This window comes from Malania oleifera, chromosome 6 (genome assembly GCF_029873635.1).
Source record: "Malania oleifera isolate guangnan ecotype guangnan chromosome 6, ASM2987363v1, whole genome shotgun sequence".
In the NCBI taxonomy this organism is placed as follows: domain Eukaryota; kingdom Viridiplantae; phylum Streptophyta; class Magnoliopsida; order Santalales; family Ximeniaceae; genus Malania; species Malania oleifera.
The window spans coordinates 74,303,924-74,376,012 of record NC_080422.1 but is presented as its reverse complement, the minus strand read 5'-3'; the positions used below and the strand labels follow the sequence as shown (position 1 = coordinate 74,376,012).

Genomic DNA, 72,089 nt, shown 5'->3' with positions numbered 1-72,089 from the left:
TACATATACCATACATAACATATTCAAAATTGTTTATCAAATCTGGGAAAACATACATACATATCAACACATAGCAGAATATACCGCATTTTCATAAACATATCTCATCTCATACAATAATAATAACATAAAAACAATCCTAGTAGGTTAGCTGGCTGTTGTCATGTCTTACCCCCACATGACTGGGTTGTGTGGCCCAAAGACGGGATTTGACAATGGTTGGCCGACCACTGCCAAGTCAAACAGTAGTTTATAGGTCCAATGGGTCTACCCAGACTGGTCCGTACACTAGGGGCGATAACAGCACACTTCTTGAAAATAACCACATCGACCATCCAATCTCACACCACTCCGTACAGCGGCATTAACACAGATATCATGATCACGAGGATTATGGACACATAGCAACGATATCGTGCAAGTGCTAGCCTAGACCCAGCCAACCAGGTTCTGATATGATATACATATACTAAAAATCGTGATACATGGATATCTCATATCAATAATTATCAAATCAATCATATCATTTTTCACATATACATATTTCATGAAAATCATCGGCCCGTACGCCAGAATTACACATTTTATCATAGCTCGGCCCGTACGCCGACAAATCACATAACACAGCCCGTACGCTGGCAAATCACATCCACATAGCACGGCCCGTACGCCGGCAAATCACATATAAAAGTCTCAGCCCGTACGCCGGTTTTCCATCATAAAAATCCATACCATCCACATTCCTAGAAAACAGTATTTCATAGCATTTTTATACTCATGCCACACTTAACAAATTTTCCACATATTCAACATATCATTTAAACAGTATTTTCCAAACATAAATCATATATATAAATATATTTATTTTTCCTGAAACCAGATGCTACATATATAGTTATACATGCATTTTCTCAAAAAGAACTAACTTAGTTTATCCCCTTACCTGATTCCTAAAAAGCCCCTAAGAAAATTTTTCCCGTACACAAGGTTCTCAACTCAACACCCTGAAAATGAAAACTTGCAGAATTAAAGTTCAGTATTTTCGTATGTACAACATTTTCTATAATTACCACTAAGTCAAATTCGGCTTAAAAAGTCTTACCTCAACTTAGAGATGATTCCCAACGTTCCCAATCAACACCCCTGGAAATGAAAATTTCTAGTATTAAAGTTCAGTATTTTTACGCGTATATCACTTTCTTCAACTGTCAAAAATCCAAATATTGAGTATAAAGTCTTACCTTGGATTTGGGATGAAATCCAACTTCGTTTTCCTGACGATCCGCTCCGGCAGACTTATAGAGAACTTCGCCAAGAGTGTCGTGGTAGCTTCGGTTTGTCGATCCAGCATAAAACTGGCTCGGAATCGAAAAGAGAGAGAGAGTCGTAGGAGAGAGAGTCGTAGGAGAGAGAGAGAGAGCACTTCCAAAAAAAAATCTAAGCAAGCTTCTTGAAGAAGCTTGCACACCATTATGTATATATATATTAATATCATACTAAACATTAATTAAAGTAAAACTTCTTGAAGAAGCTTTCACACTTTATATATATACCTTTAACCTATATATTAAATGTATATCATAATAACTTACTTATATATATATATATATATATATATATATACATGTTTCAATATATATATATATATATATATATATACATTTTCCTTATCATACTATTCATTTCACTTGTTAATTTAATTAATTTATTTTTTTTTTTTATTTTTTTTTTTTATTTTTTTTTTTTAAAAAATTTATTTTTCCCTGTTACTACATTCCTCCCCCCTTAAAAGAATTTCGTCTTCAAAATTTACTGTTCCCGTAACTCGCCATCCTTTAATCAGGAAAAAGGGTCTACTCATTTTATTACCTACCCTCACTTATGGCGGAGGAATACCGTGGTTACATTCCAAGTCCTGGAAGATTACATGTACAAAAGAAACTTCTCCTAGAATTAAAATACTACACTATTTAAATCATTACATGTACCTGCAAAAGAAACTACCTAACTACTTACATTTTATCCACTTAGACCTCTTGAAATAAATGCGGATATCTCTGTTTCATCTGCTCCTCGGATTCCCAAGAAGCCTCTTCTACCGCATGATTCCTCCACAGAACCTTTACCTAAGGAATTTTCCTGTTATGTAGTTCCTGTACTTTCCTATCCAGAATCTGTACTGGTACCTCCTCATATCCCAGTGAATCACTAAGCTCCAACTCATCATAACTGATGACATGAGAAGGGTCTAGGACGTATTTCCTCAACATAGCAACATGCAATACGTCGTGAATCCTAGACAATACAGGTGGCAAAGCTAGCCTGCAGGCTACTAGTCCGACTTTATCTAGAATCTCAAATGGACCGATAAACCTAGGACTAAGTTTACCCTTCCTTCCAAATCGCATAACCCCTTTCATCGGAGCTATCTTCAAAAATACGTGATCACCTACGTCAAACTCTAAATTCCTGCGGCGATGGTCGGCATAACTCAGCTCTGAGCTGCACTGATCCTGTCCCTGATAAGATGAACTTTATCATACGCCTACTGAACCAGCTCTGGCCCCACTACTCGTCGCTCACCCACTTCATCCCAAAACAAAGGAGAACGGCATCTCCTACCGTACAGAGCCTCAAATGGTGCCATGCCAATGCTAGACTGATAACTGTTATTATACGCAAATTCTACTAATGGCATGAACTTAGTCCAACTACCCCCAAAGTCTAGTACACACGCTCTGAGCATGTCCTCTAATATCTGTATCGTCCTCTCAATCTGCCCGTCTGACTGAGGATGGAATGTCGTACTAAACGATAACTGAGACCCCAAAGCCTCCTGCAGACTCCTCCAAAATCGTGATGTGAATCATAGGTCTCGATCCGACACAATAGATACAAGCACCCCATGAGAACGTACTATATCCTGAATGTAAATCTCCGCTAAACGGCTAAAGGAGTAGCTGATCTTGATAGGAATAAAGTGGGCGGTCTTCGTCAATCGATCAACAATCACCCAGATGGCATTATGGCCATGTAACGCCGTTGGCAGTCTTGACACGAAGTCCATCGATATGTGATCCCATTTCCACTCCAGGATGAATAACGGCTGCAACTGTCCTACCGGTCTCTAGTGCTCAGCCTTTACCTGCTGGCACGTCAAACACTGCGCTACATACTCGGTAATTTCTCTCTTCATACCACTCCACCAGTATGACTATCACAGATCTTTATACATCTTCGTACTACCGGGATGAACTATATACAAAAATTTGTGAGCCTCCTCTAGAATAGTCTTCCTGATCTCAGTATCGGCAGGAACACATAATTTGGAATGGAACCGCAAAGCTCTGTCATCTGCGATACTGAACTCCTTCCCCTGCCCACTCTGTACTCTATCTATCACCTCTACTAGCTCTGGATCTTCCTTCTGGACAGCTTTAATTCTCTCCTCCAAGGTAGGTTGTACCACTAGGCTAGCAATACATACTGGGAGATCACTCTCCACCAACTCTATGCCAAGTCTCTCCAGATCCATCATGATCGGATGTTGAATCCCCATAGCCACCAACACTGGCTCCTTGGATTTCCTGCTCAACGCATTAGCTACCACGTTTGCTTTCCCTGGGTGATAACTGATGGTACAATCAAAATCCTTAATCAGCTCCAACCACCTTCTCTGCCTCATATTCAGTTCTTTATGCATAAAGGAATACTTCAAACTTTTATGGTCGGAGAAGATCTCACACTGCTCACCGTACAGGTAATGCCTCCAAATCTTCAGTGCGTGTACCACTTGCAGCCAATTCAAGATCATGGGTAGGGTAGTTCTTCTCATATTCTTTCAACTGCCTGGATGCATATTTCACTACCATGCCATGCTGCATCAATACACAGTCAAATCCCTTCAAGGACGCATCACTGTAAATGGTATACCCCTCACCCCCAGACGAGATGATCAATACAGGCGCTGTGACTAACCTCTGCTTCAGCTCCTGAAAACTCTGCTCACAGCTATCATCCCACTCAAATCTGACATTCTTCCTCGTCAGTCGTGTCAAAGGTCCTGACAGCACTGAGAATCCCTCAACAAAATGACATTAATAGCCTGCTAGCCCCAAGAAACTCCGAATCTCCTAGACATTTCTTGGTCTAGCCCAATTCACTACAACCTCAATCTTGCTAGGATCCACAGAAATACCGTCTTCAGATACAACATGCCCCAAGAACACGACCTTATCAAGCCAAAATTCACATTTACTGAACTTGGCGTACAACTTCTTTTCCCAAAGTGTCTGCAAAACCTACCTCAAGTGCGTCTCATGCTCCTCATAGTTCCTAGAATAGACCAGTACATCATCAATAAAAACAACAACAAACTGGTCTAGGTATTGGTAGAAGACTCTATTCACCAAGTCCATAAATACCGCAGGAGTATTCGTCAAACCAAACGGTATCACTAGAAACTCGTAATGCCCGTACCTAGTCCTGAAGGCCGTCTTCGAGACGTCTTCTGTTTTCACCTTCACCTGATGGTAGCCAGATCTGAGGTCAATCTTCGAATACACCCGTGTACCCTAGAGCTGGTTAAACAAATCATCGATACGGGGTAGAGGATACCTATTCTTGATTGTCACTTTATTTATCTCCCTATAGTCTACACACATCCTCATAATCCCGTCTTTCTTTTTCACAAATAAAACTGGAGCTCCTCATGGAGATACACTGGGTTGTATGAAGCCCTTATCAAGCAGATCCTGTAACTGACTCTTCAACTCTGCTAACTCCACTAGCGCCATCCGATAAGGTACTTTAGAAATCAGCGCTGTACCGAAAGGTAGATCAATGGAGAAATCTACCTCACGATCAGGTGGCAAGCCTGGTAACTCATCTGGGAAAACATCTATAAACTTCTTTACTACAGGCGTGCTAGCAAGTTTCAATTCATTCTCTAACATCTCTTTCACAACAGCCACAAACCCCTAAAAACCACTCAACAGTAGTCTCCTGGCCTGAATAGCTGAAACTAGCTGAGGCGGGGATTGCACACGTGACCTTACAAACTTGAATTCTACTTTCCCCTGAGGTCTGAATATCACTTCTCATGCTTGACAATCTATGCTGGCAAAATTGGCCACTAGCCAATCCATGCCAAATATAACATCAAACCCCTGCATGTCTAACAATATCAAATCAGCAGACAAAGTCTTCCCTTGCATACCAACTGGACAATCTCGAAGTACCCTACTACATCTTACTACCGACCCAGTCAGTGTAGATACCAACAGTTCAACATCTAATGATTGTGTTTCAGCCTCACATAATTTAATAAACCCCAAGGATACAAACGAGTGTGTAGCTCCTGAATCAAATAATGCAATAACTTTAAAAGAAAGCATAATGACCATACCTGTCACCACGTCACCTGACGCCTCAGCCTCACCCGGCGTCAGAGTAAACACTCTAGCTGGAGCCGTATTCCTCTGCTAGCCCCCATGTGGTGCATCTAGTGGAGTAGGGCAGCCTCGTACCATATGCCCCGATCTACCGCAGTGATAGCACACCGGAGCTGTATCTGGCGGGGTAGGGCAATCTCGCACTATATGTCCCGATCTATCGCAGCAGTAGCACAATACACCACTAGCTCGACACTCTCCCTAGTGCCTCCTACCACAAGTCTGACAAACTAGAGGACCCTGCCCTGTCTGCACCTCGCGTCCTCCCGTCTCCTGTCTCCGCCCTCTACCATGATTACCTCTCCTCCACTGACTCGGCCTGTGACCCTACTGGTAGCTCGTAGATGCAGATCTCTTCCTCTGTCCCTGCTCATCCGCATCAAGATGCTCACCAATCTCTGCCAAGGCCACCCTATCGACCAACTCAACGAAGTCCTGAATCCGCAACACCACCACCTGCCTAAATATACTCCGCCTCAAGCCTCTCTCAAACTGCCTCACCTTCTTCACCTCATCAGGAACAATGTATGAGGCGAATCAAGAGAGCTCGATAAAACGTGCTGCATACTGCTGGACGGATAGCTATCCCTGCTTCAAACTCAAGAACGCTTCTACCTTAGCCTCCCTCACAGTAGCTGGAAATTATCTGTCAAAGAACAGATCTTTAAACCGGTCCCATGTCATAGCTATCGGAGTCACCTTCTGCTACTCCAATAGTCTCACTGCAGTCCACCACCTCTCAGCCTCTCTTGTTAGTCTATAGGTGGCAAAGAGGACCATCTGTTCCTCAGTACACTGTAGCATAGCCAAGATCTTTTCAATCTCCTGCATCTAGTTCTCAGCGGCTACAGGATCAACTCCACCTGAGAACACCGGAGGATTCATTTTCGTAAATTTCTCTATAGTGCACCCATGGCCTGCAGATGGACCACTTTGCTCCCTCGAGCTCCTAGCGATCTCAGCCATAACCTGTTGAGTCACGCTACGTAATACAGCATCAGAGTCGGTCCCAACTGCACCTGATGGTCCTGCTCCATCACTGCCACTGGCATAGGCACTATTCCCTTCCGGATCCATCTTGAAAACAATAGACGCAACTCAGAAATCTTATCCTTATATTTTACCCACCTATCCTCACCACTTATCTCAACATTTCCCAACTCATTTCCAATCCCCAGTCCTACATTCTAGGAACACAACTCGACAATAGTTTACTATGGTTTTCCTGAAATCGTCACCCTAGGAAAAATACAGAAACTACCCCGGAAGTCCTGCCTCTAGTCTGTAAAACAAAACCTCAAATCATTTCCCAAAGTCTGGTATTGTTTCTATTGCACTCTAAAGTCTACAGAACCTAGCAACCTAGGCTCTGATACCAAGCTATCACGACCTGCTCATTTTTTCACATATTTTTTTTTTTATATAATATCAATATCACATATCTCATATTCCAGCTCAGCAGGTCACAATCCACCTGGACCCGTGGGCACCAGGGATATATCAGAACATAAAGCAGAAGCCCTAGCAGCAGAAAATATACAAACATGTACATCTCAATACCATATACCACAATATACCAGAGTTACTACAATCACTGTATTTTCATATATACATCCCAAAAATAAAACCTAGGGGCATTTCCCACAAAATCTAACTGTCCCTACAAAACTTACCCTTCAAAAAAGGCAGATAGACCATACTATATCAGCGGGGCTTTTCCCGCTCTCCTATCCGGGGCTCCTGAAAAGTTAATAAGATTTAAGGGTGAGACACCTCTCAGTAAGGTAAATAAACTAATACTAGTGTGTGGCAACATGAGTATTCTGTGTTCTACATATACCATACATAACATATTCAATACTGTTTATCAAATCTGGGAAAACATACATATATATCAACACATAACAGAATATACCGCATTTTCATAAACATATCTCATCTCATACAATAATAATGACATAAAACAATCCTGGTAGGTTAGCTGGCTGTTGTCATATATTACCCCCACATGACTGGGTTGTGTGGCCCGAAGGCGGGACCTGACAATGGTTGTCCGACCACTGCCAAGTCAAACAGTAGCCTGTAGGTCCGATGGGTCTACCCAGACTGGTCTGTACACCAGGGGCGATAACAGCACACTTCTTGAAAATAACCACATCGACCATCCAATCTCACACCACTCCGTATAGCGGCGTTAGCACAAATATCATGATCACGAGGACCATGGACACATAGCAATGGTACCGTGCAAGTGCTAGCCTAGACCCAGCCAACCAAGTTCTGATATCATATACATATACTAAAAATCGTGATATATGGATATCTCATATCAATAATTATCAAATCAATCATATCATTTTTCACATATACATATTTCATGAAAATCATCGGCCCATACGCCGGAATTACACATTTTATCATAACTCGACCCGTACGCCGGCAAATCATATAGCACAGCCCGTACGCTGGCAAATCACATCCACATAGCACGGCCCGTACGCCGGCAAATCACATATAAAAATCTCGGCCCATACGCCGGTTTTCCATCATAAAAATCCATACCATCCACATTCCTAGAAAACAGTATTTCACAACATTTTTATACTCATGCCACACTTAACAAATTTTCCATGTATTCAACATATCATCATTTAAACAGTATTTTCCAAACATAATCATATATATAAATATATTTATTTTTCCTGAAACCAGATGCTACATATATAGTTATACATGCATTTTCTCAAAAAGAACTAACTTAGTTTATCCCCTTACCTGATTCTTGAAAAGCTCCTAAGAAAATCTTCCCCGTACCCACAAAGTTCTCAACTCAACACCCTGAAAATGAAAACTCGCAGAATTAAAGTTCAGTATTTTCGTACATACAACATTTTCTATAGCTACCACTAAGTCAAATTCGGCTTAAAAAGTTTTATCTCAACTTAGGGATGATTCCTAACGTTCCCAATCAACACCCCTGGAAATGAAAATTTTCAGTATTAAAGTTCAATATTTTTACGCGTATATCACTTTCTTCAACTGTTAAAAATCCAAATATTGAGTATAAAGTCTTACCTTGGATTTGGGATGAAATCCAACTTCGTTTCCCTGACGATCCGCTCCGGTAGACTTGTAGAGAACTTCACCAGGAGCTTCGTGGTGTCTTCGATTTGTCGATCCGGCGTAAAACTGGCCCGGAATCGAAGAGAGAGAGAGAGAGAAAGAGAGAAAGAGTCGTAGGAGAGAGAGAGAGAGAGAGAGCACTTCCAAAAAAATATCTAAGCAAGCTTCTTGAAGAAGCTTGCACACCATTATGTATGTATATATTAATATCATACTAAACATTAATTAAAGTAAAGCTTCTTGAAGAAGCTTTCACACTTTATATATATATATACCTCTAACCTATATATTAATTGTATATCATAATAACTTACTTATATATATATATATATATATATTTTCCTTATCATACTATTCATTTTACTTGTTAATTTAATTATTTTATTTTATTTTATTATTATTTAAAATTTTATTTTTCTCGGTTACTACAGGGATCACCCGATGAGCTGGTAGGACCTGCATTAGAAGAGAAAGCGGGAGAGGGATCGACGGTAGGATCAATGAAAATGGGAGAGTATGAGAGATAATCGGAAGAAAATGGAGAGAGACTAGCAAACATTTTGTGTTCCCAAAACTGAACATGCCGAGAGACTCGAAGACGCTTGGTTATGGGTCATAGCACCGATAACCCTTGTGTTCAACGCCATAACCAAGAAAGCAACAGAGACGAGAGCGAGGTTCAAGTTTAGTATGTTCATGAGGTGGAAGCAAAACAAAGCAAGCACAACCAAAGACTTTAAGAAGAGAGTAATCAGGTACCTTACCATAGAGAGCCTCATATGGAGATTTATTGGAAAGAATAGGGGTGGGAACCTGATTAATAGTGTAAACAGCTAAGAGCAACTTCTCCCCAAAAGGATTTTGGGAGGGATGCAGAGAAGAGTTGAAAGCGAACAGTGTCAAGAATGTGACGGTGCTTATGTGCAGCACGATCATTCTGCTGGGAGGTGGATGGACAAGATCGATGGGATAAGGTGTCAGCCTCTCAGAGTTCTTCAAGGAAAGGGGTAGAAGTATATTCCGGGGCATTATCAAACCGAAATACTTTAGTGGTGCGACCAAACTGAGTTGTAATCATCTGCTTAAAGTCACGAAAAACATTAAGTAACCTAGTGCGATCATGCAAAAGATAAATCCATGTATACGGAGAGTAATCATCAATAAAAATGACAAAGTAACGAGACCCGCCCTTAGTAAGAACAGGAGCAGGTCCCCAAATATTAGAATGAACTAGATCAAAAGGCGTAGAGGACAAAGAAGTACTTTCATTAAAAGGTAAAACTTTTTGTTTGCCAAGTTGACAAGGCATACAATCAAAATGATCAAATTTAACATCTCCTAAGCAACCACTAGAAGCTAAAGACTGAACACAAGACAGTAAGGCATGACCAAGACGAGAATGCCAAACACTAGAAGACACTACAGCGGAAAGAGACGGAGGGGAACACGAATGAGGCAAATGTAGAGATGTGAGCTCGAAAAGGCGACCAACTCTATGCCCTGTCCCAACAAGCTGGCCCGTCTTCGGATCCTGCATATCACAACCTTTGTGAGAAAAGGTTAAAATCAAACCACATTCAACAAGTTGACCAACAGAAAGAAGGTTGAGAGACAAATTAGGCACAACATATGTGTCAGGTACAGAGAAAGTAGGAGTAGAAATATGACCAATATAACTAACAAACATATGTGAACCATCAGCACTATAAATTAAAGGAATAGGATTTAAAGACTGCTTATGTGTCACTAAAAAGGAATCAAAGGTCATATGATTGCAACAGTCAAAATCAATAAACCAAGGTGTAGAGGTACCTGTGGAGACTGATAAGGCAGTAGAAGTGCGAGATAGAACTTGGGTGATAATTTCCTCAAGGTCAGTTGCAGAAAGAGATGATAGAGGAGGTTCTAAAGATGGAGCAAAAACTGAGGAGCTCGTAGAGACAGCAGCAACAGACTTGGAAGAGGAAGAGGCCTTAGCCTTAAGAGCTTCCCGAGCATCCTTGGCCTTCTTTTTAGGACAATCAGAAATACGGTGACCGTCTTCCTTACAATAGTGGCACTGGCCATGGAAACGATGCGGTTTAGAAGATGCAACAGCTGCAGTAGGAGTAGCTAGAGAAGAGGAACAAGATGGAGCAGTAGCTAAGACCATATCGGTAGAATGAACACGACGATTTTGTTGGTGTGTCTCCTCAGAAATGACCTCCGCAAGAGCAACCTCAAGTGTAGGAAGAGGCAAGCGATGTAATAAAGAAGCTCAAGTATTCTCAAATTCGTCCCAGATATGCATCATAAAGTATATAAACTGATGACGATCCCGATAGGTAGCAAAAAGTTTAATCGACTGCTCATCAGAAAAAGCAAGGTCAGCTTGAGAAAGTTGATCCCAAATGCCACTAACTTGAGCATGAAACTCGGCAATAGATTGTCCAGGTTCCTGACGCAGCTGGGAAAGCCTAGTTTCCAATTGGAACTCGAGAGCAACATCACTACCATAGTTGTACCATTTGGCCAAAAAATCCCAAGCAAGTTTGGCATTACGAAATTTAGAAAGTAGACTCTGAATAGTAGGAACAGATGTATTAATAAACCAGGAAAGGATCTTACAGTGAGTACTTTCCCATTCATCAAGAGCCTCATCAAACTCCTCTGTTGATTGCGTGTCAGATTTCATGGGTTTTTGTTTTGTTCCAGTGACAAAACGCCATAATCTCCGACCAATCAAAAAAACTGAAATATGTTGGGCCCATGCATTGTAGTTGGAGTCGTTTAGAATAATTTCTATAGGGCGAGCAACATCAGTTAAAGACGCCATAATAAATTAAAAAATAATGCAAAAGCAATAGCAGCAATTGTAGCACAGTAATAAAATTAAACAAAGGGGCGCAAGTAGCTTGTAAGTGCTGGGGGCGCACAAGCCAAGAGCAAAGTAGAAAAGCATACAGCCACCGAGCAAGCCAAAAGAAAAAAAAAAAGAAAAAAGCAAGCCACCGAGCAACCTCCCTTGCCTCCCTTCTTTCACTCTCATCTAAACATACAGCCCTCTCTTCGTGTCCCTTTCTCTCTCTAATCTCTCACCGACTCTGGTTGAATCGGATCGGAGGGTAGCCACAGGGACGACGCCGGACGGGGACGATAGCAAACAGGAACGGGGCCGGATGGGGTTGAGATTGCGGCAACTGTTGCTGCGCTGGGAAGAGTTCTCAGTTGGGGTTGAGATTGCGGCAACTGTTGCTGCGGTCTCTCTTATGCGCTGAACCAGTGAAGACGCAAGAGACGCAGAGACAAGATCAGGGACTGGCAGGGCGCACCGATTCCGGTTGCTGCATTAGCAGCAAGTGCACGAACGACGAAGACGAGACGCAGGGACAAGATCAGGGACTGGCAGGGCGCACCGGTTCTGGTTGCTGCATCAACAGCGAGTGCACGAATGACGGAGACAAGCGGCGGAGCATGACGACGAACTCTCTGCCCAGGGTGTTGTGCGCCGAACTGAAACGGGGGGCGGCAGAACGGCAGCAAGCAAGGGCTTTTAAGGAAAAAATTAGGGTTAATTTGGCTCTGATACCATGTTAAGATTAAACTCTTTTTGTACAAAAAGAGAACTTGAACTTATAATAATGATTTGAGTTCCAACTATATGAACTGTTTTTTATAGGACAAACTCATAGAGCCAATGAATCAAAGCAGATAATATCTTACCGAAATTGAGTTCGAGACCATTACATCAAAGTATGTAAATTGATATATTGTTCTTATTTTTTCTTTTTTTTTTCTTTCAATTGTATGTGTTTGCATCTAAAACATATTACTCCAAAACATTCCTAAAGGAGCATTGACCTTACTCCATGCTACAGCAAAATATATATATATATATATATATATATATATATATATATATATATATATATATTGAAAATGTGCATATTGATATAAAGATGTATCTAATATTTGTTATTACAATTCGATTATTAAAATTTGTCAATAATTTTGATATCAATTCTAAAACAAAAAATTAAAGGAAACATCAAAGTCATTATATTTAAATGATTAAAAAATTAGTAATTATTCTTTGAATTTTCAATAAAATTTATGTATTTTGACTAATGGGAAAAAAGGTAAAGAAATTTTCAAAATTTAAAAGAAAAAAAAAAAGTCACAATCAAGAGAATGGGCCTTTGAAAAGGGTGCCCCAACAACTCGGGGATGAAGTGGGCCAAATGGGGGGCCCACTTGGCCTAGAATAAATAGGGAGCGGCCCACCGTCAGTGCACCGGTCCTTTTATTATGGGCCAACCAATGAGCCCAGCCCACGGATGGGACATTCATCGGACGTGGGAGAATGTACACCTCATCATCATCACAGCGTATGTGGTCGCCGACTCGCCAATCAACTCGTCAAAGTCTTTGATTCTCTGCGACGCGCACACTGACCTGATCAACTTGGGTCCCATGCCATTCACGTGCCACGCACCGTCCGTTCCAAGGTTGACTTTTTGACCCCAAAAAAAAAATCCCCTAGACTTGAATTTTAATTGCGCACTAGTTGAGTTAAGCATCATTCTGCATCGTTGAAGCTGTACACGGGTCTTGGATCATTGATTTTTCCTTTTTTTCAAATCTCTGATTTAGGGTTTGAATTTTTTTTTCAAGAAAGCAGGTTTTGATCCTAATAAAGGAGAGAGATAAGACAAGGGACTTTAATAATAAAATTATTAGTTCATTAGGGATAATTTTTAAATGGTAGTTATTTAGGTCAAATTGTCTCATAATCATTGAAAATCTTAAATTTTAATTAATTTTTTTAAAATTTCATTTGTTCGGACAATTAAACACAATAATGCTTCTGTCTCGAACATAAAAAATTAATTTAAAATCAGCAAGGGACTTTATATTAACTCTTTTTCATATATAGAATGTAATTTACTACATAAAAATTACTATTTTACCTAATGAGATCTCGTCACATGAATCCCACAATACCACAGGCCTATGTTATATAGCATGACTCGTTCATAGAATCAATAAAATTAAAATAATTAATTAATTAACTAATTATATGATTACCTCATTTTCAAAAGTTACACAGTTATTAAATCATGAAGACGAAATTGTCCTCTTTATATTTCTCTTTTGGGCTATTCAGGAGCACAGGATAACTGCTGAGGCCAAGCATGCGAAAAACAATTTGAGCCCATAAAGCAACTTTGGACTGTGGAGGGAAGAAGCGAGGAGAGCTCATAATAAGGATTTATTTTTTTTGGTGGTAGCTCCTCTGCCGATAGAATCATGTGGGTTCCCAACGTTTTGATCAAGGGCTTTATTAGTCATCAAGGGTTGTAAATGGGATAAAGCATTAGGTTGATTACATTAAACTTTTATCCTAGGAGTATGGACTACTATCATTAAGCTTTATCATACTCTATTAAATGACCATATGCTTTCACGCTCCTAAAAAGAGAAAGGTGACCACACCATGCACTTAGGAGGCCAGCACTAGGGCAATCCTCATCATTGAAATCTTCTTTTTCAATGTAATTCGCGTGCTGAAAACTCAGTCATATATTTTATTTTATTTTTAAAAGAAAGGCAGTTAATACAATATTAATGGTATCCTGAAGCATCTTAAAAGATATCTTAGTATTAAAGATTAAGTATATTATTAGTGTCCTAAAGCATCTTAAAAGATATCTTTGTATTAAAGATTAAGACTTCTAATCGAAGTCTTAAATTCGAAAAAAAAAAAAAAACGCTTCCGTCCCAGCTCTTCCAATCAATGGGGAAAAAAAAGAATGTAATAAGATCATCATTGAGTTAATTATTTCTATTGGACATTTACTTCAGAAAATCATATGCCTAAAATTCTATATCCCCAAATGAAAATTTAGTTATATATTTTCATGAATATTTGAATTACCAAAAACTATATTAACAAATATAACAGAAGATTTACAGCGCACTAATTTTGCGACACCACATTAGTATTGAGACTCATTTTGAAGAGATCAAATCCTACTTGCACAAAATGCAGACGCAAATGAGTTCAATCACATGAGGAATGATAACAGCACAACAAAATTAATGGGTAAATTTTACTCAAACGTCTCCATTCCAGGTAAGTTTTTTCATATGCACTGTTTTTGGCATTATGAACATCCAAACACACGCCAGCTACATTAGACTTTCAGGAAGAAATTACACTTTAACATCAACATTCTTAGGAATCCTCAGACTTTATTTACGAAAAAGCACTTGCAAAATTTGTTGGTCTCTGGCTGTTTCATAGCAAGAGCAATGTGGAACTTGACAAGAAACAAAATCACTGTTCCTCCTGAGTAAATTTAGTAATGATATGCCTATGTGTTATATACCCACATCAGTTAGATTTGGAAAATGCCTTGGAATTACAATAATTACTAACAAATCCGCAATAAAATTTTAAACACCAACATCAAATTACACAATCTTGATTAATCAACAAAAAAAGATTCACAGAATTCCACAGCTCAGAATACACACAAATGGCCTATGTGCAAAAATCCCACACATCAGACCAATGCATACGAACCATGCCAACGCCCAAACGAGCTGTTCCGAACTGGCAGAAATTTACTTGAACAACTGCAGTCGATGAAATAGGAATACGAGAAAAGCCTGCAGAGTCTGCCGATCTTGCTATAAAATGCCATGATTTGTAGCACAGCCCAATTCCCCTTGGCATCTGCATCGCTCCCAGTTGGCAATCAAAATGATTATATAATTAGCACCCTTCAGTTTTGCTTCCATACTTTACCTAAACTTTCTTCCTCTTTTTGGATAGACCTTTCTGTTTTTGCTCTCTCTTCCTCTTCTTTATTTGCACCTGGAATGATTTTCCAACCAACGAGGGTTGTTCTTTCAAGGCAAAACTCTTTGCCACATGGCCCAAGTGAAGTTTCTTCACCATAAAAATCCTTTTCAGCTCACCACGATGTGCTGTGTATGCACGGACCCAAGAGCAGAAGGCACCCTTTGCCAGCTTCTTCATCCTTGGCTGAGATAGTGTAGATATAATCACCAATTTGACAAAGGTTTAGAATCAAAAGAATCATTGACACACAGATGCCTATAGCAAATAGTCTTACAAAAAATTGAACAAAATAAAGCCTTGTCCCAACCAGTTGGTATTACAAAATCCTTTCTATTTTCCACACTGAAAATAAACTTACATGCAACTACAACAACTGTCTGCTCACTTGCAATTTTTCTGTTGTTTGGCACTGGAATCACATCAGTGTAACATTCAAAGCAGAAGCAGCCTTCTGTTTGCACTTAATAGCTTCCAAACAAAGGCTAACTTTTTAATGGCTCAAAATCAAGTGAAAGACTTGTTCAGTACTTCCTCTAATGCCTGTTAGTGTCACCAAATATGAGGTGTACTCATCTCTTATTCAGGGAGCAACATGTCAATAGCCGCCACAACCAAAACACCCTCACATCTCCTCTGTCCTCAACTTGCAAACATTTTCTATCATATCTGAAATTAGTAGTAATTCAAATCCATATCTTCTAGCATGAACACATTGAGCAATTCATCCACACACAAGATTGTAGGGGATGAATGATTGTTGATTTGGGGGTGCTCTAGTTCACTAATTCATAACTTGAATCAATGTTCAATAGGCGCGAACAAATGATGGGCCATGGTTTTTTTTTTTTTTTTAATGTGTAATCTCTTTGATTGACATTTTTCTTCTGCAATTTTTTTTTTTGGCAATCTATAAAATTTTTGTGATGCAAACATTTTTTTTTATTGTGATTGATATGTAATTTGGACTATTCCATAATTTCTGATATTTGATATAGTTTTTAGGTTCTCAAAAAATAAAATGAGCTCACAATGCTTCAAGGTTAGAACAGTACAAATATGCATTCACATGTTTAAATAGACCAATCACCAAATAACTCTAAATTGTTCAGCATTCAGTGGTTCTATTGATTCTAAATCTGGTTCACTAATTCATAACTTGAATCAGTATTCAGCATTCTCTTAATTTTACCAGCAGTCACGCAAGTAGATGGGATGCCAGTATCTCCTTTTTATTCTTTTAAAAGTTCATTTGACATATAGATCTCCAACATGAGATCCCTCAAATCTAGGGTCTTGAATTCTTGATATCCAGCATGTCTGCCATGTGTCGTGACAGTCCTATTCAAAATTCTAATCACATGCCAAGATTTGTGCTATCATTCTATATCTGTACTAGGGTCACAAAATTCAATGAACCCAACTCTCTGAGTAAAGTCTCTTTCTGACAAGCGACTAATAGGGGGGAACAAACAACAGTGGGAAAGGGGAAAAAATCAATTATTGGAAAATGACAAGGACATCAGTTACAACAAACCAAAACTAAAAGGCGTAACTGGAAATCCACCTGGCAAATGTGTTTGTGCTTAGAATAGAGTGAACTAGGCAATTTATATATTTAAGGGAACAAAAAAAAAAGGCAGGCAGGCTTCAGAACTAGAAAAATCACTTCGTAAACTGTAAAGGTTATACCTCTGCTGAGATAAAGGATTCCAGTGCCTTCTGCACCGATAGCACCCAGGGATGCATTTCCAATGAAACGAACTTCTTGACACGCTGCTTCAGATCATATAATGGAAAAGAATCCAACACTTTGAGGATGGGATACTCTTCTAGCACTACACCATGTTTCTCTAGCTCTCGCAAATAATCCATTTCAACTGGTTGTAGAAATAACAATGAATCACCCCTTTCACCCAACCGAGCAGTTCTTCCAACCCTACATGGATTAAAAGTATTGCATCAGTCCCTGGAAATCACTGTCCAATCTCAGCAAGCACATTCAGGCTGTAAGACTGGATTATGTATTCTACAGACCCCAGACTAGGCATCTCCATGTTCAGAAGTCATTTCCATCCAAAAGAATCTCATATTTAATATCTAACCATGTGATTGTAAAAACACTCTTTGGAGAAAAGCAATCTTGTGGATTGTAGACTCATCCAACAGGGAGATACGAGAGAGATCATGCTGCCTTAAAAGGTTGGCTCATCATATGGATAAAATAGACGTTCCCAACCAAAGACTTAGACAAGGCAATTACTGGGTTAAATGTACGAGCTTTTATGATGTTTGTGCTGTCAAATATCAACTTGGAACTTATTTATGCAATAAGGGGCAGGTGAATAAGAAATCAATCATCAAAACCCTTAGAAGTATCAACAATTACCAATACATAAGGCAAGAGGGAGAAGGGATGGATGGGGACACCAAAATAAAATGATCTTTCAATACCTATGCACATATTCAGTAGCCTCCCCAGGAGAATCATATTGTATGATACATCGAACTTTTGGGAAGTCCAAGCCTCTAGCGGCAACATCTGTAGACAAAAGAATAGCTGATTTTTCGGTGTTAAAGGCCTGAAAAGTGCTTCTCCGATCCTCATGCATCATATTTCCATGTAACCGCAAAGTTTTACATCTTACAAACATCTGTTTATGTTCTAGTTCTGGTTGTGAAACAGGTGGCCACTGGAATTCACTTAACAGTGAATAATGAAAATCTACTGCATCACATGTTGAGAAGAATACCACAATCTGTGTAGTGAGCATGTGAGTAACCTTGACAACTTGAATAACCAGCAGAAGATAACAATTACAATGCCTTAAACTACACAAAAACAGTGCAGGAGAAAGAAATTCTATCCTTAGACAAGGGAAAAGCAAACCAGTTCAAGCTGTGATAGTTGGTATCACTATCATCACTGATTCAGAATGCGGTCCCAGGCCATGTTATTGATTTGAGATTGGGAGATAATATATGCTCATCAAGTTGAACAATGCATCATATGATAAGTAAACCAAGCCGCTGATGCTTTGGGATCAGCAATGGGATTGTGGTCCCTCACAGTATTGCTAATAATTATGAGAAACCAGGCCATTTGAACCACAAAATCACTATAAGGGTTTGTCCATAAATTATAAATAATCAATCATTTCAACAATAAAATTGATACAAAGAGTCCAAAAATTAACTCGATCAAAAACCCAGCCTGATGATGGCCCAGCGGCAATGGGCAGAGCATTTGAGCAGGGTTTGAACCTCACCATTCCCCTACCAACATACCTCTGAAAAACATATACATGCTCTTGTTAACAATTAATTCAAGCAGACTGTTGAACTAATTAGCAACGTAGCAATTGATTGTGGTACCAAACTAGCTACCGACTAAATCTTGGAAGTTGGAATAGGAAATTCATAGAGGAAAACAGCTTTTAGAACTCTTAAACAATCATACACGATATGAGATTCACACATACATGAACAATAATGTTTTTGCGTGTCTGTGTGTGTGCATGTGCAGTCCAATGAACTAGAATCCTAGGTACGTTTCTAACCAGAAGAATTTTTACATGAAGCAGCTGGGTCTCAGGACCCATACCTGCACACACACAACAAATTCAAATGTTTCATAAGATATTTAATTATGTTAATAGCATCTTAGCAGTCTTTTTACCACTTTGGACAGGTAATGTAAAAGAACATCTATGAATTTGTACTGCCTAGCATTCCAAAAATTTATGGATTCTAATAATTTGGAAGAATAACATGCAGCTTAGAAGTAATTAAGCAGGGCATCAATTAACAAAAAATAGTTTGGAGAAATTATGACAAGAATTTGTACATGGATCATAAATACAAAACCCTACGTAAAGCAATGACCAATATGGAACTTGAAACGTGAAAGATAGTCCTACCTTCTGGGAAGCTTCTTTCTCGAAAAGATTCTTCAAAATGGACATAAGTACCACAAGTCTTGAACCACAGCATACTACAGAAAACTTTTAATCAGCATTTTCAGACCAAAACAAGGTCCACGAAACTAAACACTCTTCAATGTGTACCTTTCACATATCTCTGAACTAATTGAGCCGGAAGTTTGTAATTGCTGATTGAAGAGCTTCTAATTTCACAAGAATGTCTCAATTCATCATCTTCAAAATATTCATGAGACAGACTTGGTTGCATTTTCTTGTCAGCAAGACCAATCATAACTGGGTTTTCTAAGCTAATCTTAGCAAGATGATTTACTTTTTCATTCAAGGTAGCTGATAATAGCAAATTCTGCCTCTGAAATTCAGAAAACCTTGAAACCACATTTTCCTTGCTAATATATCTGCTTTGCCTTGAACCCAAAAGATCTAGTATTTCCTCTATTTCTTTACCAAATCCTAGCTCCAAAATCCTATCAAAGCGAAAAAGGAGAGTTCATAAAATAAACCCTTGGTGAAGAAATAGTTGCACCTTAAGTTCTACCATACCTATCTGCTTCATCAAAGATTATCCAGCGTAAATTCCCATGCAAGAAAGATGATGTATTCTTTAAGTGATCCAAAAGACGGCCAGGAGTGGCTACAAGAATGGATATGCCTGAAAAGGACCCTGTAAGAGATCAACATTCCCTGATGCCAAGAATTAACAAAGCAAATTATGATTTTAAGCATGTTAAGCTGTAACAGTCCACTCATTAAAATCTGTGGAAATCATCATGCAACATATTTAAGAATTTGTTGAACATTACACAGAAAAACAGAGAGGTAGAATTGAAGTACGGACAAAATGGCCATCCTACTGTCACTTTATCGAGGAGACATTAGAATTTTCCAACTCTGAGATCTTGTTGATTAATCAGCTAATTTTGCTAGTTACTGCTAGTATGTTAACTATCAGCATATATATTTTTCACTTATTAGCATCCGTTAGGCCACTTTAAAAAGGGCGAACCTTTTTTTTTTTTGGCAATAAACAAGAATATTTTATGGATGTTGAGCGAAGCAGCTTCTGTTACAATATGTTATTCGCTTATTCTTGGTGAGCAGTCAGCCCATAGAGGATGGCAGGCCTTCTAATCTTATACCATACACATGTAAGCATAGATGGGGTGAAATACGTTTGAAAAAAAAAAAAAATGCCATTGTTTTTTTAAAGACTAAAGACAGCTAAATTATTTGTAATCATAAAAATTTATCAGACCATTCACTAAATAAAAATTAGTACCTATTAAGATGTTGATCAATGAATCAAAATTTATATAGATGTTTAACTTTTTATACATAAATAAACTGTGTATCAAAATCAATGAATTCGATTTATACGTCCCTTTATATCATGCAAGCATATGAATTAAATAATATTTCAATATTATACAAATGAAACCATGACTCACAAATATGCCATTCAGAGAGTTAATATTGCTCCTATATAATAACTCAATACTAAATTTATTAATTTTTTTTACACTGCTGTTTTTTCTTTGATATCCTCGTCTATATAACCTTCTCTTTTGGAATTTTAACTTTAAAAACATACAACAACAAACCAAGTCTTAAGTCCCACTAGGTGGGGTAGGCTACATGAATCATTTTCCGCCAATTTATGCCATTGTGGACAATTTCCTTCAACAAATTCAGGGTCATTAAATCCTTACTATCTCATCCCAAGTTCTTTTAGGTCTATCCCTACCCTTTCTACTGCCCCTCCCAGTAACTAACTCATTCTTCCTCACTGATGCACTATATGACCCATGTTGCAAGTGACTAAACCATTTGAATCGTCTCTCCCTTATCTTATCTTCTAGAAGAGCTACACCTAACTACCGCAAACATGTTCATTTCTTAGTTTATCCTTTAATGTTATACTACTCATCCATGTTAGCATTCTTATCTCGGCAACTTTTACTTATTGAATATGCTATTTATAAGTTGTCCAACATTCTAATTCATATAGCATAGCTGGTCTTACAGTCGTCCTATAAAACTTCCCATTTTATTTTAAGGGTATTCTATGATGACAAAACACACTTGAAGCACTTCTCCACTTTACCCAACCTACTTTAACTCTATGCATTGCATCTCTTCAATTTCTACTTCAACTTGCATAATAGATTTAAGGTATCAACATCTACTAGTGCTATTGATTTCTTGATCATCAAGTTTAACTTTATCTCCCATATTCCTCCCACAATGACTAAAATTACATGTCATATATTCCGTCTTATTTCTACTTATTCTAAAACCTCTAGATTCTAAAGCTTCCCTCCATAATTCAAACTTACATTCTACTTCACCCCTAGTTTCACCAATCAAGACAATATCATTTGCAAATAACATAATCATGGAACCTCATTTTAGATACTCCTACTCTGTTGATCCATTACTAAAACAAAAAGATAAAGGCTCAAAGCAAATCCTTAATGTACACCTATTGTGATTGAAAATTCCCTAATCTCTCCACCTATAGTCTTAACACTAGTCATTACTCCAACATTCATATCCTTAATGACATCTATACCTATTACATAAACCCTTTTTTGTTTCTAAAACCCACCATAGAACTTCCCTAGGTATCCTATCATATGCTTTCTCTAAGTCAATAAACACCATATGCAAGTCCCTCTACTTTTCCCTAAATTTTTCCATTAATCTTCTCAAAATATATACAGCCTTTGTAGTAGATCTCTCAGGCATAAAATCAAATTGATTTTCTGAAACCTTCATTTATAACCTTAATCTTTGTTCAACTACCCTTTTTCCACTATTTCATTGTATGACTCATAAGTTTAATTCCACAGTAGTTATTACAATTTTGAATATCTCCTTTATTTTTGTATAAAGGTATTAAAGTGTTTTCCTCCATTTGTCTGGCATTTCCTTAGTTTTTATAATTGTGTTAAATAACTTATTTAACCATATAATTCAGTTATCACTTAGGCATTTCCAAACTTTAATTAGATGTTATCCGATCTTATTGCTTTTCCATTTTTCATCTTTTTCAGTGCAAACTTAACTTTGTTAACTCTAATTTTGCAAATAAATCTCATATATTTTAGCCTTTTCCTCATTTGCTAATTCTAAGTTTAAGCCTTCCACTTGGTTTTCATTAAATAGGTTACTAAAGTAACTTCGTCACCTTTCTTTTATATCTTCCTCCTTAACCAAGACAATATCATCCTCACTTTTTTATACATTTTACATTACCTAAGTCTTTATTCTTTCTTTCTCTACCTCTAGCAAGTTTAAATATGTCTCTTTTCCCTTCCTTTGTATCTAATTTAGCATACAAATTATTAAAAGATCCATGTTTAACTTCACTAACGGTCTTTTTTGCATCTATTCTCCCCTCTTTATATTTTTTAAAGTTTTCCACGTTTCTACATTTGTGCCATGTTTTATACCAAATTCTTTTTATCTTTATAGCTTTTTGGACATCTTGATCCCACCACCAACTTTCTTTGCTATTCGAGAATCTTTCTCTTGATTCACCAAAAATCTCCTTTGCTATCTTTTTAATAGAGCTAGCTATCCTACTCCAAACAATGTTTGTGTCTACACCATCCTCTATCGCCTAATCACCATCATTGATCATTTATCTTTAAATTTTATCATATTTTCTTCCTTTAGGTTCCACCACCAAGTTCTCTTGCATTGATTTATTTGATCCTTCCCCTTTCATTTTTTAATGCATATATCTAACACTAAAACTTTATATTGTGTGGTTAAGCATTCCCCTGGGATAACTTTACAATCCTTACACGATAAACAATCTACCCTCCTAGATAAGAAAAAATCTATTTTGACTTTTATTTTGTTCACTTTTGAAGGTTATTAAGTGTTCTTCTCTCTTCTTAAAGCAAATATTCATTTTAATAAAATCATATGACATGGCAAAGTTTAAGATCATCTCCCCAAACTCATTTTTCTCTCCATATCTATATCCTCCATGTATCCTCACATAACTTTTATTATCCCTTCCGACGTGTCCATTCAAATCTGCTCTTATGAATATTTTCTCAGCCCCTAATATTCCTTGTATAATACTATCCATATCTTCTCAAAGTTGTCTTTTAAGGTTTTCTACTAAGCCCACTTGAAGAGTTTAAGCACTAATGACATTTATCATCTCTTAGTCTAAGACCATCTTGATTTTTATAATTCTATCCCCTACTCTTTTGACATAAATAACGCTATCTTTTAAGTTTTGTCTACAATAATTTCTACCCCATTCTTATCTTTTTCTCTTCTAGTGCACCAAAATTTGAACCTTGATTTTTCAATTTCTCCGGCTTTCACCCCCACCCTCTTAGTTTCTTGAAGGTAGATTAGATTAATTTTTCTTCTAATCTTTTTGTTCACAATTTCCATGTTTTTACCCGTAAGTATTCCTATATTCTGAGTAGCAAATCTTATCCTAATCTCTTGAACTAACTTCTTTACCCGCCCATGTCTACAATAATGCCGGAACCCTCGCATATTTGACACCGTGTCCAGGTGCCAACACAAAACGTCGGTTCTGGGCGATGACCTAACCCAATCCTCGCTCACTTTTCGCAACACCCAAGTGGTATAAGTGCAGTGTGTTGCTCATAGGGGATGTCCTAGCGAATAATCAGCAAAGATTCAAATCATAGTAATCTGACAAGTTTTACGCTAGTTTTCGGCTACCTAACGCAACCCTCCTCCTTTACCCGGGCTTGGGACCAACTATGTGTGAAAGATTGGGACATTAAGTGCACCACAAGCAAAGTTTTTAAAAACAACATATATATTATAAATATTAAATTAAAATCAAAATAATTATGAACAAGTTTTATTAATTTGTTTAGAAAATATGGACAAACACCAGGTAACAATGTTGCAAGGTTATAAAGGATAAGAGCTAGACATTTTCTACAAAGCTATCATGCCTATGTTCTAGTAGTATTTGGAACACCGACGCTCTTTGGATACTTCTCTGACCTGATAAATGACACATCTCCAATACTTTTCCTAGGACACTTCTAAGACACTCATCCAACACTTGTTTTAATATGTTTAAGACATGTAATGATGTATTAAAACATGATAATTACAAAAGAAAAACACTTTCACTTTTGAGTGTTTTTAAAGAAAAAATCACAATAAATTATTGACATTTTAAATGGAAGAAGTCATATATTGAGAAGTTTTACAACATTAAAGAGTAAAGAAGCAATTGCATTAATAAGATTTTTTTTTAAGTAGTGTCATAAACCTTATAATTTAATATGTAGTGCATATATATATTCAAATATAATATTTGTAATTTTAATAGCATGTCACTGCTAGTTAAATCCTATAATCAAGATTTGCAACGTTCTTACATCTGCGTTGTGTCATAAGAGTGTCCCATGCTTGTACCTGTACCCACATTTTGCAAGTGCAAAGAAAATTAATTTTTTTTTAAAAACTTTTAGCATTTATACTTTAATCTATAAACTCAATTACGATAATGTATTATCAATAGTTTGAGCATCCATACTTTAATTTATCAACCCAATTATGCTAACATATTATAAATCTATTTTCAAAAATATCTAAACTTTAATAGTTTTAAATATATTATTCAAGACTACTCACTCACAATCACATGTTGTGCAAGTGACACATTTAACAGTCAGCTTAAAATGGCTATAAATATCATGTTCGAAAAATTTATATGGGAACTATGAGGGTTCGACTTTTGCTACAAAGTATTTAAAAACTGTAAAACAACATTTTGTATAGAATGCACTTAGAATTGAAATGCTAAAAGAGATAATAGGCAAGACAAGCACATAAACAATTCAAAATTGAAGGCCTTTAAAAAGCACCATTGAGAACAAGTTGATAGCAAGCTAAGACAGTTTGGTGGAGTTTTTTCCCAATTTGTCTTTTTTTTAAAAAAATATATTAAATAATACCTTTCTCGGGAAAATAATTTCCGGAATAACCCTGACGTAATCTCGCTACTTCAAGTAGCGAGATTTGCCACGTGTCATTTCGGGAATTATTTTTCCAAAAAAATATTATTTAATATATATATTTTAAAAAAAAATAACAAATCAGGAAATAAATTCTCCTGCGTAATATTATAAAAATTGCCATCATTTATGACTTTCTAATCACCAGTTAAATGTAAAAATAAATATCATGAAGACTTTAAAAAAAATTAATGGTCTATTTAGTTATGGAAAATATTTTTAATATTTATTTTTAGTTTTAAAAAATATTTAAAAAATAGCTAATTTTACATTTTTTAGAAATTTTTTCTAAAATAAATTAACAGTATAAAAAATTTGACACTATTTTCTTGTAGAAATAGTTCTTTTTTTATTTTTTTATTTTTTAAATAATTAAAAATGACGTACTTTATTTTTTAAAATTCATATAGAAAAAGGTAACAAATATTTTTTACTATTTTTTAGATTTCTAACTCTTGTTTTGTTAATTAAGACTTGAGAGCATGCACTCATATATTAAATTTTGATTTGTGAATTCAAATCCAAAATTAGTGATCAAATATATTAATATGACAATTTATTATAATATGACAATTTATATATAATATATATTACATAAATTTTAAAAATAATATTAATATTATGATATCATTATTAATATTTTTATTATATATAATAATATGATAGCATATAAAAATTTATAGAAAGAATTTATTTCCCGATTTATTACGTAGAAGAATTTATTACTCAAAAGATTTATTTCCCGATTTATCATTTTTAAAAAAAATATATTATAAGAATATATTTCCCTATTTATTACGCAGCAAAATTTATTTCCTGATTTATCATTTTTTTAAAAAAAATATATATTAAATAATATTTTTTTTGGGAAAATAATTCCCGAAATGACACGCGACAAATCTCGCTACTCCAAGTAGCGAGATTACGTCAGGGTTATTCCAGGAATTATTTTCACGAGAAAGGTATTATTTAATATTTTTTTTTTTTAAAAGACAAATTGGGAAAAAACTTCAGTTTGGTGTGTATAGTTTAAATAAACAAGTGCTCCTGCAGGAGCATGGAGGAAAGATTTGGTATGAAAGCAACACTGTGTACAAAGGAGAGCCAATGGGAACTTGCTTGGTGTGATGAAAGAAAACACAGTTAACCCACGATTTATTCATTTAGTAACTGCAATTAGTGCTCTAATATCCAAACCTGCCAGTACTTCAGTCAAGAAAATTTAGGAAGGGGTAAAAATTGGTCAAATCAAATTAAGGTGGTTGAAGTAACTAGTTTAACAGTAATCATTCCAGAAATTATGGAAATGAAAAATAAATTTGTAGTGAACTCTAATGCATGACTAGTTTTGCCCACACAACATTAGTTTTATGTCTCTGGCAGCAAAATTCATAAGGGTTATGGCGTCATGCACGCAGTGCTCCAAAAACTGGAACCAGCCAGTACTTCAGTTGAAATCAATCAAAAACCTAAGAAAATCCATGAAGTGGTAAAAATTGGTCAAATCAAATTCAGATGATTGAAGAAACTAGTTTTACAGGCATTTATGAGTCATCCAAGAAATTATGGAATTGAAAAAACACAATTTTATAGTTAAGTCTAATGCGCGACTAGTCTGCCCAAAAACATTCGTTTTGGATGCCTCCGGCAACAAAATTCATCAAATATAAAGGAAGATGAACCCCTAAATAAGGGTAATCAAAGCATCAAATGTTCGTAAACTTTTAAATGATGATCATTCCTCTCTAGAAAATACAACTGAAATCAAGTTCTTTTTTTTTTTCTTTTTTTACATTGATTAAAGTAAAACCATTGGTTTAGAAGAGAAGAGAGGAGGAAGATGGTAGAAAAAAATTAAAAAAAAGGGATGGAGTAGCACCTTCTAGTTCAACAAAAAAACCTGGTTCTCACAAAAGATTGAAGTTAAGGGCCTGTTTGGAATCGCTTCTGATTTGAACTTTATGTTTTCTGTTTTCTGTTTTCTGTTTTTGTTTTTGTACAATGAAGAATCACATTATCACAACACTTTTTTATTTACGTTGCTAGTTTGTTTTTTCTATCATCAATTTCAGCTCTTGTCGAAAAAAGTGAAAATCAATTTCATTGTTTTTAGTTGTTTTGACAACTATTCCCAGCGTACTCTAATATCCAAAATTAACTTTTGTGGATTAAATTATTCATTCTATGCATAATATTATAAAATGACCATGTGAATTTGAGATAAAATTAAGATAAAAATATTCATAAATTTTCTAACTTAAAATATATATATATATATATTCATTAAAATAATGATTTTTACTATTTATCAATTGTCATGTACAAAAAGATTGCTCTCGTAAGCAGTAAAAAGTGAATTTTGAATTATAGTAATTAAGTAAAATAGTTATAATAACTTTTCTTTTTATTGTAATATTTTGTAATTTGTATTACTTTTGTAATTTTAATATTTTAATCATATTTTAAAATTGTTATTTGATTTAAACACAAAAATTAGCATTTATATTCAATCAAATTTGTTATTTGTTCAGTTTTAGAATTACTAAAAACAAGTCACCGTTTTCAGTTTTTAATTTTTGTTGTTTTTAATTTTCATTTCTGGTTTTTCCATTTCATAATTCTTGAACAGAGTTTTCCTGTCTGGCTCTTCCAATTCATAATTCTTCAAGGGATACCAAACAACCCCTAATGTTTTAAACCATCTAGATTCTAGGATCCAGAGGGTTCAGAACCGCATAATTTGTGAAATAACAAAATAGGGAAGTGAACCTTTCTGAGTCCAAGATTAAAGTCAACAGACAATAGATAATTTACTACCTTTGCGCAGCCTGGCTTTCTCTTTTGACCGATTTTCACCACCCATTACATAGCCCGGTACAATCCAATGAAAACGATGCAGCAACTTTTGTAGGATTTCATATATCTGCATGCATAACTCATGTGTTGGTACAAGAACCAACGCTGTTAACAAAATATCAATTAAAAACTAATTCAAGAAAAATAATTTTCAATTGAACAAGTTAATTTGGCAATACAAAAATGAGTAGCAATGCCCTTTCAATGGTACAGAAACAGAAGTGATAATTTCAGAGTCTTTAGCCAATGAAGCAGGATCTTTGGCTAATGAAGTAATGATAAGCATCAGACACCCAAGCTAAATGAAACCAAAAATTACATAGGAGCAAATGTCTGTCTTAAAACAACTGCTGCTTTCCAAACATTTCAGGAATCCATGGCTACTTATCATGAAACTAATACCATAAGATTTTTTTTTTTTTTTTTTTTTTTTGAGATAAGAGAAAATTTTAATTAAGAACCAAAACAATGTAAAGGATGTAGACAAGACGTCCTCAAGGGACAATTGGCTACAACCAAAAGGATTCCAATAGAGCAGCCTTTCAATCCCTTTGCAGGTCGGAAGTGATAAACCCCCAAAATATCCAAAAGAATGGGCCCAAAAGAAGTCAAGAATGCCACTATCCCATAATCGATGACGACAAGTTGTGTAGCCCTTAAAAGTTTTCGCATTCCTCTCAATCCAAAGCATCCATATGATTGTGAATACTGCACCAATCCATAGAACACAGCCCTTCCTACATGAATCAAAACCCCAATGTCTTATGAGCAAGGGATCTCCCAAATTCCGATGCGCCACCAAGTAAGAGAAGAGAGCATTACCAAGATGGGATGCCACCTTACAATGTAGAAAAAGCTGAGCGTTCGTTTCTTTAGACTCGCAGCACATCAAGCATATGTTAGGACTAAGAGACATGTTGGGCCTTCTTATTATAATATATAGTGCAAAATGATCCTATTTAGAGTCACAATCCAGATGAAGATCCAAATCCTCCAAGGAACCTTAACCTTCCAAAATGATGTGGCACTAAGGAAAAGAGTTGAGAGAAGGCATTTCTTAAGATACAACAACAACAAGCCTTAAGTCCCACTAGGTGGGATTGGCTACATGAATCCTTTTCCGCCAATTCATCCAATCCAGAACATTTTCCTCTATTAGATTAAGGGCTATGAAATCCTCCCTCACCACCTCATTCCAAGTAATTTTAAGCCTATCCCTACCCCTACCCCTACCCCTATTCATGTCAGAAAACCATAACTAACTCACTCCTCACACGTAATGCCCAAACCATCTAAGTCGCCCTTCTTTTATCTTGTTTTCAACTGGTGCTATGTCTAAGTTTCTGCATATATGTTCATTTCTTACTTTATCTTTCACTATTAAACCACTCATCCACCTTAGCATACGCATCTCAACAACTTTCATTCTTTGTATATGTTGTTTCTTAGTTGCCCAACATTATGAACCATAAAGCATAACTGGTCTTATAGTCGTCTTATAAAAACTTTCTTTCTAATTTTAAGGGTATTCTACGATCACACAGCACACTTCACGCACTCCTCCATTTTACCCAACCTGTCTTAATTCTATGTGCTACATCTTCTTCAATTTCCCTTTCACCTTGCATAATAGATCCAAGATATCTAAATCTATCAATGCTATTAATCTCTTGATTATCCAGCTTAATCTTTTCTCTGTTACTACTCCTTACATTACTGAAATTACATTTCATATATTCAGCCTTATTCCTACTTATCCTGAATCCTTTAGACTCTAATGTGGCTCTCCAAAGTTCTAGCTTATTTTCCACTCCGCTCCTACTATCATCATTTAACATGATATCATCAGCAAACAACATACACCAAGGGATATTATCTTGGATATTCCTAATAATTTCATCAATTACTAAAGTAAAAAGATAAGGACTCAAAGTAGAACCTTGATGAACACCTATTGAGATTGGAAACTCTCTAGACTCTCCTGCTATGGTCCTAACATTAGTCACTACTCTATCATACATATCCTTAATGACCTCCGTATGTCTATTGAAAACTCCCTTCTTTTCTAATACCCACCAAAGAACTTCCCTAGGTTATCATAAGCTTTCTCTAGATCAATAAAATCATATGCAAGTCCTCCTTTTCCCTAAATTTTTCCATTAAACTTCTTAAAACATAAATAACTTCCATTGCTGTTCTCCAAGGCATAAAACCAAATTGATTTTTTGAAATCTTCATTTCTAATCTTATTCTATGTTCAATTACCCTTTCTCATAATTTCATCATATGACTCATAATCTTAATTCCACAATAGTTATTACAGTTTTGAATGTCGCCTTTGTTTTAACACAGAGATACTAACATACTTTTCCTCCATTCTTCTTGCATTTTCTTGATTTTTTATAATATTATTGAATCTATTAGTTAACCAAATAATTCATTCACCCCCTAAACATTTCCAAACTTCAATTGTTATTTTATCTGGTACTATAGATTTCCCACTTTTCATCTTTTTTAATGTCATCTCAACTTCAAGGACTCTAATTTTACGAATAATTCTCCTATTTTTTATCTTCCCTTCATTTGTCAGTTCCAGGTTCAATCTTTCATTTTGGTTTTCATTGAACAATTTATCAAAGTATCACCGCCAACTTTATTTTATGTCTTCTTCTCTAATAAAGACATTATCATTCGCGTCCTTTATACATTTTACAAAACCAAAATCTTTGCATTTTCTTCCTCTAACTCTAGCAAGTATATAAACAAATGCCTTTTTCTCCTTCTTTTGTATCTAGCTTAGCATATAAAGTATCATAAGCTCTATATTTAGCTCCATTGATAATATTTTTCGCATTTTTTCTTGCTTCTTTATATTTTTCAAGATTTTCTATATTTCTACAATTTTGTCATATCTTATACCAATTTCTTTTTGTCATTAACGGCTTTTTGAACTTCTTGATCCCACCACCAATTTTCCTTACTACCCAAGTATCTTCCTTTGGACTCACCTAAAACCTCTTTTGCTATCCTTACGATAGAATTCGCCATTCTATTCCAAACAGTATTTGCATCAACCTTATCTGAAGAGGTTTCTTAAGATATGTGAAGAAAAAGATTTTGAAGAGAACCACCCAGAAGGATCTCCCTCCCAAATTCTTCCATCCACCGCAATGGTCCAATACCAAAAAAAAAAAAACACACAAGGTTGTAAGCTCGTCAACTAGTGTCTTTCATTGAGATTATTGAAAAAATGAAAGTCCCACAAAAGAGAGCCCCTCTCAAAGAGTAGGATGAGCTGATAGGTTATTGTGGAGAGAAGAAAGATTAAACAAACAAGGCACCTTCAGCTCCAAAGAGTCCTCATCCACCCAAACATCCTCCCAAACGCAAACCTTGTTGTGGTTTCTCATTGTGACATGGGTGAACAAAAAAACTGATATGCAACCTGGGACATGAACTTCCAGTGGAATGCATGAGAAATAATAAGCTCCACTAGTCTCCCACCTATTTCAATGGAGCATGCATTTACTTTTAATCACCTTGTACCATAGGAATTCACGTCCAAAGGAAACCTCCACAACCACCAATTAGGGAAACATTTTTGGATACCACATTGCCAAGCCCCAGACATAGTTATCAAAATCCCTATCTGGATCGCATACAGAATCAAGATCAGGTAGAGTAGCAAGTAGAATCATAGAATCATGATCCTACTACTGATTCCATTTAGTGAACTAGACTGCCTTTTTTTTTTCCTGAGCTTTTAATATGAATTCCAAGATGCATTTTTCTTGGCCTAATAGTTTTGGGTTGAAGCTCTGTTGGCCCATTTGGCCCAAATCTTTTACAATTAGGGCAAAATAACACCTAGATTTATTTCCTTTGTATACATCCCAACAGCGGCAATTTGTAGAGAACTCTAGTCTCTCTCGACAGCACAAATGAAAAAGGTTCAGCATGCAGAGAACTCTCAATAGCAGCAGTAGTTTTGTTTTCCAGTTCTTGTTCAATAAGCTTGCATGGTTGTTCTTGTTCAATCAGCTTTGGTTTTCTTGGGTCACTTCTTGCAGATTTCTTCTTCAATTAGTTTGGAGTTCTTGGGTTCTAGGCTTCGATCAGTTCTTCTCTTCTAGAATTCAGTCAGCTTGCAAAGCTCTTTGTTGACCTTATAGGTCACACCCGGTTTTGATAATGACAAATACTTAGATATTTGATGGTTTTCAAGTGTATGTGCAGGCTTAGATGAGCATCCCAAGGAATGACACTTGAAGCAAGACACGAAGACCCTGAAGATTTTAATTCATATTGTAAATTCAATTAATGTAATATAGGTCTGTAATAGTAACTAGGGATATGGTCTGTAATAATTACCTGCATATCATGCATATAGGATATATGGTAAGCTCAGTAAGACCCTAGTATGACTCTAAGTCCCAACACTCATACATATATATCATACAAAATTCAGGAGTGTTAAAAATGCACTTAATTGAATATTGTTAGGGAATTTGAGAGAACTCGGGCGACCGAACCCCAAGAGTTCAAAACTCCTTAGGCGCCCAAAATGTTGAGAAGTCAACTGTTGACTTAGGCTCTCGAGCGACCGAACCATTTTGTGCATACCTTCCACGGGTGCCCGAACCACCTGAAAAGGACCTCTCACCAACTTGGGCTACCGAGAAAGTTAGTTCAAATTAAAGCCCGAGCGACCGAATACCTAAGTTCGGGCTACCGAACCTATGACCGGGCACCCGAAAATCCGAAGAAATGTTTCTGACTTTTGTTCGGGCCACCGAACTGGGACTCGGGCTGCCGAACTGATTTAAAGAGCTTTTATAATTGTGTCTGTTCGGGCAACCAAACCACGATTCAGCCACCCGAACCTCGCCGGCTTAAAAATATTTTAACTGAGGTAAATACGGATTAATATGGGTTAATGGTGTTTAAATATTTTGGAACTTTTCTAAGAATTCCTAACAAGTCCCAAATGGTTATAATTTTTACCTTGCCTATAAATATAAGCTCATTTGTGAGGATTAGGATTTAATTAGCAAATTCATTAGCCAAGAATCCTCTCTTTTGCATATACTCTTTTTGTCCAAATACTCTCAAATTTCCATTCCCTTGATACATTTTGAGATTGTGAGCGTATATAGTGTGCTTGCGATTGCTAGATTGTGCTAAAACTCTTATTTTCTTGTGTGATTATTGATATTCTTTTTGGGGAGTTTGGCTTAGTTTTATCCCACTTATTTCATATTATAAATCTTTGTTGGGATAGACTAGCAAGCTTTGGGGTCTTTGCATAATTGTTGCAAGACTGCCATGGCTTTGATTTTTATTGTGCAAAAATATTTTCAATAAGCCAAAATCTATTTTCAAACTAGCAGTGTGCTTATATCATTGAAGAAAATTTTCTTGAGCTAGTTTGAATATTTGATTGATATCTTTGGAATCTTGATTTGCTATTGAAATGTGCTTTGCTTAAATTCCAAGATATTGCTTGTATTGAACACTCTTGAGCATTCCATTGATCATACCCTATTGAATGTTGTTTGCACAATTATTTGCATCACTGAGCTTACACTATATCCATATTGTTGATGTGTATGTGATTGCGTGTATTGGGTACATATCTGTTTTACATGAAAGCATAATCATTGTACCTGTCTTATTGAGAAAAATATTATTGTATTTCAGACATAGCTTGAGGGGGCGGTAATCCAGCCCGGTACAGATTGTGTGTAAAGGTTGAGGTAAGCCCTGTGCTAATGGACCTGGTTGTTTAGGTGCCGCTCCACCCGTTTAAGTGAGCATTATAGTGGTAATCCTTGTGCTTGTTAGTCAAGGTGGGGACGTAGGCAATTTTCCGAACCTCGATAACACTTCTGGGTGTCACTTACTTTTTACTGCTTTCCGGTGCATGCTTGGTTGATTAAATTGTGCTATTTAATTTTTTCTATATATTGCAATTGATTTATTTTACTTGCACTAGATTGACTTTAGGTTTGTGAAAATACTGTTGTTAGGATATTGACCTAGGACATCAATTTTAAAATACCAATTCACCCCCCTTCTTAGGTTCACGGTAAAGCTAACACTCTTGTTCTTCGATGCAATCTTACAGATGCAGAAAGCTCTGGAGTCAAGACTTTTGACAACCAGAGAGCTAGCTCTTGAGTCTGAATTTCCTCTGATTCTTTCCTAATTTTTTAAGGACAGCGGTTCCGACTACTAACTGGTTCTTTGATTCTTTTCTTATCTTTCATTCTTCTTCTTTTTATGGTCAAAGAGTCAGAATTCTGAATTTGTATACTTATGAGTGATGACTGACGAATGATCACTCCAACAGTCTAATTAAAGTAGCAGATAAGCTTTTTAGTAGCTTACATTCCTTTAATTTCTCATACATACTAGCCAAGATTTTAGTCTTAATAATTGTCATAAAATTCCACATACATATATTTTTAATATTTATTTTTGCATTCTAAGTAGAATCTTACGATACTCAAACAGATCCTATGTTCAAATCCTACAAATCCCTCTAACGATCCTACATAGGAATTAGGATCCGATTCTAACAACCTTGGCCCCAGTGCCTGTTCAGATTTGGGTCTTCTAACAACCTCCAAACTAACTAAATGATCTCTCTTACTCTCCCTACAACCCATCAACCTCTCAAGAGCCCTAGCTACTTTCAAGGGCACTCTAAAAAGAGATGAAATGATTATGGATGTTGGAAAGTGAGGCACTAATGAGTATGACACAAACCCCAGTAGAAAAATACACCCTCTTCCAACCCTCCGCTCTCCTACCCACCCTCTCAATCACAGGATCCCAAAGGGCCGAGGAGTTTGGATTGCCCCCAAGAGGGTACCCTGGGAGGTGAAAAAAAAATGATAAGTGTGTGATTTTCTGGGACAAAATTGGAAGTTTGGAGTCGCCACTAACCTTTTTTCTTAGTACGATTAAAATACATGATTACTACTCAATTAAGAATAATATCGGTCTGCGTATACCAGGATTGGGATCGAGAGTTCAGTTATGCTAGGAGAAGGTATTCGCACCCCCTACGCACCCGTTCTACGAACAATACCTAACTAACTAAAAATTATTCTCAAATTAAATTCTAATAATCTTTTAATTTACTCCTTAACTAAACAAAATATATTAACAAAAATATATACGATAAATGGAAAAATAATCGAAATGGGGTGCGGTTTAATGCCTAATAATGCCCCCAAAAAAATTTGGAATCTCGTTAGGAAAAACCCCCTCAGAGCTACAATAGGTGAGGCCTGCAAGGCCCATTGCCCTTTTTATGATCATAGGAACAGACCCACACAAAAATACATAATACTATAATACAAAAATACTTAAAAAATAATGCAATACATAATACAAAATATAAACATATAGTATAAACAAAAATACCAAAATATGTAATAATAATAATAAAAAATATATATCATATTAATAATAACACATAAATAAAAACGCACTACTATAATAATAATACCATAATAACAATATAACACAATACTATAATAGTAATAACACGTAATAATAATACCCAGAAAGAAGACAACCTTAAGAAGAAGACCAGAAGAAGATTGAACACAGACGATAAGAAGAAGAACACAGAAGAATAACACCAGAAGAATACGACCTGAAGAAGAAGAGCAGAAAAGGAGTATAACACATACTAATAAAAATAACACATAATAATAATTTAAAACATACTATAATAATAATAACACATAATAATAATATCATAATAATACTACCTTAATAATAATACCATAATAATAATTTAACACATACTATAATAATAATAACTCATAATAGTAATACCATAATAATAATTTAACACATACTATAATAATAACAACACATAATAATAATAATATCATAATAATACTACCTTAATAATAATACGATAATAATAATTTAACACATACTATAATAATAATAACTCATAATAATAATACCATATTAATAATGAAAACCCTAATATAACAACAAAGGAAACCCTAAATGTACAATATGGAAACAAATCAAGCCCTAAAAATTATTATGGTATTATTATTATGTGTTATTTTTATTAGTATGTGTTATATCATTATTATGATATTATTATTAAGGTAGTATTATTATGGTGTTATTATTATGTGTTATTATTATTATAGTATGTGTTAAATTATTATTATGGTATTATTATTATGTGTTATTACTATTATAGTATTGTGTTATAGTATTATTTTGGTATTATTATTATAGTGTTATTATTATAGTAGTGTGTTTTTATTTATGTGTTATTATTAATATGATATATTTTTATTATTACTATTATTACGTATTTTGGTATTTTTGTTTATACTATATGTTTATATTTTGTATTATGTATTGCATTATTTTTTAAGTATTTTTGTATTATAGTATTATGTATTTTTGTGTGGGTGTGTTCCTATGATCATAAAAAGGGCAATGGGCCTTGCAGGCCTCACTTGTTGTAGCTCTGAGGGGGGTTTTCCTAAGGAGATTCCAAATTTTTTTAGGGGTCTTATTAGGCATTCCTAAACCACACCCCATTTCAAATATTTTTCCATTTATCATATATATTTTTGTTCATATATTTTGTTTATTTAAGGAGTAAATTAAAAGATTATTAGAATTCAATTTGGGGATAATTCTTAGTTAGTTAGGTATCATTCGTAGAACGGGTGCATAAGGGGTGCGAATACCTTCCCCTAGCATAACTAAACTCCCGATCTCAATCCTGGCATACGCAGGCCGATACTATTCTTAATTGAATAGTAATCAGGTGTTCTAACCACATCAAGAAAAAAGGCTAGTGGCGACTCCAAGCTTCCAATTTTGTCCCAAAAAATCACACACTTATCATTTTTATTCGCCTCCCGGGGTACCCTCGCTCCCGGGACATCGCAACAAATAAAATAAAAGAGGCTGCTGGACAGAACTGAGAATCAAGGATAGAACAGGGAACAGAACAGAACAAAGAAGGAACAAAAAGAGAAGGGGAGAAGAAGGAAGAAGAAAAAGGGGAAGGAGGAGGAAGAAAGAGAGGAAAGGACAAGGCAGTAAAAGAGAGACGGAGAGAGAGAAACAGAGGGAAAACTGAAATAGAAATCTGAACTAAAAATATTATAACTATCTAATACAACTCACAAACCAAGTATTAGCACCTACAACGAACTAAAACACAAATTACATAAAAAAACCCAAGATAACAGAAAGTCACACAACAGGGAGAAAAAAAAGCTAAGTGCAATCATAGTTTCCTAATTCTATGCCTAAAGTATCCCAAATAGACAACCTAAAAGATATAGGAGATCCTCCGACATAATCGCCCAGCCAAAAGGAACTTGGCCTCAGTGAGTGTGACTGTCAATATGGCCCTAACAGCTCAAGAACAATCTCATAAACAGCATCCTTCATATACCATATATAGCATCTGAAGCAAGATGAGCTCCCCAGTAAAACAAATACAGTTAAAAACCAGCCTAAGGAGATGTCACTAACTCATCATCCAGAATGGACTCCATTCTGTCCTGTAGCTGGAAATGGAAGGAGTTTTGAGTTAGTGCTGATCTTCTATGAGTACCAGATGACAAAGCAAGAAGTTCAAAGGTACCTTGGCAAGGTGTAAAATTCTTCATTTTGAAAAACTAGAATAATGGTAACAAAACGTAAGTAGGCAAATCAAGCAAATATGCATTAGGTCCAAGCTTCTTAAGAATGGAGAAAGGGCCAACGGCACAGGCATGGAGCATTTTAAATGAATTTCTGCGGACTCGTTCAGGTCTAGTGGGAACCATGACACAATCACCAGCATTAAATTCTCTAGCTCTACAATGCACATGCACAGCAAGTTTCTAATCAATATTATTCATGGCAGGTTTTCACCTTACCTTAGCCTGCAACTCATGAATGTGATGAACAAAGGACTGCATCTGGTGGCAAAGTAATGTAGGACAGATATATATATATATATATATATATATAGAGAGAGAGAGAGAGAGAGAGAGTTACAGGAGAGAGAGAGAAACGAATTAAGAGAAGGAGAAAAAGAAAGAATAAGGGAGAAGAAAGAAAAGAAGGAGCTGGAAGAGAACGGATCTGAGAGAAAAAGAGAAATAGGTGAAGGAAGATGATAAGGGATTCACACTATAACCCACCAACAAATACGATGAAATTCCTTAAAACACCTTGAAATGTCTTCTAGCAAGACCTCCCAGTTCTCCTACCATTGTGAAACCATCAGGACTAGAAGCTTCATCCCTGGACAGACCAAACACTTTTTTCTAGTTTCTTTGGCCTTGAAAGGTCTCTCAAGCACTGACCTAAACTCATCTCAACAGGGCTGCAACCAAAACCCTCCACCGTCAATCAATTCAGGAGCTCCTCAATAAAAAATTTAGCAAACTCAGCCCCAATTTAGGAGTGTCACCACACCACATTCTCAGAATCTAACTCAAGCTCCATAATATAGCTTTTCCTCCTCCTCCTCCCACATGCTATCCTATGGAAAAAATTAGAATTTCAAACCACCTCCTGACCCATTTCACCCTTGCTTTCTAATGCCAACTCATGTCCTCCCTCAATAAAAACACACGCAACAATTGCAACTCATTGGTAGACCTCCTTTCCCTAGCCTCCTCATAGCAAACCACACTCCTCTAACCTATTCAACCCCACAATTTCAAAGATGTCACTGTTTGACTCTTTATTATTCCCAAAACCCTATGTATTCCCTTGTTTCAACTTCACATTGACATACATCACCTTTTTCATCAGTTTAAAACCCTCCCACCTCTAGACCTCACACCACCCCACCATTCTTTCATACACTCAAGAAAGGAGGAATGCATCAACAATATATTTTCAAATTGAAAAGGGATGGATCCCTACTACAACGGGTTGGACTTAAGGAGCAAAGGGCGATTGCTAAAGGAAGGCCTAGGAAGGATTTGCTGCACCAGTTGTGGAAAAGTGTCTTTCCACATGTTAGTAATCAAGAATCTATCAATCTGCGAGGAAGCCTGTCAATCTTCTAACACCAACCAAGTAAATGGCCACTAATCAAACCTCCACATACTTGTACAGATCCTCCAGCTCCCTAATTTATCTCTAGAGTTGTGAATACCATTGAACCCCACCCCCCCACCATTAGAGATGACCATAATTTGATCAAAATTGAATTAACCAACCGAACCAAGTAAATTCGCTTAATTCGATTCAATTAATATAAGTAATTCAGTTGGTTTGATTTTTATTTTCGTAAAAAATCAGTTATCATTTGGTATACCAGATCAGTTCAATCAATTAACCAAATAAACCAATTTATCTATATATATTAATAATTTATGTGTAATATAAATCTCAATCAATATATATATACATTAAATTATTAGTATTATTTAATAATTTAACGTATATATTAATTTATATATAAATTAACATAGTAATTTATATTAATAATTTATATATAATGTATATTAATAAGCACACGTAAATCAGTTAAAATCGGTTAACTAATTTAACTGAAGTACTAATCGGTCGATTATTAGTTCAGTAAACAGGCTAATTCAGTTTGGTTCAGTTAGCCCAATTTCATAACCGAACTTTTTTGGTTAATTAATCAAATTGATTATATTGAGGTCTACCGACCGAATGCTAAGCCCTACCCACCACCCAACGTGGATTGCAAAGGCGAAAACACCAACCAACTCATCAAAGAAATAAATTTCTTAAGGAGGACAAGTTGAAACTGTAAACTAACCGCTCCATAAAGCCTCTAATCGCTAACAAGACTGACAAAGAGAGACTCATCAAGGCAATCCTTAACGGAGGCCATCCTCATATCCCACACCATAATTTGAACCCCACCCCCATCGCCTCAGACGAGGGTAAAGCCACCCAATCTTTATTCCTAGAGTCCTAAAAGCTTCAAAGAAGGAAACAATCTACTTCCCTCAACTTAGTCTCCTAAAGAAAAAAAAAATCTCATGACTTGCCTTATTGACTAAATCCTTGACCACTCTCCTCTTACCTTGGTCCTCCTAGCCATCTAACATTATAGGGGAGAAGAATCACTCCAAATGATAGAATTTTCATTATGAAGCATCAATCATGACTAAGCATGGAATTACTTAATGGCTAACATAACATTTTTCATACCCATAGTCATGCCTTTGCAAAACTAAATAGCCTACTACATGGGATTTTTACGTTTAAAAAGCGGGTCAATTTGATGAATGATAGGTAGAAACCCAAATTTTATTGAAAAAAAAAAACACAAGTATAGAGAGCAAGTTTGTTCCCTTGTTTTTCTTCTTTTAACTTATCTCATGCAATATTATGGACTTGGAAGACATTTGCATTGATCATTCATGTGTCCATATTGCATGTTGACCATATAGCATATTTTCCTCGATTAACAGTGTGACTCCAATAAGTTGGCTTCTAATCTTTATGAAATAAACCTATTTAAGGAGACCATTGATCCACTCCACTTAGATAAGAGCAGAAAGGTGAAAGCCACCTTGTTTTTTGTAGCATAAATAATTATAAGTAAAGCTCATATGCAGTCTGCATCTTCTAGCAGTTGCCTTGACTTTGTTTCTTGGTGGATGAGAGAGGGAGAGGGAGAGAATTCCTCAAACCTATCTATATTTAACTGTTGGGATTTTTTTTCATCAGTTCTCTTGTTTTTGACCACCCAGGGGAAAAGTATAATAACCAATCACATACTCAACTGGTTAAGAATAAGAAGGTACAGAAAGGAAAAAAACAAAAAACAAAAAATAAAAACAAAAACAAAAACAAAAATTTAGGGGAGAAGTATAATCCATTTCTAGTCAGATAAAAGAAAAATATAAATGTGAGTTTCCTTGTCTATAGAATAATTCTTAATAATGCAGGTCATGGGATGCGAATGAAAGCTTGGATAAACAGTACATGCATACCAAATGTTCCATCAGACCGCTCTATTCGAGGATCACAACTCTGCAAGTGATGAATAATTGGAGCCAAATATGTTACAGTTTTGCCAGTGCCCGTAGCAGCATTAACAAGTCTGAAATTTTCCACCAAAGAACAAGCACACAAACACTGTGGAGTTCAGAACCCAAAATCTGAAAAGTAGACTTTTTAAAAAGGTTACATTGATGAAGGGCAAGAAGTGTACACGTGACGCCCTGAGAGAATGACAGGAATAGCTTGAGCCTGCACCAGGGTTGGAACTTCGAAACCCATCCTTTCTGCCGGGAAATACAGAGAAAACGTAATGCAATTGAGATTACCAATATAGATAACTCTCAACAAATTGAATAATTTTCTTTTTTTAATTTTCTCTTCTAAAATATTCTCCCATCTATTTTAGTTAAATTTTGATGTAATCTATCTGGACATAGAGGGGAGAACGTAAAATATTTTATGTCAATCGCACATGTTATTCTTTTCCAAATCTTATTTTTTTTCCCCCTTCTCCAAGAAATGGATCTCCAAAATTGAGATTTCTGATACAGGGAACCCTGAACAAATTGAACAACTTCAGTAGTATTCACTTTGAAGTTTCTTCTCCAAATTTTCTTTGAATTTTGATGTAAAGTTGTAATGATTCCGAAACCAAAGCCATGGCTTAAATTTTAGGGCTATGGGTTACGCAACTGAGAGAGAGAGAGGAGTGGGGAGGGCAAAACCTCGGAGCTGATCGCACAAGGTGGAATGGAGGCCAAGACTCGAAAACGAACAAGTCGCAAAGATTTCGTTCGCCGTCTCCATCTTTTCGTTCTCTTTCTCGACCATCTTCTTCGTCCTCTTCATCTCTCTTCAGTGATTCTCTGCTGCTACTCACAGTCACTGGCACGAGTTGTCCGCGTTCCTTGAGAATTTTATCAGGCCATAGGCAGGGCATATTAGGGTTTAACACAAGCGACGTCGTTTAGACGAAGTGGAAAAATTGTGGGCAATTTGGCAAGTTTTTCCCATTTTGTTATTAATTTAAAATAAAATATTAAAAAATATCAATATAGTACTTACTTAATCTCGCAATTTGGTGCTACAAGATTTAAACGCATAGTATTTCTGGTGGTGACATGTGGCAAGACGGGCGAAGCAAATCTCGTAGGACCAAACTGCGAAATTTGCTTCGAAGATGTCACATGAGCTGACGCTTGGCAAATCTCGCAGCTTGATCCTGCAAGATTTGCTTCACCCATTCAACTGCCACATATATATATATATATATATATAAATATATATATCATTAAAAATACATTATACCCAATTAAAAAAACAAAGATCTCTAAATTTGAGGTTACTGATCCAAGGAACCCTAAACAAATTGAACAACTTCAATAGTATTCACTTTCAAGTTTCTTCTCTAAATTTTCTTTGAATTTTGATGTAAAGTAGTAATGATTCCGAAACCAAAGCCATGGCTTAAACTTTAGGGCTATGGGTTACGCAACTAAGAGAGAGAGAGGAGTGGGGAGGGCAAAAACTCAAAGCTGATCGCACAAGGTGGAATGGAGGCCAAGATTCGAAAACGAACAAGTCGCAAAGATTTCATTCGCCGTCTCCATCTTTTCATTCTCTTTCTCGACCATCTTCTTCGTCCTCTTCATCCCTCTTCAGTGATTCTCTGCTGCTACTCACAATCACTAGCTTGAGTTGTCCGCGTTCCTCGAGAATTTTATCAAGCCACGGGCAGGGCATACTAAGGTTTAACACAAACAATGTCGTTTAGATGAAGTGGATATCTTCGTGGAAAAATTGTGGGCAATTTGGCAGAGTTTTTTCCCGTTTTATTATCAATTTAAAATAAAATATTAAATAATACTCTCTTTGGGAAAAAATTTCTCAGTCTAGTGTTTACGTAATCTCGTAGCTTGGTGCTACGAGATTTAAACGCACAGTGTTTCTGGTGGTGACGCATATCAAGATGGGTGAAGCAAATCTCGCAGTACCAAGCTACGAGATTTGCTTTAGAGATGACACATGAACTGTCACGTGGCAAATCTCGCAACTTGGTCCTGCGAGATTTGCTTCGCCCATTCAGCTGTCACACACACACACACACACACAGATATATATATATATATATATATATATTTAAAATTAAAAATACATTATACCCAATTAAAAAAACAAAGTATTCTAATTCGAAGTTAATAACTCAACATGTGTTTTAATTTATAATTGTAAAAAAAATTATAAAATATTTTTCCATCTAATTGAATGAATGAATTGTTAATCTAGTTTAATGTCCAAACATATAGAACTAAGCATAAATCATATGCATGAAATTTTTTAGTTTCTTCTTCTTTAACAATTATCATGCTTTAGGTTTTTTTTTTACTTATAATGCTTCGTAAAACAATATGAACAGATTAAATATTATTCATTGCAATCGTCAAATTTAGAATTTTTTTTTTTTATGAGAATGCACATATATATTGTAAACACCAAATTTTATTCGGAGATCTAAGGTCTTGTTGGGTTAGCCATGTTCTCTCCCTCACTTTTTGTGTACATTTCACATCTCAATCCGGCATACATATTTTACACGTGAAAGTGCGAAAATATCTTATAAACAAGATTTCATAAAAGTCCAGTAATACAGATAATTTCAAACCATAAGTACATTTGAATTGCATCATAACGTAAAGATTGGTAACTTAAGATAAATATAAGTAGGCATTAAAGAACATATGATGGTGCAAATATTTTTTTTTCTTTTATAAATTTCAACATGAAATAAACAAGAAACAACTTTTTAAATTCCATAATGAAAATGTAGTGCTTATGTTGGATAAAATCATATAAGTTTTTTTTTGTTTTTTTCAAAGTTTACATTTCTTAAATGTCATTCTTGATAATATTATATGAAGTGTGCACAAGACACATGACTATACAAATAAATGAAAATAATCAAATGCTATACAAATGAAATGAAAATAATCAAATGCTATACAAATGAAATGAAAATAATCAAATGCTATACAAATGAAATGAAAATAACCAATGATATAAAAATGAAATAAAAATAATCAATGTTATACAAATGAAATAAAAATAATAAATAATATACATAAAAATGAAATGAAAATAATGCTAAACTACTCGGTGCCGCAGCGAGGTCGTCTCCGGGGTCATGGTGGTTGCCGTTTGCGTCTGCCCTCTCCCTATTGGTCATTTGCATCAGGTGTCCTATCCCGTTGGCCTGTATGTGGATCATCTCCACCAAGAGGTACTGCGTAATCATCATCCACGCGAAACACACGCGAAGAAAACTGATATGATGTCTCTAGATGAGAATGAGGTGGCATAGCAGGTGCATCGACCTCCTCCCCCACCAAAAATGTCGTCTAATAAAAATGACATCGATGAGGTGGCAGCAAAGTCATATGGTACGTCAACCGGTCTACTGGACGGTCCTGCAATATCAACTGCACTAGAAAGTGCATACGGTGCTAACAGACCGAACACATACTCTGCCTGCACAACCGGTGGCGAGAAAATGGGACTCACTAGACGACTAGAGGAGGCATGTCATCCTCCTTGTACTGGAGTTGGTTGACCTCCTCGTGCTGGTACAGCAGGTCAAGCAACTAGGATTCGTCGACCGTCCTCGTGGACAAGGTCCAATGTAGCACTCATCAATCAGTGGATAGAGGGATTTGGCGAGATCTGATTTGCCTCATGTAGTATATCATCCTGCAGGATACGAAAAAATTTGGTTAACTCATGCAGTTCGTAACGTGCGCATAACAAAAGGAAGTGTAGGTTAAAGTCTTTTTACGAGGCTCAAATATACAACAACGGTCCTGTCAACGAAGCGGCATATGATCGACCTATACCAAGTGAAGTATGGGTCATCCGAATGCATCAGATCATCCTCCTCCACTCCTGGTACGATGTACTCTCATCGATGCTCCCACGCAATCATGAATATCGTGTGTGTAGTCACCCAGTCCGTGGCCCCTCAACTGCACCCATCCATGTCATGGAGGTCATCCCCAACTACATCTACCCCCGATGTCAGAAAGCGGTTGGGAATGCCTTGTCGATAGCCAAACTGTCGCATGACTCGGTCAGGGAGATACCACTCGATAATATGAAAGCATATGAGTGGCACTCGGGCTACCCAGAGGTCACTCCCGACTGCATAATGGGGAGATAGGTCAGCTAGAATCTTAATCATGTAGGGCATCCATAGGAACTGCACTTAAACATAAGTAAAAGTTAAACAAACTATACGTAAGTGAAAGAAAGAAAAAGAGTACTATGTGCTACACTTTAATTGGACTATACCTCATGCTCCTGGTGCATGTCCAACTCGAACCTATACTAGGGCAATGTGTGTAGCGCAGCCGACGATGCCCTCAAGTCGTCCCTCCATTTGTATAAGATGAAACGTAAGTTTACAAATGTAATGACTAATACTATGAATTAGTATCCGTAGTACTTATAGAATGAATGAGGAGGGATAAATGATGTTGCTACTAACCGTTATGCAAGTGGGAGTGGGTCAACTGGACAATCGTCCTGGCCCCCCTGAATATGTAGGAAACCTCGTCGTATAGGAGCTAAGGACAGAAATCTCTCCTAGACCCAAACCTATAGTAGGCGAAGTGGGCCAGCAATCTATGTCTTCGAGTGGTGAGCAGCGCGACTGATTACGCGCTTAAATTGCGTAATTAGGTGCTTTAATTCATGCATTAGGAATCTTATTTTGTATTTAAATGCCTAATTACTCTCAATATTTTAACATTATGTTCTATTTATAATATTTGAGTTTTATTAAGTAATTTATGAAATTTTGGTATTTTTTCTTGTAGGGCAACTATCGGAAGCCAAAAACCAACGACACTTTTTAATCTGTGTGTAACTCTCTCATCCAACCTCCGATTCAGATGATTTAGGATGCCATAGAAAGATAAGAAAATGTTCTACAATTTTCATGTTTTTCATTTTGCGAAATAATGGATGCATCAAGATCGAAATCAGACGTGAAGTTAGCATACGCCGTTTTATGGATTATTTCAACAATTCTTCGTAATCTTAGTGTAACTTTCTCATCCAAGCTCTGATCGAGACGATTCAAAATTCTAGGAAAAGCTAAAAAAGAGCTCTACATATTTTGTGTTTTAATCTTTGAGAGTTACGAGCTGTAAGAGGGTCAAAAGTGGGCTTGAAAGAGGAGGGCAGTTCATGTACCTTTGAAAAAAAAAAAGAAAATAAAAAAAATCAAAAAATGAGATGTGACCCGGCCATGCAGCCGGGTCATCTCAGAAGGGTGAGGTGCTGGGTTTTTAGAAAGGAAAGACAAAAAATGGAAAGACAAAAGAAAGGGAAGAAAAGCAAAGAAAGGAAAGCAAAAAGGAAAGGAAAGAGGAAAAGTCAAAAGGAGGAGGGTTTCCTTGGGAGAGAGGGGTGCGCAGGAAAGGAAGAGGGGGGGCAGCGTGCGCTGCACTGGAGAAAAAAGCTGCATCGTACAAAAAAAGAAAAGAATTGATTTTTCTTGGGGAGAAATACAAGGGAGGCTAAACCACATAAAGTTTCTGAGAAAAATTATTTTTTGGGAGCTTTCTTGTGGTTTTCTTTTGGGGGTGCCGCGAAGATACACACACAGCCAGCAAAGGAGAGTTGGAAGCACCCAAAAAAAATAATATCTTTTCAGAATCGGAAGGCAGCGAATAACGGCGGTGTTCGGGGTGTTCGTGACGCGCAACGGCGGTGCGGCGAGTGTTGATCTTTCCCATACGCCCCAAATTGAAGAAAATATGGTGAAATCTGTTATGTTGGATTTAATTTTCGGAATGAACTAAATTTTTGAATTCTAGGAAAACGATGTAGCCAGTTTCGAACTATGCTTGCTCTTTGATGCTAATCTGAAATAGTTTTCATTAATGTTTGTTTGAGTTATTCTGTGCCTAATGCTTTTAATTAACTGGCCATTAATTAAATGATTTTAGTCTTGATTTTGCTACCGAAATGGGGGATTATAGGATAGATCTTGGATAATTCAGCGTAGGTAAATAGAGATCGAAAGACTTGTATGAACCTACGTAGCATTTAAAATCGAGGGTCTTACTGCGTTCTTACGTTATTAATTTGCATACTCTTATGTTAAATAATAAACAAGAATAGGTTCTGATTGACTATTGAAAGAGGCTTTTGGAAAAATTAGTGATTTGCTAACAAATAGAGAAAACGAAGTTGAATTAGCTAAATGAGTAAAGCATAGTGAGAAACTAGGTGAAATTGATTTCCTAGAAGTTTTCACCATCATCAATTTGACACGCGGTATCCAGTTTTAAATTATCCTGAATAGTTTATTTAAAGTAGCTTTGTTTAAATTTTGCAGTCTAAAATTATTAATTTTTCTAAATAAAATCAAGGTTAGTAAAATTTCGGTACTTGATAAAATTAAGATATCAATCCTTGAGGACGATACTCTACACATCATTATATTATAAAACTATGATACTGTGCACTTGCAGTTTGCACCGGTCAAGTTTTTGGCGCCGTTGCCGATGATTGAGTTTTTCTTATTTTTGCCAATATCAATACAAAGTAATCTTGGTTTTAATTTAGAATTCTCTTTTTATATTTTTATTTATTTATTTTCTTTATTTTATTTTATTTTATTATTATTATTTTTTGTATTTCTAGTGTGCTTTTTTTTATGTTGGATGCGCAGGGCTAGAACACGTGACATTATTCCTTTTGATCCGGAGATTGAAAGAACGCTCAGAGCACTAAGAAAAAAAAAGGGTATTAGCCATGGAGAACGAACAAGATAGTGCGCAGCCACGCGCCTTGAAGGATTATGTGTGACCAATTGTGAATGACAATTATTCGGGTATCAGACGCCAGCCCATTAATGCCAACAATTTTGAGCTCAAACTCGCATTAATCAGCATGGTGCAGCAGGCCCAATTCAGTGGATCGCCACTTGATGATCCCAATATCCATCTGGCGATGTTTTTGGAGATTTGTGATACTGTGAAGATCAATGGTATTACTGAAGACACCATTAGACAGAGATTATTCCCTTTCTCTTTGAGGGACAAAGCAAGAGGTTGGCTACAATCGCTACAGCCTGGGAGTATTACTAGTTGGCAGGACATGGCAGAAAAATTTCTAGCTAAATTCTTTCCACCTACAAAAACAGCTCAACTCAGGAGTGAGATTGGTCAATTCAAGCAGCATGATTTTGAAACACTCTATGAAGCATGGGAAAGGTATAAAGATTTGATTCGACGCTGCCCACAACATGGATTGCCGGATTGGTTGCAAATTCAGATGTTTATAATGGGTTAAATGGGCAAACGCGGACTTTAGTTGATGCTGCATCTGGGGGAACTTTGATGTCAACGACACCTAAGGGTGCTATTGCTCTTTTGGAAGAAATGGCCTCAAATAACTATCAATGGCCAACTGAAAGAACTATGGCTAAGAAAGTTGCTGGAATTCATGAATTGGAGTCGTTTGCCACACTTTCAGCTCAAGTTGCTTCTTTGTCTCATTAGATTCCATCTTTGACAACCCAGAGGATACCACAAGGTACAGAATATGTGGCAGCTACAAGTAGGACAGATTCGAGTATTGGAGCGAGTCAAGAACAGGTTCAATACATCAATAATCGGAACTACAATTATCGTGGTGATCCTTTGCCACAATATTACCATTCAGGGCTTCGAAATCATGAGAATTTGTCTTATGGAAATACAAGGAATGTGCTGTAACCTCCTGCAGGATTTGAGAGTCATCAAGGTGAGAAGAAGATGTCACTTGAGGATGCCATGACATCTTTTGTTAAGGAGACAAAAGCAAGGTTTAAAAAGACTGATTCACTGCTAGACAACATTGAGACTCATTGCAACAATATGGGAGCCATTATAAAGAATCTTGAAATGCAAATTGGGCAACTGGCCACAACTATAAATACCCAATAGAGAGGAACTTTTCCTAGCAACACAAAAGTGAATCCTAAGGAACAATGCAATGTCATCACACTTAGGAGTGGAAGAGAAATTGATAAATCACCAGCAAAGGAAACCATGTCCACACCTACACCTGAAAAGAATGGCCGAAGCAAGAATAAAGGGGAAGAAGAGGAGATTGTGGATGATACACCAAGAGAGACGGATATGCTTCTAGCAATTTCATTTCCTGACAATCCTCCTATTCTCTCTACTCCACTTCCTTATCCTCAACGCTTTCAAAAGCAAAAATTAGATAAGCAATTTCCTAAATTTTTGGATATTTTTAAGAAAATTCACATAGATATTCCTTTTGCAGATGCCTTGGAACAAATGTCAAACTATGTCAAATTCCTGAAGGAGATCATTTCAAAGAAAAGAAGGTTGGAGGAGTTCGAAATAGTGAAGCTTACCGAGGAGTGTAGTGCTACTCTTCAAAAGAAATTGCCTCAAAAATTAAAAGATCCAGGGAGTTTTACTTTGCCTTGCACTATTGGAAATTTATTTTTGATAAAGTTTTATGTGATTTTGGTGCAAGTATTAATCTTATGCCACTTTCTGTTTGCAGGAAATTGGGACTTGGAGAGATGAAACAAACAACCATTTCGTTGCAACTAGCAGACCGATCCATCAAGTATCCACGTGGAATCATAGAAGATATATTGGTAAAAGTGGATAAATTTATTTTTCCTGCTGATTTTGTGGTGTTAGATATAGAGGAAGACTAAGAAGTCCCGCTAATTCTTGGCCGACCATTCTTGGCCACCGGAAGGGCTTTAATTGATGTTCAAAAGGGTGAGTTAACATTAAGAGTGGATAAGGAAGAGGTTATTTTCAACATCTACCAAGACATGAGATTCCCAAAAGATCCAAGCACTTGCTTTCGGGTAGATGTCATTCTGCAAGGTGTAGAAAAAGTCTTTCAAAAAGATGTACAAGCTGATCACCTAGAACGATCCTTGCAGCAGATTACAACACAGCATCGTGTGGGGAGGCTAGAACCTATGGTAGCAAGGACGGATTTTGTAATATCTAAAGGAAAGATGCAACAACCTATATCTCTAGAGTTGAAATAATTCCCTGAGCATCTTCGTTATGCATTCTCGGGTGATGCGTATGAAAATGCAAAAATCTACAAAGAACAGACGAAGAAGTGGCATGAAAAACAGATTCTTAGGTGTGAGTTTGCTCCAGGACAACAGGTTCTACTCTTCAACTCACGATTAAAACTCTTCCCAGGTAAGTTAAGGTCAAGATGGACAGGTCCTTATACAATTGACAAAGTTTTCCCTTTTGGAGCAATAGACTTGAAGGACAAGATAGGGAACATATTCAGAGTGAATGGTCAGAGATTGAAGCACTATTATGGAGAACAAATGGAGAGGAATTGTGCATTTATTCCTCTTAGAGATCCTCATTGATGAAGGCTGAAACGTCTGGCTGGAGATGTTAAAACAAGCGCTTATGGGAGGCAACCCAAGGAGCTTTTCCTTTGTTTATTTCTTTTATCTTTACTACTTTATTAATTTATCTATGCACTTTTGAATAAATTAGATTTTTGATGCAGGTTTATTTGGCATGAATACAGAGCTGAAAACTTAATTCCTCTACGGATTCACCAATAAGTTAGGGAAGTTTCTTTCTTTTCTTCAATCTTTCTCATTTTTGAATAACATTGAAAAAAAAAGTGTCGATATGGATGATTAGGCCATGGGTGACGCTACTTATGCCCTTCATATACCTGCATATAACCTAGGAGTACATACTGGGTCATTTATGTGTAGTTTCTATTTATATGGCTAAACTAGGAATCGTAACTCATTGAAAGTTGATTAGTAGTGCAATTGTGTTAATCTGGCTATATAAACTCTTGTATCTACATGGTATCTCTTGAGGCTAAAAAAAAATACATGTTCACGTGACTTGTAGCACTTAGAGTTCCTTGTGAACACTGAGAGAGCGCCCATGGAGACTTTAACACCTTGTGAGGTACTGTTGAGCCATTTATCACTCTTTTGAGTTTTGACGTCAACTCAGAGTTCATGAAACTCAACTTTTCCTATTTTTTCTAGATACTCTTTGTACACTAGTCTTGGTTTTTGAATTGCTAGCCTAGAGGTGACATCTAGTGGGGAGATAAAAACTTAGGTCTTGTAGCCTACTCAAGATGTGAAGGCCGAACCACCCCTACAAATAGACTTATTTCATGGACTCTTGTTCGAGCTTAATGCACATGGGTGGTATGAAAACAATAAAAGAAGTGTTATGATTGTCCTAATTGACCATGAAAATAAAGAAATTGAAAAATGAGCAGAAGAAAGAAAAAGAGAAATATAAATACCCTAGAAGAGGTGAAAGATTAATACCTGCTCCACACAACTACAACAAAAGTCAAGGACAAGACGCATGTTATCCACATATGAAGAGTCTTCACCCGCCTAATGCCTCAGATGTATTCACGCCTAGTTTGTGAATAAGTTGATCTAGGGTGGTATCGGTTGGACATGGCGAGTAGGTGAGAAGATGCTAGGGTGAAGGACCCGACACCTCCTAAATAGGCTTGATCCTTTTCAGACTAGTCCACTCCATACATTTAGCATTTGTTCCTTGCAATATGTGGGATGTTTGATCTTGACACTCCTCCTCACATACGATGAGTGAACCCATCCTTTTTGAGTGTTTTTGAGAGTATACCAGTTAGGCCAAGTCAAAGCGACAGTTCTTTAGGTTTCCACGGATATCCTGGGTGTAACGAGTCACACACATTACACGTGCTTCAAGATTTCACCTATTTATACTTGAATTTATATGGCTACATTAACTCTAAACTGTGCTCGCTGGTTAATTTTACGTGAGTTTACTGTTCTTAATGGCTATATAATGATGAGATTTGCATGAATGATTTACTTCGGAGTTGCGTGAATTGGGTATGAATGAGTTTGTGTGTAATTTGGTGATATTCCTGTATGTAAAAGGGTATGGTTGTGTTGCCTGAGTATTCTTTCATTGAAATTGGTATGAGACCACCCTGAATTGCATTCGCGTTATTTGCTAGGGACTAGCAAAACTTTAGTTGGGGGGTGTGATTACGAGCTTAAATTGCGTAATTAGGTGCTTTAATTCATGCATTGGGAATCTTATTTTGTATTTAAATGCCTAATTACTCTCAATATTTTAACATTATGTTCTATTTATAATATTTGAGTTTTATTAAGTAATTTATGAAATTTTGGTATTTTTTCTTGTAGGGCAACTATAGGAAGCCAAAAATCAACGACACTTTTTAATCTATGTGTAACTCTCTCATCCAACCTCCGATTTAGATGATTCAGGATGCCATAGAAAGATAAGAAAATTTTCTACAATTTTCATGTTTTGCATTTTGCGAAATAATGGATGCATCAAGATCGAAATCAGATGTGAAGTTAGCATACGCCGTTTTATGGATTATTTCAACAATTCTTCGTAATCTTAGCGTAGCTTTCTCATCTGAGCTCCAATCGAGACGATTCAAAATGCTGGGAAAAGATGAAAAAGAGCTCTAAATATTTTGTGTTTTAAGTTTTGAGAGTTACGAGCTGTAAGAGGGTCGAAAGTGGGCTTGAAAGAAGAGGACAGTCCATGTACCTTTGAAAAAAAAAAGAAAACAAAAAAAATCAAAAATTGAGATGTGAACCGGCCATGCAGCCGGGTCATCTCAGAAGGGTGAGGTGCTGGGTTTTTAAAAAGGAAAGACAAAAAATGGAAAGACAAAAGAAAGGGAAGAAAAGCAAAGAAAGGAAAGCAAAAAGGAAAGGAAAGAGGAAAAGTCAAAAGGAGGAGACACATCTCCCTGTAAAGCCACGCCAAAGTAGCGGACCCCCAACTATACGAGCATATCACTCCTAGGTCCACAAGGAGTGAAAGGAACATCAGATATGCATAGCTTCCTAAAACGTCAAAAAATAGCACCCGACATATCAAATGCAACAAGTGGACTTGTGCGTGGCACGCTATAGTCTGTGTATCTGCATCTATTGGAAGCTGACAAAACACATCCCCCTCGAGGAACCGCATACGAATGCGTGCACCAACCAACTCGTTGTCAGGTGGCACGACTCCTAACAAACGCTCGCACAGAGTACGCAGGTCAAGTCATCCCTAACAGTCTGTAGGTCCCTCTATTGGGCCGGTAGTATGACCAGTGACGGGGCACCCATCAATCGACAACCTAAACAAAACTGCGACGTCCTGGAGTGTGACGGTCGCCTCCCTATGAGGTAGGTGGAACGTGTGCGTCTCGGGGTCTCCATCGTTCCACCAAAGCTATCACGAAATGTCAATCCAGCTGGATATGGGCAATTTGATACATACCATAAAACCCTACATCGCGTATCCAGCGGATGATGTGGTCGTCTGCCTCCAACCAGTGCTCCGCAAATTGCGTACCCCCTCAACAGAACAAGGGGTCGTCGTGCCCATCGACCCACGCTTAGCTGGCTCGATGATTATCACCCATCATCAAGATGCTCCGATCAAACGGCCCTGGATCGATCCTGCAAAATGCACCATCGCAATACAATAAATATATACAAAAGAAGAAGTGTACGAAGTCAATGTGATGGTCCAGTTGCATCCTCGGGTTGGGTCCTTCTCGGACACCTTGTGTGGTAATGTACTTATTGATGACATATGCTACACGTGCTCCTCTTCCTACCTTCCCTTGCTGAAAACTAAGGTGTAGTCCCAAGAGGGGGGTGAATTGGGTTTTAAACTTTCTTTTAAAACTTTTTATAAATTCTTTAACTTAATTTAATTCTTTCAACAAATTCTTGATTTCTTGTTAATTTAGAAATCACACAATAAAAGTTTAATTCTCTTTATCTAATCCACAATTACAGACAAATAAACATTCAACCAACCACTCAAACTAATTAACCACAATGCATGTAACCAATCAATTAACTACACAATATTCAATCAAGATGTTTAGTTTGTTTGCAGCTCTATGGTGAATGAAATTGTACGCCCTGTAGAGAATGTAATTTTTTTCTCTATTTGATATTTAACACAACATTCACACTCTTCCCAAAATTCATAATTTAAATAAACTCTTAGTTAATTTATCTTTGGGTGCTAACTAATCAACGTACTCCCTTTGAGGTTTCCGCAAAGTATTAATCAACTAATGTACTCCCTTTCAGTTTTCGCAATCCCAAATCAAAATTAAACTTTAAGTTTACTTAATTTCCAAATTTACATAGTATATATGATTTAAGAATTTAAAACATCCACGCAATTAATATATGTGCTGAAAATAAAGAGCAATGGAAATAGAGAGTGAGACCATGACTTTTACGAGGTTCGGCTTATCCCCAGCCTACGTCCTCGCCTTTGGCAAACCACCAAAGGATTCACTAAAACCAGTTCTTTTGTGAGACGGAACAACACCTTTTACATACTCTTTCAGTAGGGTAGAGCCCGCCTCTCCAAGTGATATCCCCTCACTTGGTCACTCCTTTAGTTAGGCTAGAGCCCGCCTCTCTAAGCAATATCCCCTCGCTTAGCCAACGATATGAATATCTTGGACTCATCACAATCTACATGAGATACAAAAAATAGATGTGTACAAAGAGTGCTCTCACAAAGAGTTGATTAGTACAAGTTAAATTTATATACTTCAATCAAATTCACAATATGGAAATATGAAGCTCAAGAAGATATCATCGTAAGCCTTCTTTTTAGGTTGAAAGAATTAAAAGTAGGCTCAGAATTTTCTTGATAAATTCACAGCAAATCTTAGTAATGAAACTTGGAAATTGATTGCACAAGAGAGCTTTGAGAGAATTGGGAGATTTGAGAGCAAGAATCTTGTTTACTGTATTTTCTTGGTGTAATTAATCCTTAGCCTTGGGGGGTTATTTATAGATGAGAAATCAAGTCTATTTTGTGTTCCCCAAGTGACTTGGAGTGTTTCCCAAGTTTATAGAAAGTTTGGAACACAAGAAATATAAGTTTGAATTTAAATACTTTTAAAAAATATATCCGTTAACAGTGTTTAGACGACTGAACTATCGGGTTCAGTTTTCTAAAGTTGCTTAAAATATTGAAAAATTCAATCTAGAAATAGGGTCAAAAAGGTTGAAGTGAAGTTTAGTCTTCTAAAGTGCTAGGTTCAGACGTCTAAACTTGAAGTTCAGTCTTTTGAGGGTACACTGCCTCCCCAGGGAAAAAAAAAACCTAACAACTTCGACCTCGCTTTAATATTTTGGTCATAAATTTTTCTATAAAACTTAAAATTAGGAGTTATTGGTGTCAAATGGAAGGTAAGAGAAAATCCTACAACTTTCATGTTGAACACTTTTTAAAATAAGGAGTGTTTGATAGATAAAAATGCACCTTAATGTGGATGTAGAAAAAATGATAGCATTTGGAAAAACCTCTTTTTGGTGTTTTTCATTCCAAAAATAATTTTAACCTTTTTGAAATATCTTTTCACCTTATAAAAATATTTTCCAAGTATTTTAAAAGGTATCTAGGTCCAAGAAATTAACCTAAAAGCTTCTTATATCCATATTGAAATCGAATGAAGTACTTAGATAAAGACTTCTTAGATTTTTGACATTCTTAAACACTTAAGTTTTCATGCTTTGTCTTGGCTCTTTCTTCAAGCTTTAATATCAAGTTCATCTTCACATAGTCATCAAGCTTTAATATATCATCCATGCCTTTAAGTATTCTTTAAGCTTTATATGATTTTGTTCCTTTGGAATATAAGCTTCATTTGATCCTTGTGAGCACTTTGACCTTACTTTCACATATGTGATCCTTGTGAATTCTGAAATATCACCACTCAACCAAAAATGTTAAGTTCCACTTGTTTGTTAGCATCAAAACAAGATTTTAAGCCTTGTAAGGCCAACACTTGCGTCCATCTCATTGTGTATACGGGAGCTCCTAGGCCGACCTTTATGTCGAGCATAAGCAGGATTTGCCTGTATAGTCGACAACGAGGATGCTGACCAGTATGTCTCGTGCATAATCGAATGAAAATCCATAGCATATGTAGCATAGTGCTCAAACATGACTCAACGTACTACATAGCATTTAGTCGTGTCTCTTCACATGCAGCTAGAAGGTGGGAGCATGGAAAGTGTAACTCTTGCCACTTCCTACATGAGCATTCGCGTCTATCCTAAATGCTCAAAGTTTGGACATTGTTTCCTTTATGGGGCCCCAACTGCCATTTGTGATGCTAAAACTACCCCTACATGGGTTGAACGTCGTGACTCGATGTTTGGTCGCCTTCAACTTCCTTCTTTCCATCGCTAACAATATATAGGGAGTGAATGCATTTCCTCCCAATATTGCGTTACGAGCAACCTCCCGTTGGCTATTGAAATAATGTGCAACGCGATAAAATGTCAGTTGCATAAGGACCATGATTGGGAGGCTACGAGCGCCTTTCAGGACGGTGTTGAAACATTCGACCAGGTTAGTGGTCATGTTCTCATACCTTCTTCCACCGTCGTAGCACTGAGTCCACATATGAGGAGAGATCTAATTAAAAACGACTTCGCTGGTTCCCCACCCTTATCGAATATCCTCTCCATCCACATGTTAAATTTTCTTACCTGATGCTCCTTTCCCGCTTGCTCAGTCATACACTTAAGATTGACACTGTGTACTTTCATGCTAAAGTTGTTGACCACGTGTCAAAGGCAAAATTAGTGGTGGGCACGTGGTGGTTGCCAATCGGGATTGCGTTACATTGCAATGAGAATTCCTGGATACCGATTTGATATAAGGTAAATGTCGTCCCTATCAGTAATAGAATGAAGACAACATAGAAACTAATTCCATGTGTCCAGACTTTCCTCTTGAACAATACAAGGGGAAATATTTTTCTATTTGCATCTGGGCTGGTCACAATTAGGAGTTTACCCTTATACTTATCGTAGAAGTGTGTCCCGTCCACACATATAACAAGAAGGCAGTGACAAAAACCCTGAATAGATGCTACGAGCGCCCAAAATACAGATACAAATGTTGCGGTGTGCTCGCTACTTGGAATAGGAGTCCACCTCCACTTGACAACAGTACCAAGATTGTACGCAAACATTGCTTCCATATACTTAGGCAAAGTTTGATAAAACATCTCCCAATCGCCGAATACTTGAGCAATTGCCTTATGTTTGTCCAACCAAACCTTCTTATACGAGATCGAATAGCTGAAGCGACGATTTATGAACTCTTTCAATGTAGCGATTGATGTCGATGCATCACCCTTGATCATATTCACGATCTCCCTAACAATGAGGGACGACATGATTTGGTTATGGTCTTGTGAAAGAAGTTCGTTCAAACACGTGTGCGGACCACCATATTGGGTGATTTCGAATAATCAATGTTTCATCTGATACATTGCACGCACTTTTCATCCGCAATAAGAGTCCTTACACCTAGCAACCTATAACAGTGGGGTAGACTACACGACGTGGAAGTCATGGTGCGTTTGAGTGTGGTATATTTGCACTACCGCTATCAACTGATCCTTCAACCCGAATAGCATCCCCTTACTCTGCTCAGACAATTCATCCTAACGAGTCACCTGTATAGGAAGCTCCTCATCACGTGACAAATCTGCAGCATCTACGTCAATTACACTGTACATAGGAGGTTCATCCATAAACTAGGTATTGTACGTGGCATCATTTGTTTCACAGGGGGTGGGTCAACATCATTGGGGAACTCATTCGTCCCTTCACCAGTTTCCTACTCGTACGTGTCATCTTGTAAATTAACATCATTCGTGATGTTCATCCCCTTATCTAACGCGTTGTTCACAATGGAAAACAACGATTCTAGACGTTCTGTTGGAACTTTTTCGCAAACGACATGATCATCCATGCCAAAAATAGGTCTTTCATATGTCTACGGCTCGAACGACGATCCCGGACATTCGTTCAAATCCACAACAAGCATCCCACCAAGATCCGCACTCGTGTATGGTTCAATACCTTCATCCGTAGCCATATCATAATGACGTGTCTGTTGGGTTGTTCCTTCGGTTCAACCACATGCTCGATAGACGTTCCCGTTTGCCTATCCGTGGTGACACCCATGTGAGGAACAATTTTGACATATAACTATACAGTTAAATATGTCGTACCTATGCAGTGTGCATCCAACACAATGCGCAGACCGTAATCGTCAGTTACGGGATTAGTCTCATGGAGGACTGTATCATTATGCCCTTGCATAGGGTATCTTGCGGTCACCCGCAATGCATATTGATCTGGATCAATATGCAAATATTTGTATATCTTCGTATACAATTTATGTAATTTACACTTATGGCCAATTCGAATAGGTCGAACTGGCGGGCTACTAAAACTAATACCAACTGCTTCGGTTATAATGTTCCCCCCTATATACAACAATACCATCACTAGAGCACTGCTTGAGCTTCCTGCCATTTAGATTCGCGCTCAGAAAAGAAAAAAAAACCTATGCAAAACAAAATTGTATGTATAAGTGATATGTGTTACTCATAAGTGATACGGTTTCGCCAGTGACGACCATAATTTCGTTAACAATTAACAATAACAAGAAGGATTCTATTGAACATGACAATTAAAATTTAGGGGGGGGGGAAACATTTCTTAATAATGTATTATTTTTCAATTTTTTTAAAAAATTATGGTAGTTATATTTTAAATTCATAGTATCATTTTAAACTAATAGCCTATTTTTTTAATATATATTTCCAAAACTAAAACAAATTAAATTTCTAATTAAACAAAGTCTTTCAATCACAGTAACAAATACAACAAGGATTCTATTGAACATGACAACATAACAATTAAAATTTTTTAGTTAACAATATTAATAAAAATGTTAGTTTATTAAAAAAATTTAAATATCATAAGTGCTCACAAACCACACCTTATTAGATAATATTAAAAATGTCAATTGAAATTTTAACATAATCATTTACTAGTTTTTAAATATAAAATTTTAAAAATTATAAATAAAAATGTTAATTGGAAAGTATTAATTAAAAATGTTAACATGATATAATTATATACTATTTTGTTGTACATTAATCATATGTTGAAATATAATAATGTGTAAAAATTTTAATTACAAATTTTAATTGAAAATTATTAACTAATAATGTTAACATAATTTAATAATTATATATTACAATATATTAATTACATGTTGAAATATAATAATGTATTCACTTGATAACAACATATTTTTAATACTTATAATAAAAGTAAATATCCTAATACTACTTATTTTTGTAAGTACTTATATCAATTACCTTATTAACTAAAAGATATTAATTTAAATAAAAATTAATATAACACAATTTATTTAATAAAAATGTCAAAAGTTGTAACTAAAACTATCAATTATCACAATTAGTATTTATTAAATTGTAAAAAATAGTATTAATTACCAAAAATATTAGTTAGGAATAATTAATAAAAATGAATAATATTAGCATAATTTAATAATATATATTAATTATATATTATAATATCTTAATTATATGTTGAAACATAATCTTGATGTTGTTCTTATGATAATAATATAAATTCATACAACATTTACGTCGTTTTTAATTTGTGAAATGAAATTACTTAGAAAAAAAATGAAATAAATATTTAAATAAAAATAATCTCCAAATCAAGTGATAAAAAAATAAAATTTTGTGAGCATGACAACATGACAATTAAAATTTTGTGAGCACTTATAATATTTAAATTTTGCTAATAAAATTTTGTGAACATGACAGCATGACAATTAAAATTTTGTGAGCACTAATGATATTTAAATTTTTCTAATAAACTAAAATATTTTTAGTTGTTATATTTTAAATTCATAGTATCATTTTATTTTAATTAAAAATTAAATATAAAATGTATGAAATACATGAACATCACCCATGCTCACTGGATTACACCTAGAGGAAATGCTCACTGGCCAAACAGTAAAAAAAATAATCCCAAAAATTTAAGAGTCATAAAAACCACAACAATATAAGAATTGATCAATTGAGAATGCATAAATACATGAATTGTAAAGGCACAAAAAATAAAAAAAGAAATGGAAAAACACAAATAAATGAAAACTAACCTTCGGAGTTTTTGGATGCTGCCTTCAACCCAAAAAATCCAAACCACACTATACTTTATGAAGCTAAAATAACAGATCAAACTCAATGAAACAAATCCAAATTCAGTAAAATCAATCATAACTCAATGAAACAAATTTTGTTTTATGTTAAAGAAAAAATGCGTACCCCATTTTCTCCTTTAAATAGCTTTCCTCGCCTGGCCGTTTGAACGATCACCTACAATCCATTTCCGAACGGTCACCTGCTCACCGAATGATAACTTGCTCAGCCTGCTCTACTCTTGCCGTCCTCTCCGCATGCAAATAAAGCTCTGCAAGGTTCGCAAGTGAAATGAATGGGAGAACACCAGATGAAGCAAATCTTGCAAGATGGACCTGTGAGATTTGCCATGTGTCATATGCCGTGCCATTTTCCAGGAAAATCTTGCAGGATCATCCTGCGAGATTTGCTATCACGCGTCACTAGGATATTGGTGTCTTTTTAAATCTCGCAGGGCAAAACTGCGAGATTTTCTTGACCAGGACTTTCAGTTTTTTGACACGTGTTAATCTCATAGCTCCAAGCTGCGAGATTACATATGCATTAGATTGAGAAATTTTTTCCAAAATAGAGTATTATTTAATATTTTATTTTAAATTAATAATAAAACGGGAAAAAAACTCCAATTTGGCATGTAAAAATTATGAAAAGAAAAATTTAAAAATTGAAAATTAATAATTCGATTGGATAATAATATTTTAAAATTAATTAATAATAATATTTGTCTATTCATATTATAATATTAAAGAAAAACCATGTGCTCCAAAATCTGAAGTTTTAATTTTTTAAAATATTTCACTAACTTTTAATTAGTTGGTGTTTAAGATTTTGAATTGTTATTGGCCCAAATTTTTTTAAAATTTGTTATTTTGATAAATTTCATAAAAACTTTGATTTATTGAAATTTATTGTCCTTGTGATCTTCTCACATTATAATTTGTTTTTGCTACAAGTTTGCCCTGTTGCAACACAAGGTCTCCACTTCTAAAAATCGATTGTAGACGCATAAATCTCTCCTCTCTCTCTCTCTCTCTCTCTCTCTCTCTCTCTCACACACACACACACACACACACAAATCCGAACTTAGTAAAACCAATCAGAAATCAATGAAATAAATTTTGTTTCATGGTAAAGAAAAAATGCGTACCCCTTTTTCTCCTTTAAATAACTTTCCTCACCTAGCCGTTCGAACGGTCACCTGCAATCCACTCCCGAACGGTCACCTGCTCACTGAATGATAACCTGCTGAGCCTGCTCTGCTCTTGCTGTCCTCTCTACCTGCAAACGGAGCTCTGCAAGGTTTGCGAGTGAAATGAATGGGAGAACACTAGATGAAGCAAATCTCGCAGGATGGACTTGCGAGATTTGCCACGTGTCATATGCCGTGCCATTTCCTAGGAAAATCTAGCAGGACCATCCTGCGAGATTTGCTATCACACGTCACTAGGATACTGGGTGTCTTTTTAAATTTCGCAGGGCAAACCTGCGAGTCTTGACCAGGGGTTTTAGTTTTTTGACGCATGTTAAATCTCGCAGTACCAAACTGCGAGATTACCTAAGTATTAGATTGGGAAATTTTTTCCCAAATAGAGTATTATTTAATATTTTATTTTAAATTAATAATAAAATGGGAAAAAAACTCGAATTTGGCATGTAAAATATATGAAAACCAAAATAAAAAATTTGAAAATTAATAATTCGATTTGATAATGATATTTTAAAATTAATTAATAATAATATTTGTCTATTCATATTATAATATTAAAGAAAAACCATGTGCTCCAAAATATGAAGTTTTAATTTTTTAAAATATTTCACTAACTTTTAATTAGTTGGTGTTTAAGATTTAGAATTGTTATTGGCTCAAATTTTTTTAAAATTTTTTATTTTGATAAATTTAATAAAAATTTTGATTTATTGAAATTTATTGTTCTTATGATCTTCTCACATTATAATTTGTTTTTGCTACAAGTTTGCCCTGTCGCAACACACAGGTCTCCACTTCTAAAAATCGATTGTAGACACATAAATCTCTCTCTCTCTCTCTCTCTCTCTCTCTCTCTCTCTCTCACACACACACACACACACACACACACACACACACAAATCCGAACTCAGTAAAACCAATAACTCAATGAAATAAATTTTGTTTTACGGTAAAGAAAAAATGCGTACCCCGTTTTCTCCTTTAAATAGCTTTCCTCGCCTGGCCGTTCGAACGGTCACCTGCAATCCACTCCCGAATGGTCACTTGCTCACCGAACGATAACCTGCTGAGCCTGCTCTGCTCCTACCGTCCTCTCTTCTTGCAAATGGAGCTCTGCAAGGTTCGTGAGTGAAATGAATGGGAGAACACCTGATGAGGCAAATCTTGCAGGATTGACCTATGAGATTTGCCACGTGTCATACGCCGTGCCATTTCCCAGGAAAAGCTCGCAGGACCATCCTGCGAGATTTGCTGTCATGTGTCACTAGGATATTGGGTGTCTTTTTAAATCTCGTAGGGCAAACCTGCGAGATTTTCTTGACCTGGGCTTTAAGTTTTCCGATGTGTGTTCAATCTCGCAGCACCAAGCTGCGAGATTACGTAAGCATTAGATTGGGAAATTTTTTCCCAAATAGAGTATTATTTAATATTTTATTTTAAATTAATAATAAAACAGGAAAAACTCCAATTGGCATGTAAAAATTATGAAAAGAAAAATAAAAAATTTGAAAATTAATAATTCAATTAGATAATAATATTTTAAAATTAATTAATAATAATATTTGTCTATTCATATTATAATATTAAAGAAAAACCATGTGCTCCAAAATCTGAAGTTTTAATTTTTTAAAATATTTCACTAACTTTTAATTAGTTGGTGTTTAAGATTTAGAATTGTTATTGGCTCAAATTTTTTAAAACTTTTATTTTGATAAATTTAATAAAAACTTTGATTTATTGAAATTTATTGTCCTTATGATCTTCTCACATTATAATTTGTTTTTGCTACAAGTCTGCCCTGTTGCAACACAGAGGTCTCCACTTCTAAAAATCGATTGTAGATGTATAAATCTCTCTCTCTCTCTCTCTCTCTCTCTCTCACACACACACACACACACACACACACACACATACAAATCCAAACTCAGTAAAACTAATCAGAACTCAATGAAATAAATTTTGTTTTACAGTAAAGAAAAAATGCGTACCCCATTTTCTCCTTTAAATAGCTTTCTTCGCCTAACCGTTCGAACGGTCACCTATAATCCACTTCCGAACAGTCACCTGCTCACTAAACGATAACCTGTTGAGCCTGCTCTGCTCCTGCCGTCCTCTTTGTTTGCAAACGGAGCTTTGTAAGGTTCGCGAGTGAAATGAATGGAAGAACACCAGATGAAGCAGATCTCGCAGGATGGACCTGCGAGATTTTCCACATGTCATACGCTGTGCCATTTCTCAGGAAAATCTAGCAGGACCATCCTGCGAGATTTGCTGTCATAGGATTAGGATACTGGGTGTCTTTTTAAATCTCACAGGGCAAAGCTATGAGATTTTCTTGACTAGGGCTTTCAGTTTTCTGACGCGTATTAAATCTTGCAGCACCAAGTTGCGATATTACGTAAGCATTAGATTGGGAAATTTTTTCGCAAATAGAGTATTATTTAATATTTTATTTTAAATTAATAATAAAACGGGAAAAAACTCCAATTTGGCATGTAAAAATTATGAAAACCAAAATAAAAAATATAAAAAATTAATAATTTGATTGGATAATAATATTTTAAAATTAATTAATAATAATATTTGTCTATTCATATTATAATATTAAAGAAAAACCATGTGCTCCAAAATCTGAAGTTTTAATTTTTTAAAATACTTCACTAACTTTTAATTAGTTGGTGTTTAAGATTTAGAATTGTTATTGGCTCAATTTTTTTTAAATTTTTTATTTTGATAAATTTAATAAAAACTTTGATTTATTGAAATTTATTGTCCATATGATCTTCTCACATTATAATTTGTTTTTGCTACAAGTCTGCCCTGTTGCAACACAGAGGTCTCCACTTCTAAAAATCGATTGTAGACGCATAAATCTCTCTCTCTCTCTCTCTCACTCACACACACACACACACATACATCTATCCTTAAAGATCTCCAAATGCCAAACATAATTTTTAAAAATTTTTATTTTTAAAATTATACAAATAATTTATGATTGTTTTTTTTTTAAATCTCCAAATTTGATTGGTTGGCATATTTTTTTAAACATGTTTTAAAAAATAATAATATAATCACTCTCTCTTCACCAACTATGCAACCCTCCTCCCACCTCCTCTTCCAGGAAGTGCACATTTTATACCTACTTTAGCAGGAAGATACTCTCACAAATTTCGACTACTTTCTTGTCATCCTCACTCTTCACACTCTCCTTGGGAAAATCCTTCTACTATTCTCAGCTATTTCTTAGAAGATTTAATTGATTCCATTATCCAAGTTTTGTGCTTGTAATTTCTTTTTTTCCCCCTCTTCTTTGTTCTTTCTATACTTATGAGAAAAGTCTTATATATTTTAACCTTCTCCTCTCTTGATCAAGAGATGCATGATGTTTCTCATCAACAACTTGTAAATGAAGCTGAATTCCTAGTCACTCGTCTTTGTTCATGTGGAAGTCCCATATGTTGTGACCTAACATGATGAATTAATCCCACTTGTTAGATATATTCCAATGGGGTTGACCCCAATCCCATTTCAACAACTCCTCGCAGTGACTATCGCGCTCTATAGGATCATATCTTGAACACAGGTACTTATCAATAGTGAGTTTGGTGTAGAGTGGTATGTAGAATGACATTGCCAATTTCGGTTCTATTGTGCTACATTTGTGCTTCACAATCCTAGTATGCACATGATCTCATACACAAATTAGTTCGTATAGAACCACAATGGAGCAAAGATTTTTGACCCAATTGTGGCGTGTCTCACTGCCTGTTGGCCAAAATAGTCATTTGACAAAATTGTGAGCCCCACAAACTAAACTCGCCATGCCCTATATCAGCTTAAGTTGAACATCAGGGGGATATCGTACATATAAAACCCTTCCATGCTAACAATGTTTATTGTTTGAGACAATAGGGAATATTGTAGACTTTGCAAGTAATTAATCTCTCACCCTTATTTAATTTATTCCAATATATTAAAACTCTACTCAAAATTTTGTATTTAGCATGATAGCACAAACTTTTTGTCTTGTTCATTTTAAATTTAATTATTAATAATTAAAAATAAATATATTTAAAACACAAAATTTATTAATGTTGTCAATTGATAATATATTATACATTAATAACATAAATAATTAATTATGTATAAATTTATACTCCCTTTAATAAAACACAAAAAATCTAATAATGAGAGTAGACATTAGTATAAATTACTAGTCAGATAGATTTTTAATTCAATTATGATTAGCTATTATGAAAATTAAATTACAAATTAATAAGTTGGTTTCAAAATATTAATCATTTTATTTACTAAGGCAACTTCAAAATAATAACTGCAAATAAAGTTATACTCCCTTTAATAGAATTTTAAACAAAATTAAAGATAGTAGACATTGACTTATATAAGTGGATACAAAAATTTATTCAATTATTATTAATAGTTATATAAATTATAAATTTATGGAACAATTTCAAAAAATAATTAAACTACTTTTAAAAGCACAAAGGGTAAGATCCGGTAGTGCCCAAAATGAAAAAAATTATATGAAAGATTTTATCCTTGAAAAATATTGTCCATGTCCCAAACCCAATAACTTAAAAGTCGGTTACTACTGCATCTCTTAGCCATTTTTGTGATCGATTCATTCGACTGTTGCTTCACTCTCCATTATTTGTCATACACCGCCTATGTTCATGCCGAAGTCGTATCGTCGAAAACTCAATCCTCCGTTAATTATGGTCAACAAGCTTTGGACAACGACTTTGTTGTTGTTTATCTCCCTATAAATCTCCTTCATTAAACTCAAATTTTTCACAACTATTGAAGGATATTTGTTCACTTGGCAACCACTTTGAAGAATAATAGCATCAAAGATTTATTTATAGAACAAACACAATTACTAGGTCAGTTCAATAACAACCTTGCATCCATCTAAATTTATATTTATACAAATGTTGCAGCCAAAAATTGAACGGCCTTCACGATCCTTGATCACGACCACTTGAAAAGAGATAAATAAGCAAGGCTTGGAGGACCCGGGGTGTACTCCGGGGGATCGCTCCGATGCCTAAGTCAGGGATTGGCTTGAGAGGTTTTTTATGCAACAGTAAAGTAGAGTTTAGAATGAGATACCTTAGCCTCTTCTCTGAATCCCCATTTATAGTGATGGAGTTTGACCCAAGGGTGATGTGCCATTTATTAGCGAATTATGGCGCAAATGTGAATCGCTCCAGTTGTTATAACGTTGGCGTAGATTGCTCTAGTCATCATGGAGCTGGCGTCAATTGCTCTGTCTGAGCAGTTGACTTAGGTGGTAATTGCCCTCATCAATGTTAGGCTCTAGTCTCCTTTGGATTTATGGTAAGTGATATATTTGAGGTATATCAGTTGTCCCCCCTTCAGTTTCGAATTTTTGAAGCTGGCTTCCAGAGTTCGAAAGTTGTATTTTTTTTTTTTTTTGTCGAGCAGCTCTTCTTGAGGCATTTTGGGCTGCTTGTGGTTTCATGAGTCGTGCTCTTCTTTTTTGTCATTTCTAGCCTAATGAGCCGTGCTCATATTTTGGGCTGTTTTTAGGCCTGACGAGCGTTGCTCGTCAGTTGGGCCAAATCTTCTTTGCTTAATGGGTTTTGCTCATTTTTTGGGCAGTCTTCTGGCCTCATGAGCGTTGCTCGTCAGTTGGGCCGATTCTTCTTTGCCTAATGAGATGTGCTCATTTTTTGGGCAGTCTTCTAGCCTCACGAGCGTTGCTTGTCAGTTGGGCTGATTCTCTTTTGCCTAATGAGTCGTGCTCATTTTTTGGGCAATCTTCTGGCCTCACGAGCGTTGCTCATTAGTTGGGCCGATTCTTCCTTTCCTAATGAGCTGTGCTCATTTTTTGGGCAATATCTTCAGTAACATTTTGATAATTTATGATGCTGGGATGGTTGTTCAATTCGACAGGTTCTTGCTGTTTTGATTTCATTGGGGTTAAAGATGTGAGTTATGGTATTTTCAATATCAGTTAGGATTCTTAATCGGTTCGAGATGGATTTTTTTCAAAGGGTTTGGATGTGTATGCACCAAGTGTTCGATCATTTATGGCAAAGGGAACTGCAAGTAAGCGTGCAATGTTATAGATTTCGCAGACTATTTTTGTGTTGTCTGTGTCATATGTGGGGTCTATAAACTCAGATTATTCAATTGTATCCCAGTTGATTCGTGAGTCCCATGTTGGATGGGGTTGTGAGTGCAATGGTAGATTGAAGTTTGAGATTGAGATCTGCGAGATGTCTACCATTGACGACGGTGATTTTGTTATTGTTTGTTTTGATTATGGTGTGGATTGTTCAGCTGATTGGGCTCCAGGTGCTCGATAGAATGTCACTAAGGAGCTTGATTTTTCTGTTTGAGGTTTTGCCGATTGTAGTTGCTACAATTGTGCAATTTCAATGTGCATTGTAATTTCAACTCAAATTCCCAATAGCAATTTCAAATTCACTATTCAGAGCACTGTTCAATGCACATGAATGTGCAAAAGTCATTATTGCCAAACCCATGGTGCATTCGGCCAACCCATTGGAATTTCAAAGTTTGGCTTTGTTTATTTGACTTGCAGTGCAGCTATCATGACCCCACTATGCATTTGGTGCATAGGTCATTGTTCAAATAATTAAATAACTTGAACATCCTATTAATTATTATTAGCCATTAAGATGGAGCTTTTCAAGGGTCGAAACTATGACATCTATTTTTTTTTTTTTTTAGAATTATTATTGTATGATGGAGAAAAAATCATACCTTGAGAATAGGCACGTTGGCTACATAAATCTTGCGCATAGAAACATCAATTGTAGTCAGATTCGTATTAGATCCGGAATTTCCCAATATCGCAAGCTGGGTCCCGGTTATTCGTCCGTCAATTTTATTACTTGGCTTTTTCAATGCGAGTAAAGCGTCATTGATGTGCTTGAACGTAATAAACCCGTACCCTTTACTTTTACTGGTGACCTTGCCAAGGATCGCGATGGCTTCTTCGAGGTCACCATAGGTGGAGAAGAGATTGTGGAAGTTCTTGATGGTAGTGTCCCATCCAATTCTGCGAATGAAGAGTTTGCACTGGGTAGGGTCCCAATTGGCGATGGATCAGACGGCATCGAGTACGTCTAGGTGTCGGACGGTGGTATTTCGGACGATCTTAATTGAGTCAATGCATCGACCTTCAATTATCTGATGTAGTCATGATCAAGGATTGAAAGAGAAAACCTCTCAAGAAGTTCCCACAGACGGCGCCAACTGTTGCAGCCAAAAATTGAACGACCTTCACGATCTCTGATCACGACCACCTGAAAAGAGATAAATAAGCAAGGCTTGGAGGACCCGGGGTGTACTCCGGGGATCGCTCCGATGCCTAAGTCAGGGATTGACTTGAGAGGTTTTTTATGCAACAGTAAAGTAGAGTTTAGAATGAGATACCTTAGCCTCTTCTCTGAATCCCCATTTATAGTGATGGAGTTTGACCCAAGGGTGATGTGCCATTTATTAGCGAATTATGGCACAAGCGTGAATCGCTCCGGTTGTTATAACGTTGGCGTAGATTGCTCTAGTCATCATGGAGCTGTCGTCAATTGCTCTGCCTAAGTAGTTGACTTAGGTGGTAATTGCCTTCATCAATGTTGGGCTCTAGTCTCCTTTGGATTTATGGTAAGTGATATATTTGGAGTATATCAACAAATTTCAATTTTCTTATTCAAAATACATTTTACGATTCCGCATTGAGTTGGGCATCTTCTACAAGTTTGTCTTCTTTTAAATATGTTACATATATCATTAGTTTATGTTTTGGTCTATTTTTGGTATAATTCCTAGCATTTAGGATAATATTTAATTAGTTAGTTTGCCACGAATATAATAAACCAACCCACTGTTTTCAAGTTGACTTGCCTCTCCATTAGTATAGTGTTTGTGGGGAATAAAGATGATATGCTTGTGAGAGGTGAGTATGAAAAAAATGATACTTGAGTATATTTTTCTTAAAAAATGCAAGTTAATACTTAAATTCTATGGAATATTAGTTTAGTTTAAGTATATGGAAGCAAAATAGGTAATTGCAATTGGTTTCTAAGTTTCATATGTCTGACCTATGTGTTTGAAAGGTTTGTCGGCTTGTGTCCAAATTCGTGAACCCACACTTATGCAAAAATTAAGGTTACAAAAAATATTAGGAGAAAAACTAATTAATAAATTTTGCCAAAAGTGTCATTGTTAGATGTCCAACTACTCAAAATAAATAAATAAATTCAACCAACGACAAATGATATGTATTACCAACCTTATACCTTGTTCCTCTTGAACTACATTTTAGGCTAAGAAGTCAGGTAGAGCACATAATAATATTTTAGCTATTTTATTTGTGTTAGTTGTCTTCCTCTTTTTTCATATGAAATGTTTATTGATCAAATATTGGAAGTGCATCTGTTATTTTTCATCTTTCAAAAAGACAAAATTAGTAGCCTTTTTATACACATTGTGCCACTGTGGGCAAAAAAAAACCTATAACATTTAATGATTAACCAACATCGCATTCATTTGTTAGAAGCTTCACCTATTTATAGGTACTATAATTGAAGTAGCACCTATTTGCATTTGTGCTTACGACCTACTATAGCAACATAAGCGACGGATAATAGAAAGTGATGGTCCAAAGGCAACCGAAGAAGGGGTGAATTGAGTTACTTAAAAGTTTAATTTTAATTTGCACAAGATTAATACACAGAAGCAACCAATGCAAATGCACAAAAAATAAAGAGACAATGAGTAGAAATGGCAAATTCTTTTATAGTGGTTTGCTTCCCTAAGCCTACATCCACTCTCTTAAGGCCCAACCTACCTTGAGGTTCCACTAGAAACACAATCCTTACAACCCCTTTGTTTCTTCAGAGGTTAGGACTCCAATACAATGTGATTACATGAGTGAAATAGAACTTCCTCAAGAGGAAAGATTCACAAATGTAAGCCACTACAAAAATTACTCTCAAGAAGATGAGAGTTATGACATGAGTATTTTCAAGCACAAGAGAGTTTTTAAGGGAGAAGAGCACTTTGACTTTTCAAAATATAAGAGAGAGATATGTCTTGTTATTGTTCATTTTGCTTTATAGGCCATATATATACGAAAACATAAAAAATAGTTGTTTTATAACTGTTATGCATGTTTTCTAGTCAAATTGTTTGACCGCTTCCTAAGATTGGTTGACTGCTTACTAGTTGTTTTGAGTGGGAAATGAACTATTAAGGCCAAGAATTGGGCAAATCGATCGATTGCCTCCGACTTCTACTTGAATCGATCAATTGTCCCTTAAGGACCGCCCTATGATGCAAAGCCTAGTTTGGTTTCTCTCCTCTCTCTCTCTCTCTCTCTCTCTCTCTCTCTCTCTCTCTCTCTCTCATTTTTAGTTTATTCGTTTTCTGCCAAACTCAATCAAATTATTAACATATTTACATACAAATACAACTCAAGTTTGCTCAAAATTGCAATCAAATATAGCAGAAAATAGGTCTTGAAAGTTCTTCAAGCTTTGGCAAATTTTGTGTCCTTAGGGATTCCCTCAAGCTTGTGTTAATTTGTATCCTTTTTGTCACACTTAAACTCAAAGTAATTAGGTCTTAAGTAGTTTTTTATCATCAAAATTATACCATGAAACCTTAGGGCTAACAATCTCCACCTTTTTTATGATGACAAACTCTCTTTTTTTTTTAAATGAGGCAAAGGTCCCCTTAAATACATGCATATCTATTGACAAAAAAAAAAAAAAAAAAAAAAATTCATAGAGCTTCAGCTTAAAAATGCAACAATCCATATACATCAAGTTGCACAAAAACATTTTAGTATTGCTCAACATTTTAGTAAAGTGCTACAATCACAAAACTTTGTAATCCATCATACTTAGGCACAAATCCCAAATGGTATTATTGTTCATTTTAGAAACTCATCCACAAGTCAATTAACATACAATTTAAGTCATAATTCATCATCCCAAAATGTATACAAAAAAGCATAATCAACATACACTAACTATGTCATAAACATACAATTTTCAATATCTCTCACCCTTTATCAACATCAAAAGGAGGGGAAAAGAAGAAAATCATACATAACCGAGTCAATAGATGTGAGTCTTGTCCATACAAAACAAATCAGAAAGTGAGGATGTCCAAAAGATACTACAAGACTAAGATAAAACAAAAAGTAGCCAAAAACATAAATCACAAGGAGGGCGGTGTAGGAGGTAGGTAATGATGTGAGAGAAACTGCATCATCTACTTGTTGGAAATGATAGTGTTGGTTTGCAAAATCTACTCCATATGCTCAACCATCTGTTAGCAAAGGGATGTGCTTATTGTCTTTATCTCCCCTTGAATATACGTTTACTCAATCACCAACTCCTTTTGCAATTGTTT

General features: G+C 36.0%; 1 protein-coding gene and 1 non-coding gene across 5 annotated transcripts; both read right to left on the bottom strand.

The window, feature by feature from the left end:
* Window positions 1-14,956: 14,956 nt before the first annotated feature.
* LOC131157369 (DEAD-box ATP-dependent RNA helicase 17) lies at window positions 14,957-42,167 on the bottom strand. 4 transcript variants are annotated; one of them, XM_058111462.1, is made up of 10 exons: window positions 41,983-42,167; window positions 41,469-41,541; window positions 41,248-41,357; window positions 28,220-28,363; window positions 19,908-20,028; window positions 19,491-19,831; window positions 19,344-19,417; window positions 17,878-18,182; window positions 17,116-17,362; window positions 14,957-15,609 (listed from the first exon to the last, which is right to left on the bottom strand). In XM_058111462.1, the coding sequence occupies exons 1-10, from the start codon at window positions 42,104-42,106 to the stop codon at window positions 15,370-15,372; spliced, it is 1,779 nt and encodes a 592-aa protein (XP_057967445.1). In that variant the 5' UTR covers window positions 42,107-42,167; the 3' UTR covers window positions 14,957-15,369. The 4 variants fall into 4 exon arrangements, with proteins under 4 accessions (XP_057967445.1, XP_057967446.1, XP_057967447.1 ...); XM_058111463.1 differs by having other exon boundaries at window positions 19,908-20,016; XM_058111464.1 differs by lacking the exon at window positions 41,983-42,167 and having other exon boundaries at window positions 28,220-28,325.
* Window positions 42,168-48,466: 6,299 nt separating this feature from the next.
* On the bottom strand, window positions 48,467-48,573 carry LOC131158952 (small nucleolar RNA R71). Its single transcript, XR_009137569.1, has one exon. It is a non-coding gene; the product is annotated as a small nucleolar RNA R71 (small nucleolar RNA).
* Between the last annotated feature and the right edge of the window lie 23,516 nt (window positions 48,574-72,089).

What these genes read in the sequence shown, in the direction of transcription:
- LOC131157369 (XM_058111462.1), bottom strand. Translation starts at nt 42,106, where the DNA reads ATGAAGAGGACGAAGAAGATGGTCGAGAAAGAGAACGAAAAGATGGAG. An exon ending in CTTGTGCGATCAGCTCCGAG is followed by an intron (nt 41,542 to 41,982) that starts GTTTTGCCCTCC and finishes ATTTCCCGGCAG; the next exon opens with AAAGGATGGGTTTCGAAGTT. An exon ending in ATTCTCTCAGGGCGTCACGT is followed by an intron (nt 41,358 to 41,468) that starts GTACACTTCTTG and finishes GGAAAATTTCAG; the next exon opens with ACTTGTTAATGCTGCTACGG.